This window comes from Pituophis catenifer, unplaced genomic scaffold (assembly GCF_029215685.1).
Source record: "Pituophis catenifer annectens isolate HBS135680 unplaced genomic scaffold, rPitCat1.0.hap2 SCAF_15, whole genome shotgun sequence".
In the NCBI taxonomy this organism is placed as follows: Eukaryota; Metazoa; Chordata; class Lepidosauria; order Squamata; family Colubridae; genus Pituophis; species Pituophis catenifer.
Window position 1 is genome coordinate 15,281,940 of NW_027256895.1, and position 72,089 is coordinate 15,354,028.

The window sequence follows — 72,089 nt, forward strand, 5'->3', positions numbered from 1 at the left end:
CAGTTTTGGATTAAAATAGTTGTTATAGATGTTGAAGCCCAGGGTGTCATTGGTCAAGATCTGGGGATTTCCATTAATCTCTTCTACAGCAAATACCAGAGCCAAGATGTGTTGGTAAGTCTGAGTTAGTGGTCTGCAGTTCAATTTGAAAAATAATAAATAACATCAATATATATGTTTACAGAGAGAGACCCAGTTGCAATTTTAAGAACTCGGATTTTGGTCACCATCATAGGTTATATTTAAAACATTGGAAATATTTCTAGATATATATTAACTACTAATTTGAAAGGAAAGAACTAAATATTAGAAATATAAATCCAAAATTTGTTCTACTTCCACCAAATTTATCTTATAGATTTTCTCCTGAAATTCATGATAGAACTACTAGATTTAAAAATGCTAATCATTTTTAAATCTAGATAAATGTTCCTGTCCCCTCCAAAACAAAACAAAACAAATTGGTCTATCGTCTATCTACTGTATATCTATCATCCATCTATTCAAAAGCCCCGTTATGTCCCTCTCCCCCCACCCCAAACAGTAAGCAAACTGTACTGCCAGCATTTCTGATATTACCAGGACAAAGATACAACAGATGTAGAGAGCATCCAATTCCTTACATAAATTCAACAAAGAAATCTTCAAGGGGATGTCTTCTGAATGTGATCTTCTTAGAAATTACAAAGCTGTGAGAAATTATACCACCAAGTATGGAGTCTCCTGGTTCGTGATATTTATGAAAAAAAGGACTGGGGTCATCCCTAGTGCCTTTTGAAAAAGAAACTTTGCAAATGCTTGTAGGAAACAGCCCTAATACCAATATTCCAGTTATAAGATATCCAGAACTTCCTGTAAAAAATCCATTCACTTTCGCCATAACTGATGAAATTTCTCCAGTTCAACAGTCAGGATTTAGCTGGAAAGCCAAACAAGCTGAGGATAAACCAGCTGTCGGGCTACAAGTTCTCTGTATTCAAGGTTTCAAAGATCAAAGGGAATGTTTGAAGTATCTTTTATTTAAAGGGCCAGGTTGGCCACATCCTGTTGTATTTTACAAGGAGTTGAAAGGAGAAATCAGTCAGGAGGGCAGGGCAGATGATTACATCACCAGAGTTCTTCCTGATTCAAAACAGTGAGGAAATATTTTCCCCTTGGTGCTGGACAGCCATTTTTTCAGTTTATTCCCATGGTCCAATTAGGCCATGTAGTTAGTAGTTTGTAATGACTATCCCAAAAGATGACAGAGGAAAATAGTGATCCCAACAGATGATGAAACCTGTGCATGTTCATGAGATACTAAAAGTAAGCTTAGAAGTCTAAGAGGACTCCTTTGCTGAGCACTCTGGATTGAATAAATTTATTACAAACTTCCAGAATATTTTAAAACTTTTTAAACATGCTATAAATGATTCAACCTGTACTGCGTCATTAACACATATTGAAATACTGATTGATCTCTGCATAGCTTTACAAATTTCATGTATTTAGCGCTTCTAGTATTTGTCTGTAACAGTGTTAGACACTAGATGTTAGCTGTGTAAAAAAGGCAAAGGGATTTGGCATCAGGTCTGTTGAGCAGAAACAAAAAGAGAGACAGAGAATCCTAGAGAGAATTCACAGTCATATCTGTTGACCCATAAAGACTAAAATCTTGGAAAAGAATGGATCACTATTAATACTGGTTGACTTCTCCAGATATTCATCCACTATTTGGTGGATGATCTCTGGAGGGCTTGGGACAGGGGTAGCTCCTCTGTCCTGGTCCTGTTAGATCTCTCAGTGGCTTTTGACGATGACAATATCATTGACCATGGTATCATGCTGCGTCAGCTGGAGGGCTTGGGGGTGGGAGGCACCGTGCTGCAGTGGTTCTCCTCCTATCTCTCCGACCGGTCGCAGTCTGTGTTGGTAGGGGGGCAGAGGTCGACCTCGAGGTGCCTCGTTTGCGGGATGCTGCAAGGGTCGGTCCTCTCACCGCTCCTGTTCAACATTTATGTGAAGCCACTGGGTGAGATCATCTGTGGTTTTGGGGTGTGTTGCCAACTGTATGCTGATGACACTTAGCTGTACATCTCCACCCCTGACCACCCCAATGATGCCCTCAAAGTGATGTCCCAGTGTCTTGAAGCCGTGCGGGTCTGGATGGGGAGGAACAGGCTTTGACTCAACCCCTCCAAGACTGAGTGGCTGTGGATGCCGGCGTCCCGGTATAGCCAGCTGGTGCCATCGCCAGCTGGGGGTGAGTTACTGACCTACACAGAGTGGACTCGCAACTTGGGTGTCCTCCTAGACTCACGGCTGTCTTTGGAAGGGCATATGATGGCCGTGGCCAGGGGGGCCTTCTATCAGGTCCGCCTGATATGCCAGTTGCACCCCTTTCTGGATCAGGACTCCTTATGCACAGTCACCCATGCCCTCGTCATGTCTCGCCTGGACTACTGTAACACTCTCTACATGGGGCTCCCCTTGAGGTGTACCCGGAGGCTCCAACTGGTCCAGAATGCAGCTGCGCAGGTGATTATGGGAGCAACAGGGCGCTCCCACGTAACACCTCTCCTGCGTGAGCTTCACTGGCTCTCAAGGTGTTGATTCTCACCTTTAAAGTGCTCCATGGCATAAGGCCAGGATACTTGTGAGACCGCCTGCTGCTACCAATAACCTCCCACCAGCCAATACACTTGCACAGAGAGGGCCTCCTCAGGGTGCTGTCAGCCAAGCAATGTCGGCTGGCGGCCCCCAGGGAGAGAGCCTTCTCTGTGGGGGCATCCGCCCTGTGGAATGAGCTACCTCCTGAAATACGACTGATCCCGGACCTCTGCACTTTCCTCAAGGCCCTGAAAACTTATTTATTCCAACAAGCCGGCCTAGCTTAAATGGTTTTAATGGGGATTTTTAATCTTTTAATTTTATTGGTTTTTGGGTTTTAAATTGGGAAATTTTTGATTTTGTAGATTTGGGATTTTAAATTGCTAATGCCGCTGATTTAATCTATTTTAGTTTTTTCTTAACTTTTGTACTATATGTGTTTTAATTTCTGGCTGTCCACCACCCTGAGTCCCCCTGGGGAGAAGGGTGGTATATAAGTTTAATTAAATAAATAAATAAATAAAATTTGCTTTCATTCAGTCAGAAAAATCAAATTGTAGACTATTTTTTTTTTCAAGTGACTAGAGACATCAATAGGTTGAATGCAGGGGTGGGTTCTACTTACCTTTACTACCAGTTCACAATGGGGCCATGCACCTAATGTCAAATATCAACCTAATGATATTTGTAAATCTTAATTTCAATGGTAATGCAAACTATTTGTTTGAAAATTGATCAGGCCAACATTCTGACATTTCTCAGCAGAAAGTGTATTTCTGATGTGTGAAATGTAGTTTTCTGTCAAGTGCAGTCAACAAACCTGAATAAGAAGAAGATACAGAAACTGGATTGGACATTGGACACACAATGGCAGACACAGGATGTCAATTCCACCTAAATGTCAGTCTGTTGAGGTTATTAAAGTAGTGCCAACAGTGGTAGGTTTCACTTAGCTTTGCTACTGGTTCGCACATGCATGGTAAATGGTGAAAGATTACATTTTCATAAGTAATGTATTACTTATGGATTAGTTCCCACCCTTCTGATGTCTACTTTTTGTCAAGAGACCAATATTCTTTGTGAGGAGAAATAGATCAAACTAAGGGTTTTGGGGTGCCAAATACCAGGAAGAAGACTGGCATCTTGAGAACAGACTCAACGTTCCCATGAGTATGTTCTACTAAGATATTAAACAGGCTACACCTTCAAAGATATGACACATTCCTGTCAGACTCCAAAAAGTAAGAAAGGCATGTAATTTTTTCCAAGCAAATTTTTAAAATATTTTTAATATTCCTTACTTATAGACAGAATCTTGCCAAAGTAAGGCAAACTGCCATCCCCATAAAGCATATGCTCTAGGAACTGTTAAGGAGGAGCTGTCTTTACCCTTTATCTGTCACACAAACAATCTGAATTGATTTGTCTCTTACTTTTCTGGGATACACTCATTCCCTTCTGGGAATCCAGATTTCATTCCCTTACAATTCCTTTTGATTCAATTTTATTTCAACAATTCCATTCATCTGAAAATCCACTATTAAAAGATTGATTGGCTATATAAGAACCATACCTGACCTGAAAGACTTGTTGCAAGAAAAGCTGTAGGATTAAAAAAAAAAAGTATTTAAAGTCAAATGTTGTGAATAAACTTGGTATTTAAACTTTGCTCAGCTAAGTACAGACCCTAAAGAATGAACTGTATGATTTCAGCCAATTCCAATTCTGCTAATTATGCCATGATAGCCACATTTTCCTTATTGTACCTGCTGTAACTCAGAGTCTATGTCCCTATTCATAATTTCCTCCTCTACTACTGCACCAACTAATAAACCAGGTTTATTTGATTCAGAATCTTATCCAAATACAACCAATCATTGCAAACCTCAATGAATAGAATAGAATAGAATTTTTATTGGCCAAGTGTGATTGGACACACAAGGAATTTGTCTTGGTACATACACTCTCGGAATACATAAAAGAAATGATAGTTATATAACTATTATATATAACATACTAGTTATATCTTTGACTGATGCTCTGGATCTGTTTCAAGCACCATGAAAATTGGCTATCTGACCTTTAATGTACCTGGACAAAGACAAAAGGCAAGATTGCTTAAACAATTCTCTTTATGAGATGCTCCCTTTTATTCAAATGAGGCCTCATGACGATAATGTAGCATTTGGGGAAAAAGACACAAGCCAGAAGCCCAGTGCTGGAGGCCAGGAGGGAGAAGATCTCCATGGCTACCATGTATTTGCCTTTGGTGCTCACGTAAGCTGGGACAAAGGACAACCAGACACTACAAAAAACCAGCATGCTGAATGTGATAGATTTGGTTTCCTGGAAAGTATCTGGTAACTTCCTAGCAAGGAAAGCTGCAATAAAACTGACTATAGCCAGGAAACCCATAAATGATAGAACACTATAAAACATGATATCTGACCCTTCATTGCATTCCACAACAATTTCAGAAATGAAGGAGTGCTTATCCATATCTGGGAAAGGGGGAGAGGTTGCTAACCACACAGTACAAAGAAGAAATTGAATAAAGGAGCAGGAGAGAACAATGGAAAGGGCTAGGCTTTTCCCAACCCATGTCCTCATCCTTGATCCTGGCTTGGTGGCCATGAACGCAAACACCACGGTGACAGTTTTGGCCAACATACAAGAAACAGCCACAGTGAAGATGATCCCAAAAGAAGTCTGTCGAAGGAGACAAGTCATCTTCATGGGTTGACCAATGAAAAGTAGAGAGCAAAGATAGGAGAGGAGGAGGGAGAGGAGGAGGGTATAGGAGAGGTTGCGGTTGTTGGCTTTGATGATTGGAGTGTTGTGATACTTCCTGAAGATTCCCAGCACCAATATTGTGATAAAAGAAAGCACAAGAGCCAAGGTCACTAAGCTGATCCCCAAAGGTTCTTCATAACTTAAGTAACTTATATCCTTTGGCACGCATAAATCCTGCTTGTTGTTTGGATATTGATCTTCTGGGCACTGGAAACAGTCATCTCGATCTGATAAAATGAAATATAGAAAGTTAAATAAGGATATATTTTTGAGCCCTCCCTGCTTAGTATTTCAGATTAAAAAAATAAATAAGTGTGTTGCGAATTAGTTTCATGGTATGATTTGTTAGTGTAGATTTTGTTAATAAGTAATAAACTGTCCATTTTCATTTCCTTTTTTTCACTTCACACATTGTGATGAGATAGCAATATTTTAATAAGTCGTATAACTCTCAGTAGAGAGGAACCAGCTTATGTGTAAGAGAAACTACATAAAACAACATGTCAGAGCGTTTGCAATGTGACTACTATTAAGAGACAACCAAGGAGCAAAACACAGCACACAGAGCCTTAAACATTTAATGGTGGTTTATATACAAGACATATACAAAAATATACAGGTGAAACTCGAAAAATTAGAATATCATGCAAAAGTTCATTTATTTCAATAATGCAACTTAAAAGGTGAAACTAATATATGAGATAGACTCATTATATGCAAAGCGAGATAGCTCAAGCCTTGATTTGTCATACTTTTGATGATTATGGCTTACAGCTCATGAAAACCCCAAATTCACAATCTCAGAAAATTAGAATATTGTGAAAAGGTTCAATATTCTAGGCTCAAAGTGTCCCACTCTAATCAGCTAATTAAGCCATAACACCTGCAAAGGGTTCCTGAGCCTTTAAAAGGTCTCTCAGTCTGGTTCAGCAGGAATCACAATCATGGAAAAGACTGCTGACCTGACAGTTGTGCAGAAAACCATCATTGACACCCTCCATAAGGAGGGAAAGTCTCAAAAGGTAATTGCAAAAGAAGTTGGATGTTCCCAAAGTGCTGTATCAAAGCATATTAATAGAAAGTTATGTGGAAGGGAAAAGAGTGGAAGAAAAAGGTGCACAAACAGCAGGGATTACCGCAACCTGGAGAGGATTGTCAGGAAAAGGTCATTCAAAAGTGTTGGGGACTTTCACAAGGAGTGGACTGAGGCTGGAGTCAGTGCATCAAGAGCCACCACACACAGATGGATCCTGGACATGGGCTTCAAATGTTGTATTCCTCTTGTCAAGCCGCTCCTGAACAACAAACGATGTCAGAAATGTCTTACCTGGGCTAAAGAAAAAAAGAACTGGTCTGTTGCTCAGTGGTTCAAAGTCCTCTTTTCTGATGAGAGCAACCTTTGCATCTCATTTGGAAACCAAGGACCCAGAGTCTGGAGGAAGAATGGAGAGGCACACACTGCAAGATGCTTGAAGTTCAATGTGAAGTTTCCACAGTCTGTGTTGATTTGGGGAGCCATGTCATCTGCTGGTGTTGGTCTACTGTGCTTCATTAAGTCCAGGGTCAATGCAGCCATCTACCAGGAGATTTTGGAGCACTTCATGCTTCCTTCTGCAGACGAGCTTTATGGGGATGCTGACTTCATTTTCCAGCAGGACTTGGCACCTGCCCACACTGCCAAAAGTACCAAAACCTGGTTCAATGACAATGGGATTACTGTGCTTAATTGGCCAGCAAACACGCCTGACCTGAACCCCATAGAGAATCTATGGGGCATTGCCAAGAGAAAGATGAGAGACATGAAACTGAACAATGCAGAAGAGCTGAAGGCTGCTATTGATCTGGTCTTCCATAACACCTCAGCAGTGCCACAGGCTGATAGCATCCATGCCACGCCACATTGAGGCAGTAATTGATTTAAAAGGGGCCCAAACCAAGTACTGAGTACATATGCATGCTTATACTTTTCAGAGGTCCGATATTGTTCTATGTACAATCCTTGTTTTATTGATTTCATGTAATATTCTAATTTTCTGAGATAGTGAATTTAGGGTTTTCATTAGCTGTAAGCCATAATCATCAAAATTATGACAAATCAAAGCTTGAACTATCTCGCTTTGCATGTAATGAGTCTATCTCATATATTAGTTTCACTTTTTAAGTTGCATTACTGAAATAAATGAACTTTTGCACGATATTCTAATTTTTTGAGTTTCACCTGTACATGGTAGCAATTACCCGACAAGCAATCAAACTTCTTCTTAACTCTACACAGAGAGATTGGCAATGAATACCGGATACAAGGAGAGAAAATACCTTAACACAACATTTTGGAGGTGGATTTTTTTTGCTTTTTGGAAAAATTGGCTAAAATTAAAAGAAATTTTAAGAAGAATATTAAGTCAATTGAACCTACTTTGATATCCAAATATCCAGATACAGCCAATGTCTTTTATGGGATCTCTTACCTATCTGATTTGTGATCTTTCCCTCTGGGCATCGAGTGCAGTTATAGCAACAAAACAATCGCCCTTCGATCTTGGTTTTGCGGTAACCTGGCTTGCATTTCTCATTACAAAGTGAAACAGGACGTTCCTTTCCAGGAAAAGGAAAAAAAAAAAAAAAGATGGTTCAACAGAGAGAATAGAACTTTTCAAATACTGGAGATCTGGAAATATTGTCAATTGGCAGGTTGAACCATTGATTCAAGAAGAATTTACCATCTTTTTAGAATATGTTGTGGCCAATTGGCCGCGGGCCACTCCAGCAGCCAAATCAGAGGAGGAGGAGGAGGCGTTGGAGTCAGCATCAGGGCAACCTAGGAGCTCTGAGGGGGAAGAGGGAATGGAGCTGGCAAAGAGAGAGAGAAAGGCAGAGTCTGGGCCATCCATCAACCCTCAGATGGAGAGTCAACAGCCCCCAAGTTTGGAGGTGGCTGATGAGAAAGAAGAGGAACAGCTGGGTCCAGTACCTGATGTGCAGACCGAGAAGGGGAGAGCAGCGGAAAGCTGTGGGCTGATCCTGGGGAAGGATTATAGGATTATATGATTTTTCTTCTTCTATTCAATTGTGTCTGGTTCACAAAGACTGTGTGGACATGTCCCTGCAGTTTTCTTGGCAAGCTTGCAAGAATTGTTTTGCCTTTGATTCCTTTCTAAGGTTGAGAAAAGGTAACTAGTCAAAGCTCATCCAACTGGCTTTTTTTCTAAGATGGAACTGGAACTCATAGTTGCCATGTTTCCAACCTGATGTCTTAACCACTACACCAGACTAGTTCATTTCCTTTATATCTTCAGTGTGGTCACATAGGTGTCAGGTTTCAATGCTATCTCAAAATAAAGGAATTTCCAAACTGCCGATCTTTAAGGAAATTTTCTCTTTATTGAGCATAGTGATCTGTCCCTGGCTCTTGTGCGGTCAGTACTGACCTTTGCCCCCCAATCCCTCCCTTTCCAATCCCCAATTCTCTGCGTCTCATTGGCTATCTTCCAAGCCACTTTCCTCATCCCTCCTCTGTCAGATCACAGGAATGTTCCCCCCTCCCATCTCCGAGGAGACAGAATCTTCAAAGGGATTAAGTAGGCAAAAGTTCAAGCTTCTCCTCTCCTTATATATGTCAGTGCTGGGACGCTGACAATAGGACCATATTGAGTCTTAGGAAATTAATTTACTGTATTGTTGCATTTATTGGTCTGTATACAATTTTTTTTAATCCAACAGTTTGCTAATGGAATTGTCCAGAGATTGGTACCCAACAATGAATTAAATTTTGTGGCCCAAATTCTCTTCTTATTTGCAATAGGGCCACCAGTTCTGTGGGCATGGTGTGGTGTGGTGGGCATGGCAGGGGAAGGATACTGCAAAATCTCCATTCCCACCCCACTCTGGGGTCAGCCAGAGGTGGTATTTGCCACTTCTTTGAACTACTCAAAATTTCCGCTACTGGTTCTCCAAACTTACGCTAATGGTTCTCCAGAACCTGGCAGCACCTGCTGGATTTCACCCCTGATTATAATGGTGCTAGAATATGAATTTGCAACCTAATTCTTAAGTCTGAATATCTGTGCCATTCACATTAAAGCTTGAACTGTATAACACTTTTGGGACAGTGGGGAAAAAGTGGGGAAAGAAGTGCAAGAGGAGTTAAAATAACATGGACTCTACCTGATTAAGCCAGCTGGGCCAAACCACATCATGTTCATCAATAGTCAAACATTTGTCAGTGGTTGCTGATGGGTCTATCTTTCCAACTGTCTTTCTGAGAAAGGTCTGGTTTGAGAAAGTGATCCAGTTTATGATGTCAAATCCTGCCAGCAGTTCACCATTTTGGTCAAAAGAAATTTTTTCTCCAGCACTGTTATTAAAAGATATACTTTGCAGAAAGTGGTGAAGCTAAACAGTCGTGAAAGAAGTGAAAACAGATATATTTGTAAGACAGTCAGTCGCTAAAGTTCTCTTTCAAAACATGCTAATAATAACTCAGCAAATAAAATATTCACTAGTTCAATAATAAGACTTGGGAAATATTTACACTTACAGAAACGAACAATATATCTGTGAAACAATATTTGTTTTCTTATGCAAAGAATAATGCCATCTATTGAAAAAAATCAATTTTGTAAAGATGACATAATGCATCATTAAGGAAATCTAACTATTTATCAAAAAATAGAAAACGTATAAGAGACAACACAATAATAACTGATCTACTGAATATCTGGGTCAAACACACAAAAAACAAGCTTATGTTTATCTTTTCTACTTCTTGCCTTGTTATTGAATGTCTATTTTTAAGAAGACGTTTATCATAATAACAAGACATCCCAAGGATATCTCTTCCCCTTACCTTCCCCTATGTGTCCTACTATTTGCTTTTGTTCTTTTGGGTTTTATACTATAAACTAATAAAAATGAGAGGAAAAAAGACATCTCATGGAAAGATAATAAATTGGAAGATTTTATTGTTTTATTGTTAATAAGACAAACATGAGAGGTCTTAGGTTTCCTACTTAATAATAATCTAGTGTACTTACTTGGTTTCAATGTTTTAAAATAGGGAAAATAGCACAAAAAGAACAGGAGAAACAAGGAAATATTGAAAGAATTTGATTTTTGAATTTTAAAGCCTTGTGACACACAATTTTGTTTATTTGATCCTTCTAATTTAAAAGTTGTTACACTAATATTAATCAGAATCTGAGACGGTCAAATGCAATATAATAAAATGTATATTGACTTTGATTACGGTAGCAGAGATGCAACAATTGGAATTTCAAGAGAAGAACTTTTATTCTGAATGTTGCCTCCCTTCCTCTCTCCCTCTCTCTCTCCCTCTCTCCACATTCTCTCTCTCTTCTTTCTCTTTCTTTCTTTCTCTTCATGTTTGCATGCATGTTTGTATGTACATATGCACCTTTGACTCTTAGTGACTACCTGGACAAGTCCCTGGAGTTAAATGTTATATAGAGAGAAAATTGATATAAGATGTTCTGTAACTGGTAGAACAGTCTTGATGGTTAAAACAGATGAATTATTTTCTAAAAAAAACCATTGGAAATGTAATGAGAAACAAACACAACACAGACACACACACACACACAGAGAGTTTTGAGAAGTAATTCATACAGGCAGAAACAAATGTTGAAAGTTAAATTCCCATTGTAAATTGTAATAGTTTTGTAAATTTTTATCAAACCATATATTCCTTCAAAGTATACCTAATTTGCTTTGTATATGCTAATTGCTGCTAGGATATTATAAATGTCTTATGGGAAAGCATATTGGATTTCTTCCTTAGAAGAATGACCAAGTCATTTATGGGAGTAACCTCCAATATCTAGAATTACCTTTCTAAAAAACACAATTAAGATGGAGCGGAAACTGGAGCACGTTACAGTACCGGAACCCAGACTAGAGCAGCTGGCTGGAGCCCATCTTTGCAGCAGCCAGCTGCACTTCTGGGTTCTGTCACGTTCATGTGCACCGGCCAGCTGGTCTTTGCATGAAGACTTGGCACACAGAAAATAGCTGGCTGCCGTGCGCATGTATGCAGCAACATCTATTTGGTGCACATGGGTGCAATGGAACCTGGAAGAAGAGCTTCCTGTTCACGCGTGCCCACAGAGAGGGCTCTGCATGCCACCTCTGGCACATGTGCCATAGGTTTGCTACTATGGACCTAGTGGAATGTCCAAATTATTCTCCTTACCCTCCATGACTGTTGACTCAGGAAATTCTCTCTCATTATTCTTCTTTGTCGGCCTTGGAAAGAATACATGGCATGCAAAGCATGTGCAATTGCGTAGACAGCATTGTAGATACTGTAGCTGTGGGCAGTCATGCTGGTTTCAAACACAGGTACAGGGAGCGTCTCTAGTTTCTCCTCCCCAGTGCAGATATTGTCATCCTCTTCGTCTGTGATGGAAACTTGGGGCAAACAGTTAAAGATCTGTTGCCAAAACTGAATTAGTAATCCATCTTCCTCATCTAAAACCGGGCTCCTCATCTGAACAAATTTCTGGAAAGCTGACACTTGTGTTGAGTGTACTGCAAGAGTTATAGATCCATGAATGAAATTAAGATCCCAATATCTTTGGAAAGGAAGGGATGAGAAGTCTACCTCTGCTGTCATAAACCAAACCTTGGGGTTACATGGCGTATCATTATGTTCTGAAAATCTGAGAAAAATCCTTAAACTTAGCATACTCTGAAATCCCCCCAGAAACATCACTATTTTAGCTGTACTCTTCGAAACAATACTTAAAATGTTGTATGATGTACGCAGTGTCTTCTCATTCTCACTGAGAAATTCACTTGACATTTTTTCTATGAATTCAAAACAGATCCCACTTCTGGAAAACATGGGAATAACATTCCTCAGCAAGTTCTCAGCTATGTTGCCGATATTAAGGTACAATATCCCAATCCAGGTCCAGCCAAAATGCAAAAAGAGCTGGAGAAGTCCATGATATTGATGATTGGCCTTTGGGAGCATCCAGTAAAAGAAATGACTTTGCGTAATGCTACTGGTCTCTGGGACAGAACTATATGCAACCTAAAACAAACAAGGTGATGAAAAATACCAGTCAAACAGTAAATGGTGGTCTTTGGTGTATTTTAATATAACTGTATTAAATACCACTTATTAATATGCTACATAATATTAACTGAAATGAATTTAATTAATGTTTCAATTTAATCAGTTAATTTAATTTTTTAATAAGTTGATCATGTAGAGTCCAGCAGCATTGAACCCCTGATTATCAGTGTCAAGAGTGAAACTTTGGCAGCTATGTACCTTGTCATTTCTACTTGCCATTAGAGAAAGGTGGGGAAGGGGAAGTGTTGATTATAAATGAGTTAACTAGAGAAATGACACTTCTACAGTTCCACTGAAGCTTGTGAGATTCTAGAAACTTTTCAAGGACATCTTAACACGTGTGCAGTTGAGGCAGATGGTTCCCATAACAAAGGGAAATGGTTTACTTGGTCTACATGGAAGTCTGGGGGTTTGGCAGGGAAAATCATTCTTTAATACTATTAACTGGGACCTGAGGATCTCAGAGTTAGTTTTACCTCGACATTGCTTAGCCATGTATTTAATATACATTAAGCTTTTCAGAAATGAAATGGTCCAGGAATTTTAGTTGGATATTGAAGCTGGATGTTGACAATCAGAGCCCAGATGAGGTGGGTGGGACATATCATCAGAATGGATGGCCAACACATGCCTTGCCAGTTGCTCTAGAGTGTACAGAAGTTTGGGAAGACTTCAAGATTGTCCACGTAAGTGCTACAAAGATGTCACAAAAGAATGCTATACCAATGTGATGTACACAATACCATGACTTCTTTGACAGCTATACTTGTTATATTTGGATGCTCTTTCCAAAGTTCAGCTGAGATTATTGAAGCTACATTTGTTTTTTAAACTTTCTCCAAAAGAAAACACAATGAAATTTATCATTGTGTAAATTTATCAATTTACCACAATGAAATATTAGAACACTAAAATATTGTTAACCCACCCCAATCTCCAATATATGTTAAGCAAAGGACTTACCTGCACAAACTTGTAAACTGTCATAATGGTAGCCATATCAAGAAATTCAATAGAACTTGGTCCTCCTATGACAGCAATCAGATTCTTCTGATTGTGACATTTATAATTAGGGATGAATCTGTTTGGTGTAGAGAGGAGTTCCAGAGCAGCAATACAAGTATATCTTGGAAGAAAATAGTTATTGTAAATGTTGAAGCCTAGTGTGATATTGGTTAAGATCTGGGGATTTTTATTAATCTCCTTTACAGCAAAAACCACAGCCATGATGTGTTGGTAGCTCTGTGACAATAATCTACAATGAAATTTTAAAAAATAGTTAAGTATTCTCCGTATAATTAGTTCTGAAATAAAGTTTTATTCTTTCCTATGTTTAAGCAGGAGAAGAATGATGTAAAATTAGTAATGGAGCCTCCCAGGGCTGTGTGCTCTCTCCACTTCTCCACCAATGACTGCATCTCAAAAGATCCCTCTCTCAAAATACTGAAGTTTGCCAATGGTACAGCAGTGATTGGTCTCATTCAAGACAATGATGAATCTGCATAAAGAAGGGAGGTTGAACAACTAGCCTTGTGATACAGACCCCTCACATCCTGGACATAAATTGTTTCAACTTCTACCCTCAAAATAACCCTATAGGGCACTGCACACCAGAACAACTAGACACAAGGACAGTTTTTTCCTGAATGCCATCACTCTGCTTAGCAACTAATTCCCACCCCACTGTCAAATAATTTACTAAGACTATATTATTACTATTATTCTTCTCTTCCTTACTAGTATCTATCTCTTCCCACTTATTACTATAACCATGTTGCTTGTATCTTTCAATTATATTGTTTTTATTTGTTTCCTAGTACGATTTGATAGCTTATTACTAACCTTGACTATCACTAAGTATTGTATCTTTTTATTCTTGATGAATGTATTTTATTCTCCATATGTACACTGAGGGCTTATATACCTAAAACAAATTCCTTGTGTGTCCAATCACACTTGGCCAATAAAGAATTCTATTCTATTCTATAAAGAACTAACATTAAAATGATTTATACTGTAAGACGTACTAACACCATCAGTCTAAACTGAACAGAAAGGGGTACTTTTTTGAAGAAAAATAAACAGATGCTATAGTACATAATTTAAAAAATACTTGATTGTTCACACGTGACCAAAATCATACACTGTAGAATGTCTTGCGCAGAAAATAAAAAGAAAGAATAAGAAGATGTAGGAGGAAGTTTTAAAATATCTAGTTACTCACATGTGTTCTACCAAATCATCCTTGCTGGGATGATACCTGAATGACATCCTTTCAGACATAACTAAGGTCTGAGAAATTACACCACCAACAATGAAGTCCCCAGCTTGATCATATTTATGAGAAATTGATGCAGGCTCAGTGCTCATGCATTTTGCTACTGGGACTTGGCCAACACTCTTAGGGAGAAAGAATAATATGAGGAAACCAAGAATTACAGCTACATAGAAAATCATTTGTGAAAAAAAAGACTTCACTGTATCCCACATTATTGTTAGCACACCCTTGATCTGCAGAGCAACGCGATGAATTGATAACCAGGTAACTACAGAATAAAGCCTCAGTGCCAAACCTAGGATATTATTCTATCTTTATAGTCTGTCTATTTCTGAATGCCAGAGGAGAAGCTTAAAGTCTCTGTCAGTAGTAATAATGGCCCTGGGAATTCCCCAGTTTGCTGAAAAAGTTCATAATTATAGAGAAGATAATAAATGACTCAAGAGTTACAGAGCCAGTTCTGTTTCATTCTCTTTTTTTGCAAAACTAATTTCTTTTACAGCAAAAACTCTAGTGTCCCCGAGAGATTATTCCTAGTCATACTGAACTTTGACCAGTGAAGGACATACAGACAACATCATTTCTATTATACTATGAGAACAAAATTGAATATAGTCCATGTGAGAGTATTTGACTTCAAAGTTCATCTCAGAGAGTACAAAAAAAGAAAAAGAACATACACAATTCCCTTCATGTTGCCACAATAACAAAGATGATGTAGAGAAATGCATGCTTTGATGAGATTGATATGTCAAGTAAAATTTTCTTTATTGCTTTTCTATACTGTATATTTATTCTGTTTTATCAATAAGAATAAATACAAAGGAAAAAAAATCCAACCATACACAACCCAGGAAAGCATATATACAATACCAAGAACAAAAACAAAAAAGGAAAAAATAATAATAACCCAAATGTCTAACATTGAGCATAAAAAATCCCACCCAGCTGGATGCTGAAATTAAATAAAAGCACCTTATGAATTCTCCTCTCCTAACATAATGGGTCTACAAATAGTAAAAATTCTCTTCCTTATTTAACAAGAAAACTATATTATATAAACTAACATTCCAGATGAAGGGATCTCTATCTGATAATCATATTGGGCCAACATTTCTCTCTCCCCCTCCCTCCCTCCACCTCTTTCTCATATATGTATGTATATATGGTGAACAGGTTAGCTAAAACATTACACTAATCTTCAAATCTTTCGGTTAACCATCTGTTATTTAACTTGTATTTAACTCTATTTAACTTGTAGAAGTCCATAAATGACTTCCAGTCTCTCATAAAACTATATAATCCAGTGTCTCTTACATTTCCAACACTAGTTAGAAGTCCCTCTATATACATTTTTGCTAATCTATCTTGAGTCAAATATCAAGGATACATCATTTTATAAAAATGCCTCTATGCCTCCCTCCTCCCTCCCTCCTTCCCTCCCTTCCTTCCTGGTATTGATCTTAATAATTTCTCTGGACAATATTAGCATTTTCCTAATTATACTGAAATATGTGATCTATATGTTTGTGTGTGCATATATCTTTTGGAATTGACACTTCTTGTTCAGTTAGTTCTTCCATGGAAATGAAACTTCCAAGAATCATTGGGATATTCCAGTTGAATCTGTCTGAATTGTAGAAAATGTAGAACCTGCAAATTATATAGAGGCATCTCATTCTGGAGACGATTAATAGACTAAGCTAAGAACCCCACCTTCTCCCTTTGTGCATATGACTCCCTTCCTTCCATTTTTATCAATTTCAAAGCAATGTTACTGTGTATTGTTTTAACGTTTAATATTGTTTCTATTGATTATAAGCTATCTAGATCACCTTGAGGTGATATGCTTGGCATGTAAGTTAAATAAATGAATAAATAAATAAATAAAATTTGCATTTCTTAATGGAAGGTTTGGTGGGTTTTTTTTTTTAGTCCAATACATTCAGTGATGGGATTCAAATAATTTAACAACCAGCTCTCTTCCCTAATGATCAGTTGGGTGGGCGTGGCCATGGTGGCCAGGCACATGGGGTGTGACAGGCAGCACTTGGCCTCCTGCATCCCCCTTGGAACAAAAACGGTCTGCGTGGGAGATGTGATGTCCCTCCTTGGCACCCTGTTTTGGGCCTAGGAGGCCTCCCTGCAACTTCCTAGGAGCGAAAATGCACCACGGGGGGGGGAACACACTGCCCCCACCCCATATTGGGCCTAGTGGGCCTCCCTGAAGCCTCCTGGGAGTGAAAATGGGACACCGGGGGGCGTGCCACACACTCCCATGCCCCATTTGGGCCTAGTAGGTCTCCCTGCACTTATCTGGGAGTCAAAATGGGGCATGTAGGAATTCCTGGAAGGGGCAGGGCCAGCAGCAATTTAACTACTGGTTCGCCTCAACTGGCCCAAACTGGCTGAATCCCACCATTGAATTCATTTGTGTGTAAAAATGTTTAGGTCAGAATAAGATTAACAGTAAGAGGAGGAGGAAACTTTCTCCAGGTACCTTTTATCAGTTCAACAGTGAGTGTACAATACTTAACTGCATGATCACAGAAATAGCAATAGCACTTAGATTTAAATATCACTTAGGTAGTCAGTAATCCCGGTACCAAGGACTCCTTCTTTCAAGGTTTGTATCAGTTTCTTGCTTCTCCTCATCTGTTAAATCTTTACAATCACAGAGAGAGAAGGGACAATTTAGCCCAATTCAAGATCTACTCAGACTAGAAATAGAAGTAAAAGCATCTTTGTAAGGTTACTGTCTGACGTCTGCTTCTGCACATGTAATAAAAGGAAAATTCCAGCTATGCATAATCAACTTCAGTGTTGAACTCTTTTTCTAAGTACTAGAATTGCTTTTAGGACTAGTTGTAAATTGATTTTTCCCTACTCCTATTTTTATAATCCAATTTCTTGTTGAATTGAGAAAATATAAGAAAATCTCAGCCAGCATCCAGTGTCCCTGTATCAAATGTTTCCCTCCCTCCCTCTTCTTTCTTTCTTTCTTTCTTTCTTTCTTTCTTTCTTTCTTTCTTTCTTTCTTTCTTTCTTTCTTTCTTTCTTTCTTTCTTTCTTTCTTTCTTTCCTTGCTACTCTTTGTGGGAAGTATAATGAGCAACAAACACACACACACACACACACACACACACACACACACACACAGAGTTGATGAAACTTGTGCATGTTCATGAGATACTAAAAGTAAGCTTAGAAGTCTAAGATGACTCCTTTCCTGAGCACTCTGGATTGGATAAATTTATTACAAACTTCCAGAATATATGGAGACTCTTTTTAACATGCTATAAATAATTCAACCTGTATTGCATCATTACAGATATTGAGATACTCATTGATCTCTGCATAGCTTTACAAATTTCATGTATTTAGTGCTGCTTCTATTGGTCTGTAACAGACACTACAAAGAGACCTTGACTATGTGTCTGAATGGTCAATTAATTGGCAACTGCAAATCTCAACCAACAAATGCTCTGTCTTACACATTTACACTTACACATTTACACTTACACTCAGACCCCCTTCCCAATTCCAAACACAGGGTGTGCAGAGACAAAAAAAAAGTCTACCGTGTTTCAGGCGGCGGATCTGGCCAGGAGGAAAGAGAAGAGTCTGCTGAGAAGGAGGACGGGGACACGCGGCTCTGCAATGTGCAGAAAAACACTTTCAGGTGGCAGTGGTACAATCACCCTCCCCAAATCCAAAGAACTTCCCAGTTCCCCGCTGCACATTGCAGGGGAACTGGCCGCCACCTGAAGCATGACTCTTGAGATTTGCATTGGGGAATCTGGGCAGCGATGGCTGGAAAGGAGGAACGTTTCCCTTTAGGGGCTCCCATTCAGCTCGGCTTGGCTCCTGGGCACAGAGAGGGCTTAGGCAGCAGCGGCGGCGGCTCCTCACATTGCTGGGGAGTGAAGTCAGTGTGGCCAGAGGGGTGACCAGCCACAAATTGTGGCATCCGCCTTGTTCCCCGAAGCTGCAGGGCAGATTCCCCTCCCCCCCACCGTCCCAAAGAGGGACGGTTGTTCCTCAGGCTGTGCTCTGACCCAGATCCCTGCTGCCTGGAACTGGCTGAAAATGGCCAAAGGGTGGGGGCCGGTGGGTGCGCAAGGCTACATTCAGCGTATAAGACGCACCCAGAATTTCACCCCCTTTTTGGTGGTAAAAAGGTGCGTCTTATACACCGAAAAATACGGTATGATCATTATGTTTACAGAATCTCTTCATTCTTGCTCAGTCTCCCCTCTTACAACTGAAATAAAAGCTGTAGGATATAAAAGAGAAATGTGACACCAGCATGTTTATCATGGCATGGACCCTCCTTAAAAAAACTGTAACTACTGTGTTTCCCCAAAAATAAGACCCTGTCTTATATTTTTGAACCCCAAAATAAGCACTTGGCCTTATTTTTGAGGGGGTCTCATTATTTTGGGGCACATGGAGCAAGACGGGGCTCATCTTGCCATCTTACCTGATTTTCAGCTCTGTCTCCCTAACCCTAACCAGAGGAAATGGCTGGGATCAGCTGCACATGCATTTAAATATTTTCGGAGAGGGCTTATTTTCAGAGAGGGCTTATTTTAGCACATATGCTCAAAAGCCTGATTGGCTTATTATCCAGGGAGCTCTTATTTTCAGGGAAACAGGGTACATATGTATTCAAGGTTTCAACTCTTGATATTGTTGGTTGCTAGAAACTTAAAATTTTAACCTAATGATATTTGTAAATCTTAATTTCAATGGCAATGCAAACTATTTGTTTGAATATTGATCAGGCTAACATTCTAACATTTCTCAGCAGAAAGTTTATTTCTGAGGTGTGAAATGTAGTTTTCTGTCAAGTGCAGACAACAAACCTAAATAAGAAGAAGTTACAGAAACTGGATTGTGGGGGGCAATAAGCTGACTTTGTATAAAAAAGAACACTGCTTGGGGGGTGGGGTGAAAGCCCTAATAAGCAGGTATATACAAAAGTATGAAGGCTATTGCTTAACACATTGTAAGCTGCCCTGAGTCTCCGGAGAAGGGCGGCTTATAAATCGAACCAATAAATAAATAAATAAATAAATAAATAAATAAATAAATAAATAAATAAATAGCAGGCACAGGATGTCAATTCCACCTAAAAGTTGGTCTGCTGAAGTTACTGAAGTAGTGCCCGCTAATAAACTACACAAAAACGGAGTTGCTTCTGCCAAATCAGAACACATAATAATGGAAACTCACTGCAGCGTTTATTATAAATACATATGTTCTTGAGGGGACCACACCAAAAGGATAGTGAGACACACTCTTGCAAACAAGAGATGAATTAATATTTATACATTTCAGAAAAGGAGGGGAAATGATGCAAACAAGCATATGCAAAAGTGGTACATGATTAAAGATTACATTTTCATAAGTAATGGTCCTTGGATTAGTTCCCAACCTTCTGATACCTACTTTTTGTCAAGAGACTAATATTCTTTGTGAGGAGAAATAGATCAAAATGAATTTGGGTGCCAAATGCCAGGAAGAAGACTGGCATCTTGAGAACAGACTCAACGTTCCCATGAGTATGTTCTACTAAGATATTCGACAGCCTGCACCTTCAAGGCTATGACACATTCCTGTCAGACTCCAAAAACTAAGAAAGCATGTAATTTTTTCCAAGCAAATTTTTAAAATATTTTTTTAATTTTTTATTATTAAAAAGTACAAACAAACATACAAACAACAACAAAACATACAAAACAAATAAGCATAAAACAAATCTTTACATCTTCTTTATAAACTTTTCACATCCATAATCTGTATTTATATTTATACCTTTTTTCTATCTTTTTCTAGTATATCTCTTGTATCTATATTTCTGGTACATCATCTCTTCGCATTTTCTTAATCTACATCTTTAATTTACTATTTTCCTTAATTGGTACTTAATTTCTTATCTATAATTTTTATCTTCTAATTTATATCCATATCCTTTTTCCCTTTCTTCTTCTCCAACCAGTTATACCATTTCTGCCATACTAAATAATAGTCCGTTTCCTCCTTTTTCTGTATTTCCTTTTAAGTTTGTCCATTTCTGCACATTACATAATTTTACTAATTATTTTATCTTCTGTTGGTATATCCTCATTCTTCCAATTCTGGGCAAAAACTATTTGTGCTGCCGTTAGTATATGAATAATTAAGTATTTTATTTCTTTTTCGTATTGTCCTGTAATTATTCCTAATAAAAAGGTTTCTGGCCTCCTTTCTATTTTTTGGTGTATGATTTCCTCTATTTGTATTCTAATCACCTGCCAAAATTGTTTTGCTTTCTGACATGACCACCAGATGTGGTAGCAGGTTCCTTTTTGGAGTTTGCATTTCCAACATATTGGGGAGGTGTTTGGAAACATTCTTGCCAGTCAGGCAGGCGGGAGGTGCCATCTATAGAACATTTTGTACATATTCTCTTTGTAGGATACAGACATTGTTAGTTTATAATTTACATTCCATAATTTTTCCCATTTTTCCAATTTATCCATAGCATTGGGGTAGTTCTGTACCTCCATAGTCGATAGCCATTCTGGAATTTTATCGTAATGTGTTTTTTTTTAATCTCCTGCCAAGTTTGGAACAGTGCTTCTCTGATAATATGTCATTGGAAATATCCATGTTGTTTGTCTTTTCCCTCCCACAGAAATATGTGCCATCCTCTTTGTAAATCAAAACCTTCTAATGTCAGTATTCTTTTATTTTTGAATTCTATCCAGTCCTTACTCCAAATCAGTGATGCTGCTTTATAGTGTTGTGGCTCCGTTGCCTGAACCTGGGCTATTGACAGATGCAGACTCTGAGAGTGAGGGAGAGGAGTTGGCAAGGCCTCCCTCTCCAGGACTCTCCTCTCTGGCAATGCCTCCTCTCTGGCAATGCCTCCAAGGTCAAGAGATAGGCCTAGAGCCAAGCACGTCCCCACAGCCACAGGTGGACAGCGACAAAGGAGATAAGTGCTGGCTGGATCCTCGACAGTGGCACAGGGAGAAGTGTGAGCAGCAGAGGTGACGGCGTGCCAGAGATTAGCTGAGTCACACCCCACACCCCACAGGGTATAAATGTGGGTGTGGTGGCCGGTTCAGTTTGTGACGGGCAAAAACTAGAAATAATCCATGATCTCTGTGCTACTGGACTTCTGCCTGCCTTGTCAGACTAATCTTTGTATTGCTGAAATTTTGCTTGCTTTATCGGACTGCTTGCAGTCTAATCTTTGTTTTGTGTGAGTAAAGTCTGAATTGGCAGCTAGCCACTGGATTGCTGCCAGCTTTATCTTCAAAGACTTTGTCGTGTGGCTTATTAACTCTGGGCCGTCTCTGGGGGTGCGTGTGTGGGACGGGGACAGAATATATTGTACGTTTCCCAATCCGGTAATGCTAATCTTCCTCTCCTTCTTGTATGTTGTAAGTGCTTTATTTTGATCCTTGCTTTCTTCCCCTGCCAGATGTAATTTGCAATCATTTTGTTAAAATCTTTGAAGAAATGCTTCCCCGGTTTTATCGGAATTACTTGAAACAGGTATAAGATTCTGGGTAGTTCATTTTAATCGAGGCAATCTTTCCAAGGAATGATAACTGTAACTTCCGAGAGAAGTTAGAGATCGGAAGATATAACGAGCAATGGAAGAAAGAATCACTTTGACAGACAGCGACAACGTGAAAGGCAAACAAAAGGTCGAGACGGAAACTTACAACATATACACCCAGATATTGATTTGAAAGAGGTGTGGGTTCTAAAATAAATAGACTGTGAAGGAAGATGGCATTTTAAGAATAAGGACAGTGAGACTGATGGGGCTGATCCAGAACGGTGATTGGAGAAGTGGTGATTTTAACAGAATGATAGACAGAACAGACTTGGAAAATAATGAACTTGGAAGCTTGAACTAATTACCCAAAAGTGTTAAATTTGGATATTTTGACATTTGGATATTTCAGTTGAGAGACATTAAAAACCATACTTCAAATGAATAGAAGGAAAAATAATAATAATAATAATAATAACCTTGAATCAGACATCCCTTACAGCATCTCCTGCACAGCAAAGATCAATAGATACCATGTTAGGAACAGAGAAAGAAAAGGCAATCTCCACATCCAGTATACAAAACATTCAATCAATACTGGCAATGATTCAGGAAGGAATGAATAAGACACAAGCATCTATTGTGAATAACCATGAGGAAACAAGAAGAAACCATGAGGATTTGAAGTCTGAAGTGGGAGAAATAAAGGACAATTTCAAGAAAATGGACGACAAAATAGAAAAAATACAACAGAATATTGTGAAAAAATGAGCAAAGGATCCAAAAGCTGGAGGTAAAAATGGAACAAACAGACAAGAAGATAGAAATGCTGGAACAAAATCAGATGTCAATCAACAGAGAATTGGAAGAATTGATTATGTATCTGGAAATGGAGAAGGCATCTTTTTATCTTAGGTTCCAGAACATAGCGGAAAGTAAAGATGAAGACCTAGGAGAGATAATGGCAGGAAACCTGGCAAAAACAACACAGAGAGACAAATTTTTAAAATATTTTTAATATTCCTTACTTATAGACAGAATCTTGCCAAAGTAAGGAAAACTGCCATCCCCATAAAGCATATGCTCTGGGAACTGTTAAGGAGGAGCTGTCTTTACCCTTTATCTGTCACATAAACTATCTGAATTGATTTGTCTCTTACTTTTCTGGAATACACTCATTCCCTTATGGGAATCCAGATTTCATTCCCTTACAATTCCTTTTGTTTCAATTTTATTTCAACAATTCCATTCATCTGAAAATCCACTATTAAAAGATTGATTGTCTATATAAGAACCATACCTGACCTGAATATTACAGAAAGACTTGTTGCAAGAAAAGCTGTAGGATAAAAAAAAAAAGTATTTAAAGTCAAATGTTGTGAATAAACTTGGTATTTAAACTTTGCTCAGCTAAGTACCTACCCTAAAGAATGAACTGTATGATTTCAGCCAATTCCAATTCTGCTAATTATGCCATGATAGCCACATTTTCCTTATTGTACCTGCTGTAACTCAGAGTCTATGTCCCTATTCATAATTTCCTCTACTACTGCACCAACTAATAAACCAGGTTTATTTGATTCAGAATCTTATCCAAATACAACCAATCATTGCAAACCTCAATGAATAGAATAGAATAGAATTTTTATTGGCCAAGTGTGATTGGACACACAAGGAATTTGTCTTGGTGCATATGCTCTCAGTGTACATAAAAGAAATGATAGTTATATAACTATTATATATAACATACTAGTTATATCTTTGACTGATGCTCTGGATCTGTTTCAAGCACCATGATAATTGGCTAACTGACCTTTAATGTACCTAGACAAAGACAAAAGGCAAGATTGCTTAAACAATTCGCTTTATGAGATGCTCCCTTTTATTCAAATGAGGCCTCATGATGATAATGTAGCATTTGGGGAAAAAGACACAAGCCAGAAGCCCAGTGCTGGAGGCCAGGAGGGAGAAGATCTCCACGGCTACCATGTATTTGCCTTTGGTGCTCACGTAGGCTGGGACAAAGGACAACCAGACACTACAAAAAACCAGCATGCTGAATGTGATAGATTTGGTTTCCTGGAAAGTATCTGGTAACTTCCTAGCAAGGAAAGCTGCAATAAAACTGACTATAGCCAGGAAACCCATAAAAGATAGAACACTATAAAACATGATATCTGACCCTTCATTGCATTCCACAACAATTTCAGAAATGAAGGAGTGCTTATCCATATCTGGGAAAGGGGGAGAGGTTGCTAACCACACAGTACAAAGAAGAAATTGAATAAAGGAGCAGGAGAGAACAATGGAAAGGGCTAGGCTTTTCCCAACCCATGTCCTCATCCTTGATCCTGGCTTGGTGGCCATGAACGCAAACACCACAGTGACAGTTTTGGCCAACATACAAGAAACAGCCACAGTGAAGATGATCCCAAAAGAAGTCTGTCGAAGGAGACAAGTCATCTTCATGGGTTGACCAATGAAAAGTAGAGAGCAAAGAAAGGAGAGGAGGAGGGAGAGGAGGAGGGTATAGGAGAGACTGCGGTTGTTGGCTTTGATGATTGGAGTGTTGTGATACTTCCTGAAGATTCCCAGCACCAATATTGTGATAAAAGAAAGCACAAGAGCCAAGGTCACTAAACTGATCCCCAAAGGTTCCTCATAACTTAAGTAACTTATATCCTTTGGCATGCATAAATCCTGCTTATTGTTTGGATATTGATCTTCTGGGCACTGGAAACAGTCATCTCGATCTGATAAAATGAAATATAGAAAGTTAAATAAGGATATATTTTTGAGCCCTCCCTTCTTAGTATTTCAGATTAAAAAAATAAATAAGTGTGTCGCGAATTAGTTTCATGGTATGATTTGTTAGTGTAGATTTTGTTAATAAGTAATAAACTGTCCATTTTCATTTCCTTTTTTTCACTTCACACATTGTGATGAGATAGCAATATTTTAATAAGTCGTGTAGATCTCAGTAGAGAGGAAACAGCTTATGTGTAAGAGAAACTACATAAAACAACATGTCAGAGCGTTTGCAATGTGACTACTATTAGGAGACAACCCAGGAGCAAAACACAGCACACAGAGCCTTAAACATTTAACGGTGGTTTATATACAAGACAAATACAAAAATATACATGGTAGCAATTACTCGACAAGCAATCAAACTTCTTCTTAACTCTACACAGAGAGATTGGCAATGAATACCAGACACAAGGAGAGAGAATACCTTAACACAATATTTTGGAGGTGGATTTTTTTTTGCTTTTTGGAAAAATTGGCTAAAATTAAAAGAAATTTTAAGAAGACTATTAAGTCAGTTGAACCTACTTTTGTATCCAAATATCCAGATACAGCCAATGTATTTTATGGGATCTCTTACCTATCTGATTTGTGATCTTTCCCTCTGGGCATCGAGTGCAGTTATAGCAACAAAACAATCGCCCTTCGATCTTGGTTTTGCGGTAACCTGGCTTGCACTTCTCATTACAAAGTGAAACAGGACGTTCCTTTCCAGGAAAAGGAAAAAAAAAAAAAGATGGTTCAACAGAGAGAATAGAACTTTTCAATTACTGGAGATCTGGAAATATCGTCAACTGGCAGGTTGAACCATTGATTCAAGAAGAATTTACCATCTTTTTAGAATATGTTGTGGCCTATTGGCCACGGGCCACTACAGCAGCTGAACCAGAGGAGAAGGAGGAGGCATGGGAGTCAGCATCAGGGCAATCTAGGAGCTCTGAGGGGGAAGAGGGAATGGAGCTGGCAAAGAGAGAGAGAGAGGCGGAGTCTGGGCCATCCATCAACCCTCAGATGGAGAATCAACAGCCCCCAAGTTTGGAGGTGGCTGATGAGAAAGAAGAGGAACTGTTGGGTCCAGTGCCTGATGTGCAGATGAAGACCGAGAAGGGGAGAGCAGTGGAAAGCTGTGGGGTGATCCTGGGGATTATATGATTTTTCTTCTTCTATGCAACTGTGTCTGGTTCACAAAGACTATGTGGACAAGTCCCTGCAGTTTTCTTGGCAAGATTTCAAGAATTGGTTTGCCTTTGATTCCTTTCTAAGGTTGGGAAAAGGTAACTTGTCAAAGCTCATCCAACTGGCTTTTTGTCTAAGATGGAACTGGAACTCATAGTTGCCATGTTTCCAACCTGATGTCTTAACCACTACACCAGAATAGTTCATTTCCTTTATTTTTATTTATTTATTTTATTTATTTTATTTATTTTATTTATTTTATTCGGCTTATATGCTGCCCTATCTCACAATGGACTCAGGGCGGCTCACAACAATAAAACACAAGCCACAATAAAAATAAAGACTAAAATCTAAAAAATTTAAAATTAACCCATTAAAACCCTTAAAACCCCATCATCAGACCAGGTCAAGGGATTTAAAAAGCCAAGTTTTTAATTCCCGGCGGAAGGTGCGAAGGTCAGGCACTAGTCGGAGTTCCAAGGGGAGTTGATTCCAGAGGGTGGGCACCCCAACCTAGAAGGCTCTACCCCTGGGGGCCGCCAGCCGCCACTGTCTAGCCAACGGCACCCTGAGTAGGCCCTCTCTATGGGCGCAAACCGGGCGATGGGATGGTGTTGCTGGCTGTAGGTGGTCCGCCAAATATCCTGGTCCTAAGCCATGTAGGGCTTTGTAGGTCAACACCAGCACCTTGAATCTCACCCGGAGGGCAACTGGTAGCCAATGCAAACCGCACAGGAGGGGTGTAACATGGGAGTATCAGGATTCTCCCATCACAACCCGCGCGGCTGCATTCTGCACCAGGTGAAGCCTCCGAGTGGTCCTCAAGGGCAGCCCCATGTAGAGAGCATTGCAGTAGTCAATCCATAAGGTGACCAGCACATGCGTAACTGTGCATAGGGCATCTCGGTCCAGGTAGGGACCGATATCTTCAGTGTGGTCACATAGGACCATATTGAGTCTTAGGAAATTAATTTATTGTATTGTTGCATTTATTGGTCTATATACAATTTTTTTTAATCCAACAGTTTGCTGATGGAATTGTCCAGAGATTGGTACCCAACAATGAATTAAATTTTGTGGCCCAAATTCTCTTCTTATTTGAAATAGGGCCACAAATTGCTGTTAACAGTTTTATTCCTTATCCAGGAAACATATTAACATTCATTGGATGAATGGATTATAATCAGTGATGAAATCCAATTTTTTCTACTACCAGTTCTGTGGGCATGGTGTGGTGTGGTGGGCATTGCTTGGTGGGCATGGCAGGGGAAGGATACTGCAAAATCTCCATTCCCACCCCACTCTGGGGTCAGCCAGAGGTGGTATTTGCCACTTCTTTGAACTACTCAAAATTTCTGCTACCAGTTCTCCAAACTGCTCAAAACTTATGCTAATGGTTCTCCAGAACCTGTCAGAACCTGCTGGATTTCACCCCTGATTATAATGGTGCTAGAATATTAATTTGCAACCTAATTCTTAAGTCTTTCCATCCCTAGAAATTAAGAAAAAAGCAGTTGATCAATCATTTCTGTCTTTCTGAAGGACTCATCGTTTTCCTCATAATTACACTGAGCACAAGCTCCACAAGCAAAAAACCAATTCATATGTCTGAATATCTGTGCCATTCACATTAAAGTTTGAGCTGTGTAACACTTTTGGAACAGTGGGGAAAAAGTGGGGAAAGAAGTGCAACAGGAGTTAAAATAACATGGTCTCTACCTGATTAAACCAGCTGGGCCAAACCACATCATGTTCATCAATAGTCAAACATTTGTCAGTGGTTGCTGATGGGTCTATCTTTCCAACTGTCTTTCTGAGAAAGGTCTGGTTTGAGAAAGTGATCCAGTTTATGATGTCAAATCCTGCCAGCAGTTCACCATTTTGGTCAAAAGAAATTTTTTCTCCAGCACTGTTATTAAAAGATATACTTTGCAGAAAGCGGTGGAGCTAAACAGTCGTGAAAGAAGTGAAAACAGATATATTTGTAAGACAGTCAGTCGCTAAAGTTCTCTTTCAAAACATGCTAATAATAACTCAGCAACTAATAGTTCAATAATAAGACTTGGGAAATATTTACACTTACAGAAACAAACAATATATCTATGAAACAATATTTGTTTTCTTATGCAAAGAATAATGCCATCTATTGAAAAAAATCAATTTTGTAAAGATGACATAATGCATCATTAAGGAAATTAACTATTTATCAAAAAATAGAAAACGTATAAGAGACAACACAATAATAACTAATCTACTGAATATCTGGGTCAAACACACAAAAAATAAGTTTATGTTTACCCTTTCTACTTCTTGACTTGTTATTGAATGTCTTTTTTTAAGAAGACTTTTATCATGATAACAAGACATCCCATGATTATCTCTTCCCCTTACCTTCCCCTACGTGTCCTACTATTTGCTTTTGTACTTTTGGGTTTTATACTATAAACTAATCAAAATGAGAGAGAAAAAAACATCTAATGGAATTCACTATTCTGCATTACTATTAATCTTCTCATAGTTCCTATCACCCATCTCCTCCCACTTTTGACTGTATGACTGTAACTTTGTTGATTGCATCCTTACGATTTATATTGATTGTTTCCTAGTATGATTTGATTGCTTTTTTATACCCTATGACTATCATTAAGTGTTGTACCTTATGATTCTTGATGAATGTACCTTGTCCTTTTATGTACACTGAGACCTATGCACCAAAGACAAATTCCTTGTGTATACAGTCACACTTGTCCAATAAAGAATTCTGTCCTGTTCTGTTCTGTTCCATTCCGTTTGGTTCTATTCTATTCTATAAATTTCAAAAAAAAAAAAAAAAGACATCTCGTGGAAAGATAATAAATTGGAAGATTTTATTTTTAATAAGACAAATATGAGAGGTCTTGGGCTTCCTACTTCATAATAATCCACTGTACTTACTTGGTTTCACTGTTTTAAAATAGGAAAAATAGCACAAAAAGAACAGGAGAAACAAGGAAATATTGAAAGACTTTGATTTTTGAATTTTAAAACTTTGTAACACACAATTTTGTTTATTTGATCCTTCTAATTTAGAAGTTGTTACACTAATATTAATCAGAATCTGAGAAGGTCAAATGCCATATGATAAAACATATATTGATTTTGATTACGGTAACAGAGATGCAACAATTGGAATTTCAAGAGAAGAACTTTTATTCTGAATGTTGTCTCTCTCCCTTCCTCCCTCCCTCTCTCTTTCCCTCTCTCCACATTCTCTTTCTCTCTTTCTTTTTCTTTCTTTCTTTCTCTTCATGTTTGCATGCATGTGTGTACGTACATATGCACCTTTGACTCCTAGTGACTACCTGCACAAATCCCTGGAGTTAAATGTTATATATGAAGAAAATTGATATAAGATGTTCTATAACTGGTAGAACAGTCTTGATGGATAAAATAGACAAATTATTTTCTAAAAAAAAAAAACATTGGAAGATTAATGAGCAACCAACCAACACACACACACACACACACACACACACACACAGAGAGAGAGAGAGAGAGAGAGAGAGAGAGAGAGAGAGAGAGAGAGAGAGAGAGAGAGAGAGAGAGAGAGAGTTTTGAGAAATAATTCATACAGGCAGAAACAAATGTTGAAAGTTAAATTCCCATTGTAAATTGTAATAGTTTTGTAAATTTTTATCAAACCATATATTCCTTCAAAGTATATCTAAATTGCTGCTAGGATATTATAAATGTCTTATGGGAAAGCATATTGGATTTCTTCCTTAGAAGAATGACCAAGTCATTTATGGGAGTAACCTCCAATATCTAGAATCACCTCATTTCTAAAAAACACAATTCAGATTGAGCGGAAACTCGAGCGCGTTACAGCACCAGAACCCAGAATAGAGCAGCTGGCTGGAGCCCATCTGTGCATCAGCCAGCTGCACTTCCGGGTTTTGTCACGTTCATACACACCAGCCAGCTGGTATTTGCGTGAAGACCAGCTGGCTGGCGCACAAGTGCAGACTGGAACCCAGAAGATAGCTGGCTGCCGTGCGCATGCATGCAGGATCATGTACCTGGTGCGCATGGGCACAATGGAACCTGGAAGAGCAGCTTCCTGCTCACACGTGCCCATCTCTGGCACATGTGCCATAGGTTTGCTACCATGGACCTAGTGGAATGTCCAAATTATTCTCCTTACCTTCCATGACTGTTGACTCAGGAAATTCTCTCTCATTATTCTTCTTTGTCGGCCTTGGAAAGAATACATGGCATGCAAAGCATGTGCAATTGCGTAGACAGCATTGTAGATACTGTAGCTGTGGGCAGTCATGCTGGTTTCAAACACAGGTACAGGGAGCGTCTCTAGTTTTTCCTCCCCAGTGCAGATATTGTCATCCTCTTCGTCTGTGATGGAAACTTGGGGCAAACAGTTAAAGATCTGTTGCCAAAACTGGATTAGAAATCCATCTTCCTTATCTAAAACCGGGCTCCTCATCTGAACAAATTTCTGGAAAGCCGACACTTGTTTTGAATGTACGGCAAGCGTTATAGAGCCATGAATGAAATTAAGATCCCAATATCTTTGGAAAGGAAGGGATGAGAAGTCTACTTCTGCTGTCATAAACCAAACCTTGGGGTTACATGGCAAATCATTATATTCTGAAATTCTGAGCAAAGCCCTTAAATTTAGCATACTCTGAAATCCCCCCAGAAACATCACTATTTTAGCTGTACTCTTTGAAACAATTCTTAAATTGTTGTATGATGTACGCATTGTCTTCTCATCATCACTGATAAATTCACCTGATATTTTTTCTATGAATTCAAAACAGATCCCACTTCTGGAAAACATGGGAATAACATTCCTCAGCAAGTTGCCGATATTGAGGTAAAACATCCCAATCCAGGTCCAGCCAAAATGCAAAAAGAGCTGGAGAAGTCCATGATATTGATGACTGGTCTTTGGGAGCATCCAGTAAAAGAAATGACTTTGCGTAATGCTACTGGTCTCTGGGACAGAACTATATGCAACCTAAAACAAACAAGGTGATGAAAAATACCAGTCACACAGTAAATGGTGGGTCTTTGGTGTATTTTAATATAACTTTATTAAATACCACTGATTAATATGCTGCATAATATTAATTTAATTAATGTTTCAATTTAATCAGTTAATTTATTTTTTTAATAAGTTGATCATGTAGAGTCCAGTAGCATTCAACCCCTGATTATCAATGTCAGGAGTGAAACTTTGGCAGCTATGTACCTTGTCATTTCTACTTGCCATTAGAGAAATGTGGGGAAAGGGAAGTGTTGATTATCAATGAGTTAACTAGAGAAACAAAACTTCTACAGTTCCATTGAAGCTTGTGAGATTCTGGAAAGTTTTAAAGGACATCTTAACAGGTGTGCAGTTGAGGCAGATGGTTCCCATAACAAAGGGAAATGGTTTACTTGGTCTACATGGAAGTCTGGGGGGGGTGGTCTGACTGGGAAAATCTTTATTTAATACTATGAACAGGAACCTAAGGATCTCAGCGTTAGTTTTACCATGACATTACTAAGCTATGCATTTAATATACAGTAAACATTTCAGAAATGAAATGATCCTGGGCTTTTATTTGGATACTGATGCTGGATATTGACAATCAGAGCCCAAATGAGGTGGGTGGGACACATCATCAGAATGGATGGCCACCATATGCTTTGTCAGTTGCTCTAAAGTATATGTAAGTTTGGGAATACTTCAAGATTGTCCATATAAGTGCTACAAAGATGTCGCAAAAGAACGCTATACCAATGTGATGTCCAGCTATGGAAAGTAGATGTTGTGGTTTCTGACAGAATCTGTTGGTGAGAACTGTGCTGAAAAGCCTCCACTGGCTTTGAAAAAAGAGGACACTAAAAACTGATTGAAAACCATGAATGGGACAAAGAATAACACCCACAGTTATTACAACAATGACTTCCTGTGCTTCCCCCCATTCTGTAGACTCTGCACCTCCAGACTGGAACTGCAGTGTCACCTCTGTGTCCAGAGGTAAACCAAACAATACCATGACTTCTTTGACAGCTATACTTATTATATTTGGGTGCTCTTTCCAAAGTTCAGCTGAGATTATTGAAGATACATTTGTTTTTTAACTTTCTTCAAAAGAAAACACAATGAAATTTATGGCCCACAATGAAATATTAGAACACTAAAATATCGTTAACACACCCCAACCCCCAATATATATTAAGCAAAGGACTTACCTGCACAAACTTGTAAGCTGTCATAATGGTAGCTATATCAAGAAATTCAATAGAACTTGGTCCTCCTATGACAGCCATCAGATTCTTCTGATTGTGACACTTATAATTAGGGATGAATCTGTTTGGTGTAGAGAGGAGTTCCAGAGCAGCAATACAAGTATATCTTGGAAGAAAATAGTTATTGTAAATGTTGAAGCCTAGTGTGATATTGGTTAAGATCTGGGGATTTTTATTAATCTCCTTTACAGCAAAAACCACAGCCATAATGTGTTGGTAGCTCTGTGACAATAATCTACAATGAAATTTTAAAAAATAGTTAAGTATTCTCTGTATAATTAGTTCTGAAATAAAGTTTTCTTCTTTCCTATGTTCAAGTAGCAGAAGAATGATGTACAATTAGCAAAGGAGCTGCCCAGGGCTGTCTGCTCTCTCCACTTCTCTTCTTTCTATCCACCAATGACTGCATCTCAAAAGATCCCTCTCTTAAAATTCTGAAATTTGCAGATGATACAGCTGTGATTGGTCTCATTCAAGACAATGATGAATCTGCACAAAGAATGGAAGTTAACAACTAGCCCTATGGTACAGATCCCTCACATCCTGGACATCAATTGTTTCAACTTCTACCCTCAAAACGATGCTATTGAGCACTGCACACCAGAACAACTAGACACAAGAACAGTTTTTCCCGAATGCCATCACTCTGCTTAGCAACTAATTCCCACAATACTGTCAAATAATTTACTAAGACTGTATTATTACTATTATTCTTCTCTTCCTTACGAGCATCTCTCTTCCCATTTATTACTATAACCATGTTGCTTGTATCTTTCAATTATATTGTTTTTATTTGTTTCCTAGTACGATTTGATAGCTTATTACTAATCTTGACTATCACTAAGTATTGTATCTTTTTATTCTTGATGAATATATTTTATTCTCCGTATGTACACTGAGGGCTTATATACCTAAAACAAATTCCTTGTGTGTCCAATCACACTTGGCCAATAAAGAATTCTATTCTATTCTATAAAGAACTAACATTAAAATGATTTATACTGTAAGACGTACTAACACCATCAGTCTAAACTGAACAGAAAGGGGTACTTTTTTTGAAGAAAAATAAACAGATGCTATAGTACATAATTTAAAAAATACTTGATTGTTCACACGTGACTAAAATCATACACTGTAGAATGTCTTGTGTAGAAAATAAAAAGAAAGAATAAGAAGATGTAGGAGGAAGTTTTAAAATAGCTAGTTCCTCACATGTGTTCTAACAAATCATCCTTGCTGGGATGATACCTGAATGACATCCTTTCAGACATAACTAAGGTCTGAGAAATTATGCCACCAACAATGAAGTCCCCAGCTTGATAATATTTATGAGAAATTGATGCAGGCTCAGTGCTCCTGCATTTTGCTACTGGGACTTGGCCAACACTCTTCGGGAGGAAGAATAATATGAGGAAAGCAAGAATTACAGCTACATAGAAAATCATTTGTGAAAAAAAAGACTTCACCATATCCCACATTATTGTTAGCACCCCTTTGATCTGCAGAGCAAACAGATTAAAGCCTCAGTGCCAAGCCTTGGTTATTATACTATCTCTATAGTCTGTCTATTTCTGAAGGCCAGAGGAGATGCTTAAAGTCTCTGTCAGTAGTAATAATGGCCTTAGGAATTCCCCAGTTTGCTGAAGAAGTTCATAATTATAGAGAAGATAATGAATGACTCAAGAGTTACAGAGCCAGTTCTATTTTGTTCTTTTTATTTTTTGCAAAACTAATTTCTTTTGCAGCGAAAACTCTAGTGTCTAGTGTCTCCCAAGAGATGATTTCTAGTAAAACTGAACTTTGACCAGTAAAGGACATACAGACAACATCATTTCTATGAGAACATTTGATAGAACATCTGATAGAACATTTTGTTCTATCAGAACAAAACTGAATATAGACTATGTGAGTGTCTTTGGTGTCAAAGTCCATCTCAGAGAGAACAAAAAGAAAAAGAACATACACAATTCCCTTCATGTTGCCACAATAACAAAGATGATGTAGAGAAATGCATGCTTTGATGAGTTTTTTTTTTTTTAATTTGATTTATATGCTGCCCTTCTCCGGAGACTCAGGGCGGCTTACAATGTGTTAAGCAATAGCCTTCATACTTTTGTATATTTATACAAAGTCAGCTTATTGCCCCCACAAACTGGGTCCTCATTTCACCTACCTTAGAAAGGATGGAAGGTTGAGTCAACCTTGAGCCTTGGAGAGATTCGAACCAGCAGTAATTGCAGGCAGCTGTGTTAATAACAGTGTGCTTAGACCACTGTACTATCAAGGCTCTATTTGATTGAATTGATTGATATGTCAAGTAAAATTTTCTTTATTGTTTTTCTATACTGTATATTTATTCTGTTTTATCAATAAGAATAAATACAAAGGAAATAAAATCCAACCATACACAACCCAGGAAAGCATATATCCAATACCAATACCAAGAACAAAAACAACAAAGAAAAAATAATAATGACACAAATGTCTAACATTGAGCATAAAAAATCCAACCCAGCTGGATGTTGAAATTAAATAAAAGCACCTTATGAATTCTCCTCCCCTTACATAATGGGTCTACAAATAGTTTTAGACATTCTCTTCCTTATTTTAGAAGAAAACTATATTATATCAACAAATATTCCAGATGAAGAGATCTCTATCTGATAATCAAATTGACCCAACATTACTCTCTCCCTCCCTCCCTCCTTCCCTCTCTTTCTCATATATGTATGCATATGTGGTGAACAGGTTAGCTAAAACATTACACTAATCTTCAAATCTTTCTGTTAACCATCTGTTATTTAACTTGTATTTAACTCTATTTAACTTGTAGAAGTCCATAAATGACTTCCAGTCTATCATAAAACTATATAGTCCATTGTCTCTTAAATTTCCAACACTTGTTAGAAGTCCCTCTATATACATTTTTGCTAATCTATCTTGAGTCAAAGACCAAGGATACATCATTTTATAAAAATGTTCTTTCAAACTATAATTCAAATTACATTTTTACCAATTAGTCCATACATTCTCCCATTTATCTAGCATTATGATATCAGGTAGAATTTAAATGCTGGGTGTCATTGTATTTCCACCAGTGGAGATTTTTTTTTTAACAACATAGTTTAATTCACTCTTTTTGTTAATTGCTCCCTTTTATTAAGATCTGGTCTAATTATAATGATGTAACATGATAAAAAGACTTTTATCATGATAACAAGACATCCCATGGATGTCTCTTCCCTTCCCCTCTGTGTCCTACTATTTGCTTTTGTACTTTTGGGTTTTATAGTATAAACTAATAACTCATTCGAGATAACAACAAATATTCATAAAGATGGGAGGTTGAACAACTAGCCTTGTGATGTGATCAGAACAATCTTGAACTAAACACATTCAAAACCGTAGAAATTATGGTAGATTTTAGGAGAAACCCTCCTATACTACCACTTCTTACAACACTAGACAACACAGTATTAACAGTAGAGACCTTCAAATTTCTAGGTTCTATCATATCTCAAGACCTAAAAAGGATTCCTAACATCAAAAATGTCATCAAAAAAGCACAACAAAGAATATTATTTCTGCACCAATTCAGGAAGCTCAAACTGCCCAAGGAGCTGCTGATACAGTTCTATAGAGGAACTGTTGAGTCTATCATCTGCACCTCTATAACTGTCTGGTATGGTTCTGCAACCCAACAAGACAGATACAGACTTCAGAGGATAATTAGAACTGCAGAAAAAAACAATTACTACCAACCTTCTATTGAGGACTTGTATACTGCACAAGTTAAAAAGAGGGCTGTAAAAATATTTACAGACTCCTCGCATCCTGGACATAAATTGTTTCAACTCCTACCCTCAAAATGACGCTATAGAGCACTGCACACCAGAACAACTAGACACAAGAACATTTTTTTCCCAAATTCCATCACTCTGCTAAATAAATAATTCCCTCAAACTATTCACTAAGTCTGCATAACTATTAATCTTCTCACCATTCCTATCACACATCTCCTCCCACTTATGACTGTATGACTGTAACTTTGTTGATTGCATCCTTACGATTTATATTGATTGTTTCCTAGTATGATTCAATTGCTTATTTGTACCCTATGACTATCATTAAGTGTTGTACCTTATGATTCTTGGTGAATGTACCTTGTCTTTTTATGTACACTGAGAGCTATGCACCAAGACAAATTCCTTGTGTGTCCAATCACACTTGTCCAATAAAGAATTCTGTCCTGTGCTGTCCTGTCCTGTCCTGTTTGATTGTGTTCAGTTCAGTTCAGTTCTGTTCTGTTCGGTTCTATTCTATTCTATTCTATTCTATAAAAATGAAAAAAAAAAGGCATCTTGTGGAAAGATAATAAATTGGAAGATTTTATTTTTAATAAGACAAACATGAGAGGTCTTGGGCTTCCTACTTCATAATAATCCACTGTACATACTTGGTTTCAATGTTTTAAAATAGGAAAAATAGCACAAAAAGAACAGGAGAAACAAGGAAATATTGAAAGACTTTGATTTCTAAATTTTAAAACCTTATGACACACAATTTTGTTTATTTGTTCCTTCTAATTTAAAAGTTGTTACGCTAATATTAATCAGAATCTGAGAAGGTCAAATGTGATAGGATAAAATGTATATTGACTTTGATTATGGTAGCAATAATTGGAATTTCAAGGGAATAACTTTTATTGTGAATGTTTTCTCTCTGTCTGTCTGTCTGTCTATCCCTCTTTCTCCTCATATGTGAATGCATGTGTGTGTGTGTGTGTGTGTGTGTGTGTGTGTGTGTATCTACATGCACCTTTGAGTCAGTATTGACTCCTAGTGGGTACTTGGACAAGTCCCTGGAGTTGAATGTTATACATAGAGAAAATTGGTATAAGGTGTTCTATGACTGGTAGTATTGATGGTTAAAATAGACAAATTATTTTGTGCAAAAAAAGTTGAAAGTGTGATGAGCAACATACACAAAGTTTTGAGAAGTAATTCATTCAGGAAGAAACAAATGTTGAAAGTTAAATTCCCATCATAAATGGTTATATTTTTGTAAATTTTTATCAAACCATATATTCCCTCAAAGTATACTTAATTTGCTTTGTATATGTTAATTGCTGCAGAGATATTATAAATGTCTTATGGGAAGGCATATTGGATTTCTTCCTTAGAATAATGACTAAGTTTTCATAAGAGTAACCTTTAATATCTAGAATTACCTCATTTCTAAAAAAAATAATTCATATTGTAGAATTCAGATCTAATAGGAAACTATATTGGGCTATTGTTTTAAAACATAATTTTATATCTCACAAGACATAAATAGTGAAAATTACTAGAGGTCACTATATACCCAAGCAGTTCAAAAATGAAAAAACTGATACATATCCTATGTTACTGCTTCAATATACTTAGTGGAAGGTCCTAATTATTCTCCTTACCCTCCATGACTGTTGACTCAGGAAATTCTCTCTCGTCATTCTTCTTTGTTGGCCTTGGAAAGAATACATGGCATGCAAAGCATGTGCAATTGCGTAGACAGCATTGTAGATACTGTAGCTGTGGGCAGTCATGCTGGTTTCAAACATAGATACAGGGAGAATCTCTAGTTTCTCCTCCCCAGTGCAGATGTTGTCATTCTGTTCATCTGTGATGGAAGCTTGAAGCAAACAGTTAAAGATCTGTTGCCAAAACTGTATTAGAAATCCATCTTCCTTATCTAAAACCGGGCTCCTCATCTGAACAAATTTCTGGAAAGCCGACACTTGTTTTGAATGTACTGCAAGCGTTATAGAGCCATGAATGAAATTAAGATCCCAATATCTTTGGAAAGGAAGGGATGAGTAGTCTGCCTCCGCTGTCATAAACCAAACCTTGGGGTTACATGGCATATCATTATATTCTGAAATTCTGAGCAAAGCCCTTAAATTTAGCATACTCTGAAATCCCCCCAGAAACATCACTATTTTAGCTGTACTCTTAAAAACAATGCTTAAAATGTTGTATGATGTACGCATTGTCTTCTCATCCTCACTGAGAAATCCACCTGGTATTTTTTCTACAAATTCAAAACAGATCCCACTTCTGGAAAACATGGGAATAACATTTCTCAGCAAAGTCCCAGCTATGTTGCCAATAGTAAAGTACAACATCCCAATCCAGGTCCAGCCAAAATGCAAAAAGAGCTGGAGAAATCCATGATATTGATGATCAGCCTTTGGGAGCATCCAATAAAAGAAATGATTTTGCGTAATGCTATTGGTCTCTGGGACAGAACTATATGCAACCTAAAACAAACGAGGTGATGAAAAATACCAGTCAAACAGTAAATGGTGGGTCTTTGGTATATTTTAATATAATTGTATTAAATACCACTTATTAATATGCTACATAATATTAACTGAAATGAATTTAATTAATGTTTCAATTTAATCATTTAATTTAATTTTTTAATAAGTTGATCATGTTGAGTCCAGCAGCATTGAACTCCTGATTGTCAAGAATGAAACTTTGGCAGCTAAGTGCTTTGTCTTTTCTACTTGCCATTAGATGAAGATGGGGACGTGCTGGTTATGAATGAGTTAACTAGAGAAATGAAACTTTTACAGCTCCACTGAAGCTTGTGAGCCTCTGGAAACTTTAGAAGGATATCTTAGCAGGTGAGCAATTGAGGCAGATGATTCCCAATTGATCGAAAACCATGAGTGGGACACAGAATAAGATGCACAGTTATTATAACAATGACTTCTTGTGCTGCCCTCCATTCTGTAGACTCTGCACCCCCAGATTGAAACTGTAATGTCATCTCTGTATCCAGAGGTAAGCAACACAATACCATATTTTCTTTCAACCTGAAGGATTACCATATATACAGCTGTACTTGTTATATTTGGATGTTCTTTCCAAAATTCAGTTGAGATTATTGAAGCTACATTTGTTTTTAAACTTTCTCCAAAAGAAAACACAATGAAATTTATTGTCCACAATGAAATATTAGAATACTAAAATGTCATTAACCCACCTCTATCCCCAATATGTGTTAAGCAAAGGACTTACCTGCACAAATTTGTAAGCTGTCATAATGGTAGCCATATCAAGAAATTCAATAGAACTTGGTCCTCCTATGACAGCCATCAGATTCTTCTGATTGTGACATTTATAATTAGGGATAAATGTATTTGGTGTAGAGAGGAGTTCCAGAGCAGCAATACAAGTATATCTCGGAAGAAAATAGTTATTGTAAATGTTGAAGCCTAGTGTGATATTGGTTAAGATCTGGGGATTTTTATTAATCTCCTTTACAGCAAAAACCACAGCCAAGATGTGTTGGTAGCTCTGTGACAATATTCTACAATGAAATTTTAAAAATAGTTAAACATTCTCTGTATAATTAGTTATGAAATAAAGTTTTCTTCTTTCCTGTTTTCAAGCACTAGAAGAATGATATATTTTATTATAAATATTTCTTGTCTGCTATTGAACTAACATTAAAATGATTTATACTGTAAGACGTACTCACACCATCAGACTACACTGAACAGAAAGGTATTTTTCTGAAGAAAAATAAACAGATGCTACAGTACATAATTTAAAAGACACTTGGTTCTTCACAGATGACCAAAATCATACACTGTCAAATGTCATGCGGAGAAAATATAAAAAAAGAATAGGAAGTTTTAAAATAGTTCCTCACATGTATTCTACCAAATCACCCTTATTGGGATGACATCTGAATAACATCCTTTCAGACACAACAAAGGTCTGAGAAATTATGCCACCAACAATGAGGTCCCCGGTTTGATAATATTTATGAAGAATTGATGCAGGCTCAGTCCTCATGCATTTTGCTACTGGAATTTGTCCAACACTCTTAGGGAGAAAGAATAATATGAGGAAAGCAAGAATTACAGCTACATAGAAAATCATTTGTGAAAAGAAAGACTTCCTCGGATCCCACATTATTGTTAGCACACCCTTGATCTGCAAAGCAAAGGGATGGATTGAAAGCCAGGTAAATGCAGGTTAAAACCTCAGTGCCAAGCCTAGGATCTTATTCTATCTCTATAGTCCCTCTATTTCTGAAGGCCAGAGGAGATGTTTAAAGTCTCTGTCAGTAGTATTAATGGCCCTGGGAATTCCTCAGTTTGCTGAAGAAGTTCATAATTATAGAGAAGATAATGAATGACTCAAGAGTTACAGAACCAGTTCTGTTTTCTTCTTCTTCTTCTTCTTCTTCTTCTTCTTCTTCTTCTTCTTCTTCTTCTTCTTCTTCTTCTTCTTCTTCTTCTTCTTCTTCTTCTTCTTCTTCTTCTTCTTCTTCTTCTTCTTCTTCTTCTTCTTTTTGCAAAACTAATTTCTTTTATAGCAAAACTCCAATGTCCCCAAGAGACTTCCTAGTCATACTGAATTTTGGCCAGTGAAGGACATACAGACAACATCATTTCTATTATACTATGAGAACAAAATTGAATATAGACCATGTGAGAGTATTTGACTTCAAAGTTGTTAGGATATGGTTTGAGCCTAACAAGTTGTCCAGGCAATATATGTGTTCTGTGATTTTAATATGACTATGTATTATGTGACTTTAACGTTTTACTGCTGATTCATTGTAATGCTGAGTCATGCTGTAATTAGATAATCACTAGTTGTAAACGTATTTAAGAAAGGTACTGTAACGTATTCAGTTGATGATATGCTACCATAGTGTGTGGAGTTGCATTGTGCTATCATCGTTGGATGGATCTGTTACCATCATGGTTTGTGAACCAGAGTGAGTTTGTTATTCTAACCAACTACTGTTTGTGTGGTAAGAAGATTTTTGTATCACTGGACTGATTTAACCGGCAAAGACTTGGATTGATTTCAAGACTATGACATTGTTTTTTCACTATAAAGTAAACTTTTGATAAACCAGTTTGCACAGCTCTTATTCATTGCTCTCAGCAACGTTTCTCTACACTCTGCTGGTTGGTAACACAACAACAATATCCTTAACAAAAGTCCATCTCAGAGAGTACAAAAAAAGAAAAAGAACATATACAATTCCCTTCATGTTGCCACAATAACAAAGATGATATAGAGAAATGCATGCTTTGATGAGATTGATATGTCAAGTAGAATTTTCTTTATTGTTTTTCTATACTGTATATTTATTGTGTTTTATCAATAAGAATAAATACAAAGAAAAAAAACCTCAACCATATACAACCCAGGAAAGCATATATCCAAAACCAACAAGAATAAAACCAATGGGGGGGGGTGGCCAGCATTGTGGCAATACAATGGACTCTTTGAGGGCTCTCAAGGATCTGTCGATATCTCTGCTGTCCAGGAGTCCCCAGTGACCTAAGTCATCCTGTAGGGATGACAAACAAGAGGAGCACGGACCAGTCAGCATAGAGAGATTGCAAACTCCCTGTCTGGACCAGAAGAAGCTCCTCAAACCGGGCAGTGCAGAAAGCGACAGAAGGGGAAGTAAAGAGACAGCGTGTGACATCGAGGTGAGAGTGATTTGACTATTTTTCCTTTTTTTTAAAAGAGAGATAGAGTTTCCCTTTAAATTCACTTGAAAGATCTATAGGGTGGAAAAAGACTTGCTGAGAGTGAGGAGTGAGAGCGGGTGTGTATTCGCTCTCATATCTGGTAATTAGGCGGCAAGGAAAGCAAAACTGGAAGTTTTTATTTTATTTTATTTTATTTTTACTGATTAAGAAGGACTTGGGGAACTTTCAACCTCTTTAAAATTAATAACAAGAATTTGGACAATAAATTGAAGATTGAATCCCATTTCGTTATAGAATGGTGGTGATTGATAAATGGAAACTTTGAAACAACAATTTTTTAAAAGGAGTGAAAGCATTGTGTTTTTATTGAAAGTTAACCGGCAGTGCCAGGTTAATCTAGTGGCAGAAGGGAAAATATTTTGACTTTGAAGACTTAGAAGAAATTCTAATAACAATTCACCTGGACATTTTGGCTAAATGATAACAGAACAGATGTGGAAGAGAGAAGACTAGACTTTGAACTTTCCTTTGAACTTTCCTTTTCCTTTTTCTTTTTGGCTTTTAATCTTATATCATTTTTTTCTTCTTCTGGGGTGACATAATCTTTTGTGAACAGTTTGAAGTACTCTGTTTTGAGATTTGTTGGTGGGAAAGTGAAAAGTTTTTGTTCTTTTTTCTTTTTTTTGAATTGCCTTCTGTTTAGAGGCTTTTTACTGAATTTAACAGAATTAGAGTGCTAAGAATTTGGATTATGATTTGAAGAGTCAGAAGAAGAAAAATGTTTTCTTTCTTTTTGTTATTGCTGTCTGGATTTTTATTTTGAACCTTTACCTTTTGTAGTTGGATTGGGTTTTTTTCTTTTTCCTCTCTCTCTCTCTCTCTCTCTCTTTTTTTTTTTTTTGATGGGAGGTTTGGAGCTTTGAATGTTTAGAGGGAGGTGATTGATTGAGATTTTTTTGTTTTTGGTTTTTCTCTTCTTTTTCTCTTATTTTTGCTAATCCAACTATTGGGTGGGTTAGACACTTGGATTATAAATAAACCACAAGAGGATTATAAATTATTTGGAAAGGTGGAAATGAAGAAATTTACAGCTCACTTACATTCAACATCAAGTTCCTCAACAACAGAAACACAGAAAACCTCAGAGATGATGGAAGTAAAAAACTTTAACAATCGCTTCATGATGATTTAAAACAGGAGTTAAAAGAAATAGAAGCTATGATTGGGAACAATGAGGAGAGAATCCAGAAAGTAGAAGAAAAAGCGGAAACGAGAGAGAAGAAGGTTGAGGAACTAGAAGAAAAATTGATGTCAACTGACAAAACACAAGAAAAAAAAACAAATATCCTATTGGAAATGGAGCATTCTGAATTTTACTTAAGATCTCAAAATATAGAGGAAGAAAACGGAGAAAATTTACCTGAGATGATTACTGAGATTCTGTCAGAAGCTTTGGGACAATCCAAGGAAAAGATTTTAGATGAGATTGATGAAGCTTTTAGAGTATATACAAGATATGTAATGAGGAATAAACTCATAGTTGATGGAATTGAAAAAAATATGAAATAAATTTAAATGAACAGGAATCATTAGCAAAAAATTGAGAGCAACTAAGCAGAATTGTTTTGAAAATGCAAATAAACCAGGAAGGTGGTTAGCATATAAATTAAAAAAAGAGAAGGAGAAGAAAATTATAAAACACTTACAAGATGAAGAAGGGAAACTACACTATAGAAATGAAGAAAAAAAGAAAGTAATTCAAAAATATTATGAAAAACTTTATTTTCAAGAGAAGATTCTGGAGGAAGAGATAATAAGTTATTTGGAAAAATCAGACTTAACTAAAATAACAGAACAATATAAGGGAATGTTAGAAGAAAGAATAACAATGTTGGAATTAACAGAAGCAATAAAAAGACAACAAAGTGGGAAAGCACCAGGACCGGACGGTTTACCAGCTGAATTATACAAAATATTACAAGAAGTGATGAGTAATGTAATGTTGGAATTATTTAATAAACTTTTAATGAAGCAAGAATGCCAGACTCATGGGGTGGGGCATATGTAACACTTATACCTAAAGAGGACACAGATTTACAACTGATAAAAAATTATAGACCAATTTCGTTGTTAAATGTGGATTACAAGATTTTTGCTTCAATAATAATGGCAAATAGGTTGAAAAAAACATTAAATGAATATATTCATATGGATCAAAATGGATTTTTACCAAAAAGGCAAATTAGAGACAATATGAGGATAATTTTGAATACTTTGGAATATTATGAGACACACTCAGAAAAGCAAATGGCCTTTTTGAATGCACAAAAAGCTTTTGATAATGTGAACTGGCAATTTATGATAAAACAATTGCAGAGAATGAATTTTGGGGAGAGATTTATAAATACTATAAAAACGGTTTATGACAGACAATCTGTAAGATAATGATGAATGGAGAAATGACAGAAAATGTCAATATCATGAAAGGTACTAGACAAGGATGTCCTCTATCACCATTGATGTTTATTTTGACTTTAGAAGTTTTAAATAGAAACATTAGATGAAATGAAGAGATAAAAGGGATGGAAATTAAAAAACAGGAGTATGAATTGCAAGCTTTTGCAGATGATTTAGTATTCATCATAGAGGAACCACAAATAACAGGCCCTAAATTACTAGAACAAGTAGAGGGATATGGAAAGGTGTCTGGCTTGAAAATAAATAAAAATAAAACAAAAAATTTGGTGAAAAATATTACAGAAAAACAAAAAAGAGAGATAAAAGAGAATTTAGATATACAAATGGTGAAAAGAGTTAAATACCTTGGAGTATATTTAACCTCAAGATGCGTAATGGTAAAAAAATACAATTATTATAGACTAAAACACCAAATTGAGAAAGATTTGGAGAAGCGGAAGAATCTTCAATTATCACTTATGGCAGCGGTTCTCAACCTGGGGGTCGCGACCCCTTTGGGGTTCGAATGGCCATTTCATGGGGGTCGCCAAAGCCCTCTCTCACCCCCCCATGCCTTCACTCACCCTCACCCTCTGCCTCTGCTGGATCGCCCGGTCGCCGTTCGCTTACCCCACCCACTCCCAATCTATTGCTGCCTCCGGAGTCCCAGCTAATGGCTAGAGGGGAAAAAAACTTTAAATTCTTGCTGCCGGGCTTCAAAGAGCCACCCTACTCTCAGCTGTTTTGCGGAGGGCTCTGTTGCTAGCTAGCTGCAAAGAGGTAAATTCCTGGAGCAGATTTTTTCCCCCTAGCTATGCTGAAAAAGCAAAATTGAAAATAAGCAGGGTCTTGGCTGCAACGTGACAAAATGAGGCAGAGAGATTTCTTTTTCTTTTTCCTCACCAAAAAAGGTAGGTGCAAACTGCAAATTTAGGGCAAGAGGAGGTTCAAGATTTTAAATCACAGAAGAAAAAAAGCTCTATTTAACTAGGGAATTGTAATAATTGAGATACTATTAATTGCATATTGTGTTGAAAGCAGAAATGGTTAAGTTGTGGTTTGGAGGAATATATGGGAGAAATTATTTGGTTTATTATTATTGGTAAATATAATTAATTGATTTGTAAGAAATTGGATTGCATGGAAATAATTGGAATATTCATGTTCATATTGATTAATATACAAAAAAGGTAGTTATATAACTAATTGATTTATATTAAAATGTTGAATTTGTATTAAACAACTGTATTACATAATTAACCAATGTAAGGATGGATATAAAAATAGATGACAATGGGAAGGGGTATAATATAGAATAGAAGGGAAAAATTGAATTTGATTAAGATTAGAGATGAGGATGAAGGGTAATATTGGTTTTTTAAAAAAATAGATGAGGAATAAATATGGTAAAAAGGAAATATAAAAATTGTAAATTTAATTGAAATGACTAAATACTGTGTTGGAAGAAATATCCTTCTGGGTTCTGCTCCAAGTGGGGAAAAAGACACTGGAAACATGGAGACTGCTTGGAAAGATGGTTTAATGGTGGACAGGATCACATGGCTTGATGGGGCCCATTGTGTTAGTTTCTGTTGCTATTGTTTTGCAAATGTCCTTTGACAAAGGATTGACTTTCTGCCTCTGGCCCATTAACAAAGGGTGGGGGGCAGAAAGGTGGGAGTTGCTTTGTCTGTAAAATATGCTTCTCCATTTCTCATACAGGAAAATATAATATTCTGCCTTTTTAATATTTCCCAAAATATTTCATTCTTCTAGGAAAGGGGTGGGTGCTAACCTCCTACAACTGTTTAAATTTGTGAACTGGCCAAATACTCTGTTCAAAGAAAATACGTTGTATGTTTGTATGTGTGTTTCTAATTATTGCTATTTATTGCTATTTGTTCTCTTTTTATTCTTTAAAGTTTAACAATTCATTCTTTATCTTAATATCTTAATATTTGTTTGGGGTTGGTTTTCTTCCCTTTCATCTTTTTTATTGTACAGCAATCTTTCTCCTCAAACCTACCACCTCTGTCTTTTCTTTCTTACTTACTTTCTCTTCCCCCCCTTCTTCTTCTCCCTACTTCCTCTTTCTTTCTCCTTCTCCGCCTCTCTTCCTCCCTCTCTTACCTTCACTCCTACTCTAATTTCCCTTCCCTTCCTTCATCCCTCTCTATTGCTGTATCCTTTTATGCATATGGACTACTCAGAGGGCTGAAAAAGTTATTTTTGACTGGTCCTCGCACTTTTGACCAGTCCTCGAACTTACGACTGTCCTCACATTTTACGTTTTTTGCCCTATCTTATACCATGTTGAAGAGAAGTAGTAGTGAAATGAGTGACATGGTTGTTAAGAATGCTGCACAGGCATAAATGTGAGGATGGTCATAAGTGTGAGGACCAGTCAAAAGTGCGAGGACCTGTCAGAAATGACTTTTTTCAGCCCTCTGAGTAGTCCCTATACATATAGTCACATGACCACTAGCCACGTCCACTCAGTCACATGACCTCCAAGCCACACCCACAAAATAAGCCACACCCACAGAACCGGTAGTAAAAAAAATTAGAACCCACCCCTGGTTGGGGGTCACCACAACATGAGAAACTGTATTAAAGGGTCGTGGCATTAGGAAGGTTGAGAACCACTGACTTATGGGATGGATTGCAATAATAAAGATGAATATATTACCAAGATTATTATTTCTATTCCAGACAGTACCGATAAAAATTTTGGATATTCAATTGATCCAGAAAAATGGCAAATGTCAGGCTTGCTTCCTTCAAAGTCCAGGAAAGAATGAGCCAAACTCCATATTTTATAGAGCAATGTACTTTTACTGGAAAATGAAATGAACACAATCTAAGAAAGCTGAAACTGAAGCAAAAGGCGTGAAAGTTGCATATAGAAAGCATCCCCTCCCACTGTTCATCATCAATCACCCAATCCAAAGGTCTCCCAGAAGTCAGGTGGATGCACGTCTGGCATCGTCATCAATCAGGAACGCGATGACGGTTGACCCGATAGCCACTTCGGTGCTTAGGTTTCGTTTCTTCAATCCACCAGCTTGCTTCCCTCCCCCTCCTCTTTTCCCTCCCCCGTTTCTTATGGCAGCCAAAGCAGAAAGTCGGAGGCTGACATTCAGCCCCTCCAGGAAAAAGACGTTAGTCCTAAATAGGGAATAAGAAGGGAAGGGAGAAAAAGATTGCAAAATAGACATTAAGGCTTATCAGGGTATTTGTTATGAAACAACTGCACTTTCTTTGGCGCACGGACATCACGTTTGTTCACCCACTCAGCTTGAGACAGCGGGAAATGTTTCCAGGCCACCAAATATTGCACCCTACCGTGGTGCTTCCTAGAGTCTAAAATTTCTTTGACTTCGAAATGTTGCTCCCCCTCTATCAGTATGGGAACAGGAGGGGAGTCTTGTTCCGGTCATAAAAGTGACAAGTGTTCTGGTTTCAACAAACTAACATGAAACACAGGGTGTATCTGTCTCAAAGTTTTTGGCAATTCCAATTCAACTGTGACTGGATTAATAAATCTAGTGACTCGGAAAGGACCCACATACTTGGGTCCAAGCTTTTTTGATTTTTGTGAAGTCTGTAAGTATTAGGTGGAGAGATAAACCCTGTCACCCACTTTATACACATGTGCCGGGGACCAGTGCTGCTATGGATAGAGTTGTTGTATGACACCTCCGCAAAAGGCAATAAATCCACCCAGTTGTCTTGCTGGTAATTTACATAACATCTCAGGTACTGTTCTAACACAGCATTGGTTCTCTCACAGGCCCCATTGGTTTGAGGGTGGTGGGCGGAGCTTAGTCCTTGGGCGAAGCCTATTAATTTTAAAAACTCCTTCCAAAATTTGGAAGTAAATTGTACACCCCTATCCGAAATTATATGTTTTGGAGCTCCATGTAATCTGTAAATATGACGAATAAATAGTTTTGCAAGAGTTTTTGCAGAAGGGATTTTAGAGCAGGGGATGAAATGTACTTGTTTGGAAAACAAATCCGTTACTGCCCAAATGACTGTGCACCCTTCACTTTCTGGTAAGTCCACAATAAAATCCATGGATATTTCCTTCCAAGGAGCATCCGGTCTTGCCACACTCTGCAGCAACCCAGGTGGCTTTCCCAGAGGTCTTTTAGCTGAGGCACACACCGGACAACTAGCCACGTATGCTTCTATGTCGTTTTGAGGGCAGGCCACCAAAACTGTCTTTTAACAAGGTGTAGAGTTTTAACAAATCCAAAGCGTCCGGCTGCCTTGGCATCATGAGCGTATTGTAATACTGTTAGTCTTAAACTCTCGGGAACATACAATTTAGCCCCAATCCAAGCTAGACCATCACGAAGAGTGCATTCATTTGAATGGGTTTTAAACCATTCATCAGTTTTTAAGGCTTCTTGTAATTTCTGTAGCAGGTCGTCTGAGAAAGCTGGATCAGCCCTCGCCTGAGCTCTGGTAGTCACGGGCGCTGCCAGTTGTGTGGAGGGGATGATGGGTTGAACCACTACCAAGACTGTTGTATTGAGGCATTCTGGAGAGGGCATCCACCATGAAATTCTTTCCACCAGGAATGTAGCATATGGTAAAATTAAAATGGTTAAAATGCTGGGCCCAACGAGCTTGCTTAGGTGACAGTTTACGTGGTGTTTTCAATGCCTCCAGATTTTTGTGATCAGTCCAAACTTCAAATGGGTGCTTTGCTCCTTCCAGAAATTGTCTCCACGTTAACAATGCCCATCGAACCACAAAAGCTTCCTTTTTCCATATGGCCCATCTCCTCTCGTTTTCTGATAATTTACGGGACGTATAAGCACAGGGTTGTAATTCCCCTTCTGTGTTCTTTTGCAAAAGCACTGCTCCCACAGCCATGTCGCTCACGTCTGCTTGTACTACAAAAGGCTCTTCCATGTCTGGATGTTTGAGGACCGGCTCAGCAGCAAACAGTCATTTCAATTTTTCAAAAGCTGCTTGACAGTCCATAGTCCATTCAAGAGGTTGTGAGGGCCTTGGTTTTGCCTCACCCTTAGTTTTCAGAAGATTTGTTATAGGCAGAGCTATTTTGGCAAATGAGGGGATAAACTGTCTATAGAAATTTGCAAATCCCAGGAAACTTTGTAACTGTTTGCGGGTGCGTGGGGCAGCCCATTCCAATATGGCCTGAACCTTCCCAGGGTCCATCTCTATCCCCTCATGTGATATGTGATATCCAAGACAGTCAATTTTACTTTGATGAAACTCGCACTTAGAAAGTTTGGCATATAGTTCAGCAGCCCTGAGTTTTTTCAGAACCGTTCGCACCAATTTTACGTGATCGTCCATGTTCTCTGAGTAGATAAGAATGTTGTCCAAGTAGACCAGAACCCCCTTAAACAGGTGCTCATGCAGTACTTCATTAATCAATTGCATGAATACCGCAGGATCTCCCTGTAGTCCAAATGGGAGTACTTTAAACTGGAAACATCCAAGTCGACAGCTAAATGCTGTTTTCCACTCATCTCCCTTTTTAATTCTCACTCGGTAGTAAGTTTCTCGTAAGTCAAGTTTGGTGAAGATTTTTCCCTTTCCTAAGTGAGATAGCATGTCCTTCATGAGTGGTAGGGGGTAAACGTTCTCTACACAAATTGCATTTAGGTTCCTATAATCAACTACCAAGCGAAAGGAACCATCCTTCTTTTCTCGGAAAAACACCGGTGCCGCCACTTTGGGTTTGGCAGGTTTAATAAACCCCCGTTCTAGATTTTTATCAATAAAGTTTCGCAATTCCCCTAATTCTCAAGGGGTCATGGGGTAGATTTTTGGCTTAGGAAATTTCACACCAGGGAGTATTTCAATGGTACAGTCTGTAGCCCTGTGGGGGGGCAGTACATCCGAGGCCTTTTCACTAAAAACTTCACGGAGATCCCAATATTCTTTAGGAATCTTTTCCTCTCCTTCAATGTGGCCTACTGCCATTTCCACAGTTTCGGGTCCTGATCTATCTTCTGGGGGGGGGTTCCCTCTCTAATCTCGGTTTTCCGGTGCGAATATGCAGGATCCCGGTTTTCCAATTAATCAGGGGTTCCATCTGCGGAGCCAAGGCAGTCCAAGTATGAGGGGTCGTTCCATGCCAGGGGCCACAATGAATCTGAGATTTTCTACATGATCCCCCAGCTGCATTTCAATGAGTTCAGTCACAAAACTGGCTGGGCCCCCTCCTGCAATAGATCCGTCCAACTGACAGAACGCAATAGGCCTTTTTAGCGTTTTTAATCTCAGGCCCATCTTCTCCACCACTTTCGGGCTGATTATGCACCTGGTGCACCCAGAGTCTAGTAGGGCTAATATCTGTGCTTGTGTCCCTGTGGATGGCACCCTTATTTCTACGGGGATGAGCATGGGGTCCTCGGTGTGACTCACCAGATCATTGGAGTCGGAGTCGGAGTCCGTCCCGCTGTCAACTCACCCTTGTTTCGGGGAGTGAACTCAACGACTTCTCCTTTCAAGGCAGTGCTGTGGGTTTTTCCAGGTGTTTTGTTGGCCTTCCTGGGTCCCAACCCGGTGGTCTTAGGTACTGGTTTGGAGAAACATTCGGCAGCCCGATGTCCTTCTTCCCCACATTTGAAACAGGTGAAAGGCTTTGACTTTGGTTTGAATTCCGCCTTCCTTTCGGCCATTTTAGGTGCTCCCTTACGGTAAAAGGAGGATGATGGGTCTCCAGCACGCCCCCCTCGGAGTCGGCTTCTGGCCAGCTCGATTTCCACATCCTCAGCTGCTATATACCAACTCTGCAAATCTTCGGGAACCCCCCGGCCTCTACAATCCTTGTATAACTCTTCATTCAGCCCATCTTTGAAACTCTCCAGTAGAGCTGCTTCTGATCACCCTGTCATGTAGGGTGCCAGCTCGCAGAATTCTTGGGTATATTCTGCCACTGATCTCTGACCTTGCTGGATGCTTTTCATTCTAAGTCTCGCTTTCCATTCGGCTAGGTGGTCTTCAAAACGCCTCGTAAGAACTCCCATGAATTGGTTGTAGTTTCTTAGCAAAGGGGAGTCATTATTGTGGAGGACCACCATCCATTCAGCTGCGACTCCCTCTAATACGCTCGTGACGCATCTCACTCAAGCAGCGTCTGACAAATAGTCTTCCCCCCAATCTTGCATGTGGTTCCATACTTGAGTCAAAAAATAACCCAAGGTCTTTGGATTTCCATCATATTTCCCGGATGGGGGGGGGATTTTTGGTTTTTTACGTCTGCAGGGAGGAGCCTGCAAGGCTGGGGGTCCCTGACCTGTTGCATCCCTCATTCGAGCCTCTGAAGCCTGAGATATTCTTTCCTCAGCTTCCTCATCTTCTCCCCCACAAGCTGTTTCTTCCGACTTCCCTCTGGGGCCAACTCCTCCCTTCTCCACAGGGAACCCATAAAACTCACGGTTTTTTGGCTTTCTTCAACATCACGGAGTAGTTGCGCTGCCTGTGCCAGCATGAGTTTCTCCTTTTCTTCCTGCAGCCACACTGCCTCCCCCTTACGTGGTCTGGAGCTGATTACACCCTGGGGGGGTCTCTCCCCAGTCCGGCAGCCTTCCTACTCCTTTTGACCATCTGGTTTCCTCAGTCTCCTCTGGGAGTCGGAGTCTTCTCAACCATTCGGCAGTTTCTTCCTCTGTTTGAAATGGAGGCATTGCTGACCCCGATGCTCCCATTTGCGTTTCCTCAGTTCCCTGATCTGACATGATCTGAGTTACCGTCCCCTTGGTGGTTTTCCAGGATGACTGAAGTGAGTTTCAGCTTAATGTCAGGCTTGCTTCCTTCAAAGTCCAGGAAAGCATGAGCCAAACTCCATATTTTATAGAGTAATGTACTTTTACTGGAAAATGAAATAAATGTAATCTAAGAAAGCTGAAACTGAAGCAAAAGGCGTGAAAGTTGCATATAGAAAGCATCCCCTCCCACTGTTCATCATCAATCACCCAATCCAAAGATCTCCCAGAGGTCAGGTGGATGCACGTCTGGCATCGTCATCAATCAGGAATGCGATGACGGTTGACCCGATAGCCACTTCGGTGCTTAGGTTTCGTTTCTTCAATCCACCAGCTTGCTTCCCTCCCCCTCCTCTTTTCCCTCCCCCATTTCTTATGGCAGCCAAAGCAGAAAGTCAGAGGCTGACAGCAACAATTATGGGAAAGGAATTATAAATTAACTATGTCTACTACATATAAGGAAAATCAATATAAAATGTTTTATAGATGGCACATGCCACCTGAGAAACTGGCAAAAATGTTTAAAGATAAATCAGCCAAATGTTGGAAATGTCAAAAGTTACCTGAGTCATATTACCATATGTGGTGGACATGTTCAGAAGCTAAAAACTATTGGAATAAAATTAAGATATGGCTGGAAGAAATGAGACAGCAACATATTGAATTTAAACCAGAGCTGTTCCTATTGGGTATCCTCTCTGAAAAAAATAGTAAAGAAAATATTTATTTGATTATACATGTAATAACAGCTGCAAGGATTGTTTATGCACAAAATTGGAAAGCAGAGAAAATACCTTTGGAAGAAGAAGTAATTAAAAAAATTCTAGATTGTGCAGAAATGAACAGATTGACTTTGATGATTAAAGAAAGAGAAGAGTCAGAATATTTTAAGAAATGGAATCATTTGTTAGAAAGGAGATACAAATAATTAAATTTATAGTTATGTATAAAAATATTATGACTAGAATATTGTGTTAGTGATGAATTGCTGTAATGGGCGAAAATGAAGACAGAAGAAAAACAAAAAGAAGAATCTTCGGAGATAACACCAAGATGTCACATGGAAGGAATGACTGATGTATTAAATGTTTGTTTGTCTAAAAAATAAAAAAAAATTACAAAAAAAGAGAATAAAAATAAAAATGACCCAAATATCTAACATTGAACATTAAAAATCCCACCCAGCTGGATGCTGAAAATAAAATAAAAGCACCTGATGAATTCTCCTCCCCTTACATAATGGGTCTACAAATAATTATAAACATCCTCTTCCTTATTTTTATTTTTATTTATTTTATTTTATTGCTATACTTGTATACCTATATTTTATTTAAGAAGAAAACTATATTATATAAACAAATATTCCAGATGAAGAGATATCTATCTGATAATCAGATTGACCCAACATTACTCTCTTTCTCCCTCCCTCCCTCCCTTCCTCTCTCTCTTTCTCATATATGTATGTATATATGGTGAACAGGTTAGCTAAAACATTACACTAATTTTCAAATCTTTCTGTTAACCATTTGTTATTTAATGTGTATTTAACTCTATGTAACTTGTAGAAGTCCACAAATGACTTCTAGTCTCTCATAAAACTATATAACCCATTGTCTCTTACATTTCCAACACTTGTTAGAAGTCCATCTATACATTTTTGCTAATCTATCTTGAGTCAAATACCAAGGATACACCATTTTATAAAAATGTTCTTTCAAACTATAATTCAAAGTATTTTTTTTTACCAATTAGTCCATACATTCTCCTATTTATCTAGCGTTATGACGTCAGGTAGAATTTAAATGATTGGTGCCATTGTATTTCCACCAGTGGAGATTTTATTTTGATAAAATAGTTTAATTCACTCTTTTTGTTAATTGCTCCCTTTTATTAAGATCTGGTCTAATTATAATGATGTAACATTTTGGGAAAAAGATAAAAGCCAGGAGCCCAGCACTAGAGGCCAAGATGGCAAAGATCTCCACAGCTGTTGTGTATTTTCCTTTGGTGCTTATGTAGGCAGGCACAAAGGACAACCAGACACTGCAAAACACCAGCATGCTGAAAGTAATTGACTTGGTTTCCTGAAATGTGTCTGGTAGCTTCCTAGCTAAGAAAGCTGCAATAAAACTGACTATAGCCAGAAAACCCATAAACCCTAAAACAGAATAAAACATTGCAACAGATCCTTCATTACATTCTATAATTATTTCACTACTTATGGACCACATATCAACATCTGGGAAGGGGGGAGAAGTTCCAAGCCATACAGTACAAAAGGTACTTTGAACAAGAGAACAGGAAAGAACAATGAAAAGGGCCAGTCTTTTCCCAACCCATGTCCTCATCCTTGATCCTGGTTTGGTGGCCATGAAAGCAAGAACCACAATGATGGTTTTGGCCAACATGCAAGAAACAGCCACTGAGAAGATGATTCCAAAAGCAGTCTGTCGAAGGAGACAGGTCACCTTCAAGGGTCGACCGATGAAAAGCAGAGAACAAAGGAAGGAGAGGAGGAGGGAAATGAGGAGGGTGTAGGAGAGGCTGCGGTTGTTGGCTTTGACGATGGGAGTGTTGTGGTAAGTCAAGAAGATTCCTAACACCAGTATTGTGATAAAAGAAAGCACAAGAGCTGATGTAGCTAAGCCGGCCCCCAATAGTTCTTTGAAGGATAGGTAAGTTACATGCTTTGGCACGCATAAATCCTGGTTGTTGTTTGGATACTGATCTTCTGGGCACTGGAAGCAATCATCCATATCTGGAAAACCAAATGTTTATATTTAAATCAAAATATACCAGAAAGCTTGGAGTTCTTTTTGTAGATGATGGTATGAATATAAACCATGTTAGTAACTGTTATGATTGAACTTCAATGAAACTAATTGTTCTTGGCCTAGGTTTCATACTAAAGTTCACATTGTTGTCAAATATTGCTAGGAAAGCCTTTTATTTTGTATTACATACCAGTATATTTATCTTAGATAAATTATAGTTGTATACCTTCCTCTCTCCTTCCCTCCCTTCCTTCTTGGTATTGATCTTAATAATTTCTCTGGTCAATATTAGTATTTTCCTAATTATACTGAAATATGTGATCTATATGTTTGTGTGTGCATATATCTTTTGGAATTGATACTTCTTCTTCAGTTAGTTCTTCAATGGAAATGAAATTTCCAAGAATCATTGAGATATTCCAGGTGAATCTGTCTGAATTGTAGAAAATGTAGAACCTGCGCACTGTATGGAGGCATCTCATTCTGGAGATGATTAATAAACTAAGTTAAGACTCAACCCTCTCCCTTTGCGCATACTACTCCCTTCCTTCCATTTTTGTCAATTTCAAAGCAATTTTACTATGTATTGTTTTAATAGTTCATATTGTTTCTATTGATTATAAGCTATCTAGATCACCTGGAGGTGATATGCCTGGCATGTAAGTTAAATCAATAAATCCATAAATCCATAAATCCATAAATCCATAAATCCATAAATCCATAAATCCATAAATAATGAATGAACAAATGAAGAAATAAATAAATGAATAAATAAATAAATCAGTAAGTAAAGAAATAAGTAAATAAATAAATAAATAAATAAAATTTGAATCATTGAATAGAAGGTTGAGGGGCTTATTCCAATACTTTCAGTGGTGGGATTCAAATAATTTAACAACTGGTTCTCTGCCCTAATGACCAGCTAGGTGGGCGTGTCCATGGTGGATGTGGCCAGGGAGTGTGACAGGCAGCACTTGGCTTCCTGCACCCCCCTGGGAGCAAAAATGTGCCATGGGAGGGTGGATGTGCCACCCCCATGCCCTATTTGGGATCTAGGAGGCCTCCCTCCAGCCTTCTGGGAGCAAAAATGGACCACAAGGGGGGATGAGCTGCCCCCCCCTAGACTTTGGGTCTAGTAGTCCGTCCTGAAGTCTTCTGGGACTGAAAACGGGCCACGGGGGTGGAACACCCCATGCCTCATTTTGGGCCTAGTCCCTGCACTTACCTGGGAGCCAAAATAGGGTGCGTGGGGACTCCTGGATGGGGCGGGGGCAGCTAGCAATTTAACTACTAGTTCGCCTGAACTGGCCCGAACCAGCTGAATCCCTCCACTGAATACATTTATGTGTAAAAATGTTTAGGTCAGAATAAGATTAACAATAAGAGGAGGAGAAAACTTTCTCCAGGTACCTTTTATCAGTTCAAGAGTGAAGGTACAATACTTAACTGCACGATCATAGAAATAGCAATAGCACTTAGATTTAAATATCATTTCATAGTGCTTTACAGCCATCTCTAAGTGGTTTACAGAGTCAGCATATTTCCCCAACAATCTGGGTTGCCATTTTAACAACTTCAGAAGGATGGAAGTCTGAGTCAACTTTAGCTCGTCAGGATCGAACTTCTGTCTGTGGGCAGAGTTAGCCTGCAATACTTCATTCTAAGCACTGCACCACCACAGTTCATTGAACAGCTATCCACACAAAAATCTGGTCCTCATTGTCTACATCTTTTGAATCCATTGGATAACAAGACCCAAATGGAGCACATTAGAGTCATACGTTAGGGTCTGAACAATGGTAATAATGCTGATTGGCATACCAAAAAATAGCTGTCAATAGATGCTCCTGGCCATAGCAATTATTTGTTCCTCCAGTAGCATCAATAAATGTAACAGAATATCAAAACTACATGTCTATTCTTTTTGGGAGCATGAAACACCATTTAAAGTGGCCAGTCTTCAATTCCTAGGGCAAGGATATCCCCAAGGTTATAGCCAGTAATTCCCATACCAAAGACTCCATCTTTCAAGATTTGTATCAGTTTCTTGCTATTCCTCCATCTTATCACCACATTTAGGGACTGGAACTCCTAGCCCCTCTTGACTGAGGTGTTATGGGGAAGGGAGCTGTGAATTACTGGCCTGTTAAATCTTTACAATCACAGAGAGAGAAGCGACAATTTAGCCCAATTCAAGATCTACACATTCTAGGAATAGAAGTAAAAGCATCTTTGTAAGGTTACTGTCTGACCTCTGCTTCTGCACATGTAGTAAAGGAGAATCCCTACCTATGCATAATCAACTTCACCTTTGAACGCTTTTTCTAAGTACTAGAATTGCTTTTGTAAATTGATTTTTCCCTACTCCTATTTTTATAATCCAGTTTCTTGTTGAATTGAGAAAATATAAGAAAATCTCTGCCAGCATCCAGTGTCCCTGTATCAAATGTTTCCCTCACTCACTCCCACTCACTCACTCACTCACTCACTCACCCACCCTCTCTCTCTCTCTCTCTCTCTCTCTCTCTCTCTCTCTCTCTCTCTCTCTCCCTCCCTCCCTCCCTCCCTCCCTCCCTCCCTTCCTTCCTTCCTTTCCTTCCTCTCTACTCTTTCTTGCTCCCCCCCCCAATTCCTCTTTTTACCTGTCTGGTCTGAAATTTTCCCCTTTGGACATAGAGTGCAGTCATAGCAGCAAAATGATAGTCCTTCAATTTTGGTCTTTCTGTAACCTGGATGGCATTTTTCATTACAGAGTGAAAGAGGCCGTTCCTTTGCAAGAATGAAAAAGATAGTTTGTTATGTAGAAAATAACTTTCAAATTCTGTATTTGTAAAGTTTATAGATATCTGGGAATGCATGGCAGTTCTCCATTCTCTGAGAGGAAAACCTGACGTGTGAACATAAAACTGAAATCCGAACTGTCATCTGTCATCAAACATAGAAGGAAATGGTTTTCCAGAATATTCTAATGACTCTAGCTGAAACCAAATTTAGGACATCATATTTATTGTTTTAGTCAGTTTAGAACCCTCTAGAATCAAGCTCAACTTATAATGAATATAAGGTCTTGTTCTTTTTTAACTATAATACTGGTGTATTTCCATTACATTTTGATTTTAGTTCTTTATGTATGCATTTATTCAATATCTCATTTAGCCTAAAGTGCGGAATTTACACTAAGAATAATTAGGTGTCACCCAGTTTATGAGCCTGTAGTACAGTGGACTAAAAGCACTGTTATTAACATCTGCTGCTTGCAATTACTGCAGGGTTCGAATCTCGCCAAGGCTCAAGGTTGACTCAGCCTTCCATCCTTTCTAAGGTAGGTGAAATGAGGACCCAGATTGTGGGGGCAATAAACTGACTTTGTATAAATATACAAAAGTATGAAGGCTATTGCTTAACGCATTGTAAGCCTCCCTGAGTCTCCGGAGAAGGGCGGCATATAAATTAAAAGCAAAGCAAAGTACATAATTTTAAGATTCAGAATATAATAATCAATATTTTGTGCTCATTTTATCCAACACTGTTGTGTATGGGCTTAATTTCTCTGTCCAATTCTGTCCTAGCAGTGTCACTGCCTAAAAGAGCAACAAATATGCAATTTGGAATAAGTCAACATTAGTAGAAACCATTTCAGAAGTCTGTGGGATGTATTCTCTTCAGTCATCAAGATTGAGTTAACTTTGATTGAAAAATAAGAAAAGAATATATCCAAGATGCCACTATAAATCCCTACATAATGGAGAATGATTTCAAAATTAGTGCGATCACTAAAAATATATATAGTGATTTTTTATGATAATCCCTAACATTTTTAGAGATGGTACTCATTATCCAACTTGGAGAGAAGAACTGGTATTTGCTCAGTTTTGCTCAGCCATGTGGTACAATCCCAGATTATTAAATTGAGATGAAGAAAATATGCAAGAAATCTTTATTCACTTTAAGATTGTTAAATTTTGGGAGATCTATCTTTAAATGTCTTTCTGTTAAAGAAATTGAATTTTCTAAGTTTGGGGAATTGTAGAAAATTAATGCAGAAAGAAAGACAATGTTTTATCACTCACACCACAAATTCTAATAGATTTTCCTGAATCTTAGTGAAACCTAAAATCATTCTGTCCTAGCAGTGTCACTGTCTAAAAGAGCAACAAATATGCAATTTGGAATAAGTCAAAATTAGTACAAACCATTTCAGAGTGTCTGTGGGATGTATTTTCTACAGGCATCAGGAGGGAGTTAACTTTGATTGGAAAATAAGAAAATAATATATCCAAGATGCCACTAGAAATGCCTCCATAATGGAGAATGATTTCAAAATTAGTGCAATCACTAAATATATATATATACTGATTTATTATCCCTAACATTTTTAGAGATGGTAATTAGCCAACTTGGAGGGAAGGACTGGTATTGGCTCAATTTTGCTCAGCCATATGGTTGTACAATCCCAGATTATTAAATTGAGATAAAGAAAATGTGCACAGAAAGATTATTAAATTTTGGGAGATCCACCTTTAAATGTCCTTCTGTTAAAGAAATGGAATTTTCTAAGTTTACGGAAATGTAGAAAATTCATACAGAGAGAGATACAATGGTTTATAACTCACACCACAAATTCTAATAGATTTTTCCTGAGTCTTAGTGAAACCTAAAATCATGAAGGTGTACTTCAGGGAAGATCAATTAATATTTTACTATAATATGTGTGTGTGTGTGTGTGTGTGTGTGTGTGTGTGTGTGTGTGTGTGTGAGAGAGAGAGAGAGAGAGAGAGAGAGAGAGAGACAGACAGACAGACAGACAGACAGACACACACACACACACACACACACACACACACACACACTGATAGAGAGAGAGAGAGAGGGAGAGACAGAATGTTGGAACTGAAATTAAAATCATGGTTGCTCTACAATAGGACATTTACAAAGCAAAAATTTAAAAAGGGTTCAGAAGCACAGACTTTAGAATGTGGGGAACAGGTAGCTCTCTACTGAGTTATGAACCAGAATATTCAACAATAGCCAGAATAAAATGGAACCAACATATTTTGAAATGAGATGAACCTCACCTGATTAAACTGGTTGGGCCAAATGATCTTCTCTTCAGAAACAGTCAACAGTCTGTCGGAATCCATTCCTGGTTCTATCTCTCCAACTTTGACTCTAAAAAACGTCTGGTTTGGAAATGTGATCCAGTTTATAACACCAAATCCTGCAACCATTTCTCCATTGTTATCAAAAGAAATCTTCTCTCCAGTACTGCTATTAAATGATACGCTTTGCAGAAAGTGGTGGAGCTTTAAAAAAGGGGGATGAAAAAGTTAAAATGATGGAAATGCATTTAATTAGATCAGCATCCATATTGTATTGAAGCATCCCTCAAAACTTTCAGTAGGCTACTGTAATGGATATTAACAGTTTAGCAAACGAAGCATTAAATCAGTTTATACACAGTCAGTAACATAATTAAAAGTAATAATTCAGGTATGATTTCAATTATAGCTTGTGTATATTATTAGCAAGTGCTGTATATTGCAGAACCATACATTTTATTACTAGTGAATGACATAATATACAAATTAGCCAAATAAAGCATCATTTTCTAGAGAGGTAACATGCAGTTTTCATAAATTGCAAAGGAACATTTTAAAGCAGTCATATTTATTTATTTATTTATTTATTTATTTATTTATTTATTTATTTATTTATTTATTTTATTGTATTGTATTTCTATACCACCCTTCTCCCGCAGGACTCAGGGCGGTGCACAGCCAAAATAAAACATTGTATACAAAATTTAAAAAACAATTTAAAAACAATTAAATAATTTTGGCCCAAATAATTTAAAACAACCCAAATTAAAACCGAATCAATTAAAACTGAGAGGACGGGATCAAGCCAGCCCAGCTAGATGGAATAAGTGTGTTTTTAGGGCCCGACGAAAAGTCTGAAATCGTGCGTATCTCAGGGGGTAGGTCGTTCCAGAGGGCTGGTGCCGCCACAGAGAAGGCTCTCCCCCTGGGGGTCGCCAGCCGGCACTGTCTGGCCGACGGCACCCTGAGGAGGCCCTCTCTGTGCGAGCGAACCAGCCGGTGGGAGGCTATTGGCTGCAGAAGGCAGTCTCGCAAATACCCCGGCCCTAAGCCATGGAGCGCTTTAAAGGTGATCACCAACACCTTGAAGCGCACCCGGAAGACCACAGGAAGCCAGTGCAGCTCGCGCAGGAGAGGTGTCACATGGGAGCGCCCCATTGCTCCCATAATCCCCTGCGCGGCCGCATTCTGGACCAACTGTAGCCTCCGGGTGGATCCCAAGGGGAGCCCCATGTAGAGAGCATTGCAGTAGTCCAGGCGGGAAATGACGAGTGCTTGAGTGACTGTGCGTAGGGAGTCCTGATCCAGAAAGGGACGCAACTGGCGTATCAGGCGAACCTGATAGAAAGCCCCCCTGGCCACGGCCGTCATATGCTCTTCTAAAGACAGCTGTGCATCCAGGAGGACGCCTAAGTTGTGAGCCCTCTCCGTGGGGGCCAATGATTCGCCCCCAATAGCAGCGATGGCACCAGCTGGCTATATCGGGATGCTGGAAGCCACAGCCACTCGGTCTTGGAAGGGTTGAGTTGGAGCCTGTTTCTCCCCATCCAGGCCCGCACGGCTTCCAGGCACTGGGACATCACTTCAAGGGCATCGTTGGGATGGCCTGGGGTGGAGATGTACAGCTGAGTGTCGTCAGCGTACTGATGGAACTCCACCCAAAAGCCACAGATGATCTCACCCAGCGGCTTTACATAAATGTTGAACAGAAGGGGTGAGAGGACTGACCCTTGTGGCACCCCACAAGCAAGGTGCCTCGGGGTCGACCGCTGCCCCCCTGTCAACTCAGATTGTGACCGGTCAGAGAGGTAGGAGGAGAACCACTGCAGAATGGTGCCCCCCACCCCCAGCCCCTTCAACCGGTGCAACATGATACCATGGTTGATGGTATCAAAAGCTGCTGAGAGATCTAACAGGACCAGGATAGAGGAGCAACCCCTATCCCGAGCCCTCCAGAGATCATCCACCAATGCGACCAATGCCGTTTTCGTGCTGTGCCCAGGCCGGAAGCCAGACTGGAGCAGGTCCAGATAGACAGCTTCATCCAGGTACTGGGGAAACTGCCGCGCCACCACACTCTCAACAACCTTCGCAACGAAGCGAAGGTTGGAGACTGGACGATAGTTAACCAAAACAGCTGGATCCAGAGAGGGCTTCTTGAGGAGGGGCCTCACCACCGCTTCTTTCAAAGCGGCCGGCAAGACAACCTCACCCAGAGAGGCATTAACAATCCTCTGGAGCCAGCCTCATATAACTTCCCGGGAAGCCAGCACCAACCAGGAGGGACACGGGTCCAATAAACATGTGGTCGCGTTCAGCCATCCCAGGATCCTGTCCACGTCCTCGGGAGCCACAGGATCAAACTCCTCCCAGATAACATTCTCAAGACCTGCCCAGTCATCCCGTCTGGATTTACCCAGTCAGAGGTCAGGCCTTCCCGAATCTGAGCGATCTTGTCATGCAGATACTGCACAAAGTCCTCAGCTCAACCCTGCAAGGGATCATCCCGCGCTTCCAGATGGAGGAGGGAGCGGGTCACCCTAAACAGGGCAGCTGGGCGATTATCTGATGATGCGATAAGAGTGGCAAAATAGCTAGATTTTGCTGCTTTTATCACCACTAGGTAGGTCTTAATATGAGACCTCACCAGTGTTCGGTTGGATTCGGAGCGGCTGGTCCTCCAACTATTCTCCAGGTGTCTTTTCTGGCACTTCATCTCCCTCAGCTTCTCGGAGAACCAAGCAGCTAGGTGAGTTTGGTGCCAGGTCAGAGGCCGCAAAGGCACGATGCGGTCCAAAGCCCCAGCGGCCGCACTGTCCCAGGCGGCCACTAGGTCTTCAGCCGAGTCATGAGCCAGAGTGTCAGGAAATGGCCCAAGCTCCATCTGGAACCTATCAGATCCATCAGGCGCCTGGGGCAGAACCACCTAGTCAGTTCCGCCTCCCTGCAGCGGGGTGCAGCGGTTAGAAAGTCTAGTCGAAGGAGCGAGTGGTCAGACCATGACAAGGGTTCGATGACTATATCCCCTGTATTAAGGCCACTCGACCACTGACCAGAGACAAAAACTAAATCCAGAGTGTATCCACCCGTGTGAGTAGGGTCATGAATTAACTGAGTAAGGTCCATGGCCATCATGGAAGCCATGAACTCTTGAGCCACCTCAGACGTTTCGCCAATGGATGGCAGGTTGAAATCCCCCATGACTAGAAGTCTGGGGGTACCAACCACCACCTCAGCTATGATGTTGAGCAGCTCCAGCAGGGCCGTTGCCACGCGTCAGGGAGCCAGGTACATGATCAACAAGCCCATCTGTACTCCACAGCCCCACTTCACAAAAAGGGACTCACATCCGGCTATCTGTGGCACAGTGGTCTCCCTCAGATCAAGACCTTCCTTTATAATAACCGCCACACCCCTGCCCCTGCCCTGAGCTCTCGGCTGATGGAATGCACCGAAGCCTGGTGGACACATATCTACGAGGGGCACTCCCCCCTCCTGGCCCAACCAGTCTCCGTGATACCTGCCAGGTCCACTCCCCCCTCCTGAATAAGATTGCAGATATTGTTTCCTAATAAAAAATATTTCACTTAATGCATGGAATTCAATTAATCAGAGAATCATTTATCTAAAGGATAACTCGTGGTCTCTATATTGCAGCAATTGCCAGGTCTGTCTTTGCTAAGCTAAACATTTATTTATTATTTATTTATTATTCATATTTCTATGCCGTCCACTCTCCGAGGACCCTGGGCGGCTTACACCAAAGACAGTATACTAAATAGCATATTGCCCCCAACAGTCTACAATTCATAGGGTTTTGGTTTTTTTTCAGGACAAAAGAAGGATGTAATTTAATTGCTTCCGATAAATCACTACAAATGGATAATATGAAAGTGAACTCCACAAATAAAATAAATATATTATTAAGTGACACTAGAATTTGGATAATAATGAGATATTTAAGAAACGAAGCCAAGTTTTCTGAACAGTATGAAAGGAAAGTTGACATCATGTAGAAAATCAACCACAAAGCATAGAGCAGACAGCAGGTGATCCCCAAATGCGTTGTAGCTAACAGTTGTAGCTAGATCAGACAAACAATAGAAGTTTCTAAAAGGGGAAAATATACGCAATAAGCTTAAAATGAAAGGCTGATAGACAACTCTGCATCTTAAACAATGAACTACATCTGCTGAAATGTCCTAAGTCAGGGGTGTCAACTCAAGACCCGGTGGTGGAATCTGGCCCATGGGATGCTTAGATCTGGCCTGCGGGGCTGCCAAAGGACCAGCCTACAGTACCTCTGCCAGCGAAAAGGGAGCTTGTGAGGGCTGCGTGCGGCCCTCCCTAGCTTTGTTTTCACTGGCAGAGGTTTGCAGAAAGCCATCACAGCTGAAAACGGAGCTTGTGAGGGCTGCAAGTGGCACTCCTGAGCTCTGTTTTCTGTGGCGGAGGGTTGCAGGAAGGCATAACAGCCAAAAACAGAGCTCGGGAGGGCCGTGGGTGGCTCTCCCAAGCTCCATTTTTCCTGGCAGAGGGTTGCAGGAGGCTGTCAAAGCAGAGCTTGGGAGCCCGTTTTTGCTGGCAGAGCACTCTGGCCAACACAGGCACCCCCGACACAAAATATCCACACCCACCCTGGCCATGCCCACCCCAGCCCCCCAAGGTCAAACACAATCCTGATGTAGCCTTTAATGAAATTGAGTCTGACATTCCTATTCTAAGTAGTCTACTCACCTTCCATGAGTCTTGACTGAGGACTTTCTGCCTCCTCATTGCCCTTTGTTGGCCTTGGAAAGAGTACAGACTATGCAAAGCATGTGCAATTGCATAGACAGCATTGTAGACACTGTAGCTGTGGGCAGTCATGCTGGTTTCAAATACATTTGCAGGGAGAGTTTCCAGTTTCTCTTCCCCACTGCACATTGTCTCATCCTCTTCCTCTGTAGAGGATGTTGGGAGCATACAATTAAATGTCTGTTGCCAGAATTCTGTTAAAAAGCCATCTCCTTTATTCAAAGCTGGGTTTCTCCTTTGAACAAACTGTTGGAATCCTAAGACCTCCATTGATTGAATGGAAAGGGACAGAGTTCCATGAATGAAATCCACTTTCCAACCCCTTTGAAAGATGACTGAGGAAAAGTCTACATCTGCAGTCATCACCCAGACTTTTGCATTATAATCCACATTACTAAATTCCATGAAGTGCAGTAAAAATCTTAAATTTATCATACTCTGAAATTCACCATGAAACAGGACTGTATTAGTTGTACTGTTGAAGACTATGTTCAAAATGCCATGTACCTTTTGGTTATATTCTTCATCATCACTCACAAAATCAGACGGCATATTTTGCATGAATTCAAAGCAGATTCCTTTTTTGGAAAACATGGGAACCACATTCCTCAACAAGATCTCTGCTATGTTGCCAACGTCAAGGTAAAACACCCCAATCCAGGTCCAACCAAAATTCAGAAAGAGCTGGAGAAGTCCTTTGTACTGATGGCTTGCATTTGGCAACATCCAATAAAAGAAAGGAGATTGGGTTTGAACATTGATCTCTGGAGCAGAGCTATATGCAACCTAGACCACAGAAGGAAATGAGAAAGGAAAACAATTAGATCTAGTGTGAATTGAGACTCTTCCTCTATCCTTTTTGCATTACTACACTCACTACAAGGGACGCAGTGGCTCAGTGACTCAGACGCTGAGCTTGTCGATCGAAAGGTCGGCAGTTCAGCAGTTTGAATCCCTGGTGCTGCTTAACCGGGTGAACTCCTGTTACTTGTCCCAGCTTCTACCAACCTAGCAGTTCGAAAGCACGTCAAAAATGCAAGTGCAAAAATAGGGACCACCTTTGGTTGGAAGGTAACAGCGTTCCATGCACCTTTGGCATTCAGTCATGCTGGCCACATGACCACAGAGATATCTTCGGACAGCGCTGGATCTTCAGCTTTGAAACAGAGATGAGCACTGCCCCTTAGAGTCGGGAATGACTAGCACATGTTTGTTAGGGGAACCTTTAGACTCACTATATTTGAACTCCTTGTTCCAAACTTCAGCTGAAATCATCCAACCTAACTTTATTTTGAGTCACATATGAAAAGTCTATTGCATGAACTGAATTGTTGGAGACCCAGTACGTACTCCTAAGTACATTCCTCTTTTTTGTGTGTGACAAAGAACTTACTTGCACCATCTTGTAAGGTGTCATGATGGTAGCCCTATCAAGAAACTCAGTAGAACTTGGTCCCCCTATGGCAGCTACCAAATCATTATGAAGATGACACTTATAGTTTGGGATGAATCTATTTGGAGTGGAGAGAAGTTCAATTGCAGCTAGGTAGGTGTATCTTGGATTAAAATAGTCATTATAGATACTGAAGCCTAAACTGATGTTGGGTAAGAACTGGGGATTTTCATTAATTTCCTTTACAGCAAAAACCAAAGCTAAGACTTGCTGATAGCTTTGAGTCAGTAACCTGGAATAAAAAAGAGAAATAGTATTGCAGTATTCTCTGTGCAATTGTTTGAGAAGGAGAAGTGTATAATAGACTTACAATGCGTAGTAGTTTTTACTATGAATGCTTATGTTCATTATTATTAAAGTAATCCCTAAATTATTTCTGGGGTAAAAGGTGTTTTGGCTATTAGAGAATATACATAGAATCAAAGGGCAGGGAATGACCTTAATGTCCAACCTCTGTCTCAAGGCAGGAGGTCTTGGTCAAATGGTTATCCAGTCTGTTTTTGAAAACCTTCAGTAATGAAACTCCCACAATTCTGTTCCATTGATTAATTATTCTCACTGTTAGAAAAATCCTTCTAACTTCGAGAATGGATCTTCTCTTTAACAAGGTTCAACCTGTATGTAATTTTAAAATTACATTCTTCCATTCTTCCCTTGAGGACCTGTATACTGCACAAGTCAAAAAGAGGGCTGTGAAAATATCTACAGACCTCTCACATGCTGGCCATAAATTGTTTCAACTTCTACCCTCAAAAAGACACAATAGGGCACTGCACACCAAAACAACTAGACAGAAGGACAGTTTTTTCCTAAATGCCATCACTCTGCTTAACAACTAATTCCCACAACACTGTCAAATAATTTACTAAGACTGTATTACTATTATTCTTCTCTTCCTCACTAGTATCTACCTCTTCCCATTTATATGCTTGTATCTTTCAATTATATTGTTTTTATTTGTTTCCTAGTACGATTTTATAACTTATTAGTAACCTTGACTATCACTAAGTGTTGTATCTTTTTATTCTCGATGAACGTATTTTATTCTCCTTATGTACAGTGAGGGCATAAACGCCTAAGACAAATTCCTCGTGTGTCCAATCACACTTCGCCAATAAAGAATTCTATTCTATTCTAAAAAAAATAATAAATATAGCTACTTACACAGGGTTTAAAATTAAGTCCTGGAATGGGTGTCTTCTGAATTCCATTGTCTCAATATAAATGAACGACTGTGAGGAGATGCCACCAATGATCCTGTCTCCTGGCTGAAAATATTTATGAAAGATATTAATGGGCTGGGATCCGGGGCATTTTTGCGCCGGAAGCCTGCTGACAGACATAGGAAAAGGCCCTAGAACCAATAATCTGAATATTATCATCATGAATAAAGATATCTGTGTAAAAGAACATTTCTCCATAGGGCCCATTAATGTATAGCCTCAAGTTACATATCCTAAGTCAAGGAGCAAAATATCTCTGACTAACCTCTTAATACAGTTTCTCTCTGTATCATCCCAATTCTGAAGTGTTATGGGGATATTTAAGCTTCTCTTTTTTTTCTTACTTTGAACTGTAAAAACATTAACAGAGCTGAGAATTCTCCACAGACCTAAAGAAGCTGCAGACCAATCCAAAGTTCATAATTATTGAGTAGGTAATTATTCTTGGGTTAACTCTGATGCAATAATTTCCTTGTAGACCAGAAAAAGTAAAAGAATACCATTAAAAGCAATGTAAGAAAGCAACATTTTCATAATAGAAAGTAACTTAGGAAATTTCTTGAAATCAAAATCTAGTAGTTTTCCTGAATCAACACAAGACACTATGAAATCATAGACTTTTCTGAGAAAGTAAAAATATCCTTCATATTGTGATTTATTTTATTACAACCTCCACAGTAAAGTTACCTAGAAAACATCGATATATCGATATAAAATATTTCAGCAAAATGGTGTTCGGAGCAGTTTGGAGAACCGGCAAATATGACATCTGGCTAGCCCCAGAGTGGGGTGGGAATGGAGATTTTGCAATATCCTTCCCCCAGGAGTGGGGGAGGGATTGGGCATTTTGCAATATCTTTCCCCTGCCACACCCACCAAGCCATGCCCACAGAACTGCTAGTAAAAAAAATTGGAATTCACCACTGGTACATGCTATCTATTATGTTTATTCTTGTGAACATGCGGTCCACTGGGAAAATATCTTAATTAACTCTGTGTTGATAGACTTTCTCCTTTAATATGTGGCTTAGGCCCCAGCAACTTATTTGGGGGTTTAAAGAAGTTTGAGTAAAGATTTTTCTCTGTTTGCTTTTTTTACTTAATTAACTTAGTTTCAGCTTGACTGTCAATTATCTATAAGAGACGCTGATTCTTGGTCCATTGTGGATTCTGTTAATTTTTTAAGGGAAGATGGACACAGTATAAGGAATAAAATGTAGTTTCAGCTGGAAAACTGTGAACATCCTAGATCAAGCCAAGTCAGTGGTGGGTTGCTACAGATACACAGTGGTTTGGGTGAACCAGTAATGCCAATGATCCCATGGTAGCGAACCGGTTGCCCCCGACGTTCAGATTGGCCCACCCGCCTGCCTGGGCTCCTTTTTTACCTTTATCTTCTCAGCTGATTAGCGCGGCAGAGTAGATTGCCATGCAAATCAGCTGTGCTCTCCCCAGTAGAAATGTGGAAATGGAAAGCTTTTGCAGACTGTGCACGCATGCATAGCGGGCATTTGGCGCATGCGTGTGCAAAGCACAAAGCGTGCACACAAAGCGCACAATCAGTGAACTGGTAGTATAACCGGGAGGAACCCATCACTGAGCCAAGTCCCAAAACACCAGTAATGGAAGTCTGGCACTCAGAGAAATCAACCATCAAAAGGCACATGTGTGTAGGGGACTCATCTCCATTTCTTAGCTGAGGGAACCAGCATTGTCCGAAGACATTTTCCATGTTACATAGTCATGTGGCCATCATAACTATATTACTGACAAGATGCCCGTTTATTTACTCGCATTTTTATGCTTTCAAACTGCTAGGGTGGGCAGGAGCCGGGACAAGCAATTGGAGCTCATACAATCACACAGTGCTTAGGTCTCAAACCTGACCAACTCAGCAACTTTAATCTTGTGTGTGTGTGTGTGTGTGAGAGAGAGAGAGAGAATTTCCTATGTCTGCAAGGGCAGATGTGCCTTTGAGTCAATATGGATTCCTGGCAACTATATGGACAATAAAAATTATTAGGCAAAGTTGTTTTTTAAGTGGCTTTCTTTTGTCTCCTTCCCTTGGTTGAGATGGAGTGACTTCCCTAAAATCACCCAATGACTCTTCTACTTATGACAGGACTACAATTCACAATCTCCCAGTTTCTTTTCCAGTGTTTTTAACCACTACACTAAATTGGCCTTCCGCCAAGGGTGAAATCCAGCAGTTTCTGACAGGTTATGAAGAACTAGTAGCGGAAACTTTGAGCAGTTCAGAGAACCGGTAGCGGAAATTTTGAGTAGTTTGGAGAACCGGAAAATACCACATCTGACTGACCCCAGAGTAGGGTGGGAATGGAGATTTTGCAATATCCTTCCTCCAGGAGTGGGGAGGGAATGGGGATTTTGCAGTATCCTTCCCCTGGAGTGGGGTGGGAATGAAGATTTTGCAGTATCCTTCCTGCAGTATCCTGCCATGCCCATCAAGCCACATCCACAGAACCGGTAGTAAAAAAATTTGGATTTCACCACTGCCTTCCATCCTCACTTTAAAGCACTATACATCTAACAATTCGCAATATATTACTAGAACTGGGGGAAAAAAACTAATTTCCCATGAAATATTCATTACATTTCATTTTGTATTTGGAGCTGAAAGGATAGGAGTATCTGCAAAACTCATCTCTTTCAGTTAGCCGGTCTCTCTTGATTTTATGATTTTATGGTTGATTTTAAATTTTGATATGGATTTTAAATTGATAAATTTTAAACTATGGGCCAAATTTAATTATTTTAAATTTATTTTTAATCGTACTTTATGTATAAATGTTTTATTTTGGCTGTTCACCGCCCTGAGTCTGAAAGGAGAAGGGCGGTATAGAAATTTGAATAATAAATAAATAAATAAATAAATAAATAAATAAATAAATAAATAAATAAATAAATAAATAAATAAATAAATAAATAAATAAATAAATAAATAAATAAATAAATAAATAAATAAATAAATAAACTTTCTGGCCAGGAAAGCAAGAGTAAAACAGATAACAGCCAAGATATCCAGAAAAGCCAATACACAATAAAACATGATAGCAGAACCTTCATTACATTCCAGGACAATTTTTTTCAGGTATTGAGTGGGTATCAAAATCTGGGAATGGAGGTAAGGTTGCCAACCACAATATACAAATACAGGCTTGAATGAAAGAACTAGAAAGAACAATGTAGGTTGCTAGTCTTTTCCCCACCCATTTTCTCATTTGGGATCCTGGCTTGATGGCCATGAAGGACAGAACCACAATGATGGTTTTGGCTAATACACAAGAAACCGCCACTGTAAAGATGATGCCAAAAGTTGTTTGGCGGAAGAGGCATGGTATCTTCTTAGGCCGTCCAATGAACAGCAAGGTATAAATGAAGCAGAGGAAGAGAGACATGAGGAGAGTATAGGTAAGGTTCCGGTTATTGGCCTTCATGATGGGAGTATCCTGGTGCTCGAGGAAGATTTTAAGTACCACAGCTGTAACAAAAGAGAAGGAAAGAACAGATATGGCCAAGATAATCCCTAAAGATTCTTCATAAAACAAGAAGCTTATATCTTTTGGAAGGCATGCATCTTGGTCATAGTTTGGATATTTATCCTCTGGACACTGGACACAGTCATCCATATCTGGAAAAGAAAGCATTAGCAAAAAAAAAAAAAATCTAGAATGATTTAGAAATGTAGATAGATTTCTACTGAAATTTTGTAGTGTATGCACAACTTCAATAGATGGATTTTCCTCCCCTTACATAATGGGTCTACAAGTAGTTATAAACATTCTCTTCCTTATTTAAGAAGAAAACTATATTATATAAACAAATATTACTCTCCCTCCCTCCCTCCCTATCTCTGTCTCTTTGTCTCTCTCTGCCTCTTTCTTTTCTCTCTGTCCCTGTCTGTCTCTGTCTTTTCCTCCCCACTCGCTCTGTTTGTGTGTCTCTCTGACTCTCTGACTCTCTGACTCTCTCTCTCTCTCTCTGCGTCTCTCTGTATTTCTCTCTGTGTGTATATACACACACTCACAAGCCCCCCCCTCTCTTGGGGTTAGCTCAAACATTATACTAATCTTCAAATCTCTCTGTTAACCATCAGTTACTATATATATAATTTGCAGAAAGTCCAAAAATGACCTCCCGTCTCTCATGAAACCATCTAGTTCATTGTCTTTTACATTTCCAACACTATAAATTTTCACTAATCCATCTGGAGTCAAATACCAAAGATACATCCTTTTATTAAAAAAAAAATATTTCAAACTATAGTTCAAAATAAATTTTAATTCATTAGTCCATAGATGGATTACATTTATCTAGCATTATGATGTCAAGTAGAATTTTAAATGCTGCATACCGTTGCATTTCCACCAGTGGAGGAAACAAAAAAAGTTGA

The 72,089-nt window shown here is 38.9% G+C and overlaps 3 protein-coding genes across 3 annotated transcripts; all 3 read right to left on the reverse strand.

Annotated features, from left to right (window-relative positions):
* Window positions 1-4,707: 4,707 nt before the first annotated feature.
* On the reverse strand, window positions 4,708-21,313 carry LOC139324414 (vomeronasal type-2 receptor 26-like). Its single transcript, XM_070954128.1, has 7 exons — window positions 21,308-21,313; window positions 14,706-14,881; window positions 13,445-13,562; window positions 11,591-12,022; window positions 9,547-9,774; window positions 7,851-7,977; window positions 4,708-5,609 (listed from the first exon to the last, which is right to left on the reverse strand). Exons 1-7 carry the CDS (start codon window positions 21,311-21,313, stop codon window positions 4,708-4,710), a joined length of 1,989 nt encoding a protein of 662 aa, XP_070810229.1.
* A 2,855-nt stretch (window positions 21,314-24,168) lies between these two features.
* LOC139324415 (vomeronasal type-2 receptor 26-like) lies at window positions 24,169-38,500 on the reverse strand. The gene is made up of 4 exons (XM_070954129.1): window positions 38,051-38,500; window positions 28,021-28,248; window positions 25,706-25,832; window positions 24,169-25,070 (listed from the first exon to the last, which is right to left on the reverse strand). Exons 1-4 carry the CDS (start codon window positions 38,498-38,500, stop codon window positions 24,169-24,171), a joined length of 1,707 nt encoding a protein of 568 aa, XP_070810230.1.
* Window positions 38,501-54,185: 15,685 nt separating this feature from the next.
* Window positions 54,186-63,403, reverse strand: LOC139324416 (vomeronasal type-2 receptor 26-like). Its single transcript, XM_070954130.1, has 3 exons — window positions 63,256-63,403; window positions 57,746-57,832; window positions 54,186-55,087 (listed from the first exon to the last, which is right to left on the reverse strand). Exons 1-3 carry the CDS (start codon window positions 63,401-63,403, stop codon window positions 54,186-54,188), a joined length of 1,137 nt encoding a protein of 378 aa, XP_070810231.1.
* Window positions 63,404-72,089: the final 8,686 nt, after the last annotated feature.

What these genes read in the sequence shown, in the direction of transcription:
- LOC139324415 (XM_070954129.1), bottom strand. Translation starts at nt 38,500, where the DNA reads ATGCCATGTAACCCCAAGGTTTGGTTTATGACAGCGGAGGCAGACTAC. An exon ending in TGAGTCAACAGTCATGGAGG is followed by an intron (nt 28,249 to 38,050) that starts GTAAGGAGAATA and finishes ACGACTGTTTAG; the next exon opens with CTCCACCGCTTTCTGCAAAG. An exon ending in AAAGATCACAAATCAGATAG is followed by an intron (nt 25,071 to 25,705) that starts GTAAGAGATCCC and finishes TCATTTTATCAG; the next exon opens with ATCGAGATGACTGTTTCCAG.
- LOC139324416 (XM_070954130.1), bottom strand. Translation starts at nt 63,403, where the DNA reads ATGGGGGATTTCAACCTGCCATCCATTGGCGAAACGTCTGAGGTGGCT. An exon ending in GGATTTAGTTTTTGTCTCTG is followed by an intron (nt 57,833 to 63,255) that starts GTCAGTGGTCGA and finishes AATGCCATCCAG; the next exon opens with GTTACAGAAAGACCAAAATT. An exon ending in GAAAATTTCAGACCAGACAG is followed by an intron (nt 55,088 to 57,745) that starts GTAAAAAGAGGA and finishes TTGGTTTTCCAG; the next exon opens with ATATGGATGATTGCTTCCAG.
- LOC139324414 (XM_070954128.1), bottom strand. An exon ending in CAGTTTACAAGTTTGTGCAG is followed by an intron (nt 12,023 to 13,444) that starts GTAAGTCCTTTG and finishes TGTAACCCCAAG; the next exon opens with GTTTGGTTTATGACAGCAGA. An exon ending in TGAGTCAACAGTCATGGAGG is followed by an intron (nt 9,775 to 11,590) that starts GTAAGGAGAATA and finishes ACGACTGTTTAG; the next exon opens with CTTCACCACTTTCTGCAAAG.